Genomic DNA, 72,089 nt, shown 5'->3' with positions numbered 1-72,089 from the left:
TGTGCAGTAATTGGAGTGGAAATAGTAATTTTCACCCCTCCGCTATGCAACACTTTCCCTACTGTTGCACTCACTGGAGTGGGAATAGTAATTTTTACCCCACCGCTATCAAACACTTTCCCTAGTGTTGTAGTAATTGGGATGGGAATAGTAATTTCTTCCCCTCCACTATCCAACACTTTCCTTACTGTTGCACTAACTGGAGTGGGAATAATAATTTTTACCCCTCCGCTATCCAACATTTTCTCTACTGTTGCACTTATTAGAGTGGGAATAGTAACGTTTACTGATCCGCTATCCAACAATTTCCCTACTGTTGCATTCACCGGAATGGGAAAAGTAATTTTTCCCCTCCGCTATCCAACACTTTCCCTACTGTAGCACTCACTGGAGTGGGAATAGTAATTTTTGCCCCTACGCTATCCAACAATTTCCCTACTGTTGCACTCAATGGAGTGCAAAAGGTAAGTTTAAAAATTATTAAATATTTAAATTTGTTAATTTATAATGTAATGTTTTTTTAATTAGATTTTATGTTATTGGTGTATATATATATATATATATGACGTACCAGTTACCTCCCAAAAGAAGAACTCAGAGGCCAGAGGGAGTTCAGGGTAAACAGCTCATTTATTTCTCAGGTTCCCAGTGGCGGCGTATGCATTTCGGCTTAAATAGCCTCCTCAGCGCCCAAACACCGTGACAAGTCCTCCCAAATGGCTCCTTCCTGCCAAAATACTTAGCAGCGTCTGAATCTCCTCCCCCTTATGTGGTCGACACACCCACTGCAGCTCGTGTATGTTGTAGAACCACAAGTCCCAGAATGCACAGTGGTGGGCAAATCGGGTGGGTGGCGTGGAGGAGTGAGTCTGACTGTAGGTTCGCGCTGGCAAGCAGGTAGGTGTGGAAGGCGCGCAGTCTTGGAACCGCTGAAAATTCACGGCCGTTACCCTTGGTCCCTCATACCGCTACAGCCAGAGGTAACACACTAACGGTCCGCTGGGCAGGGGCAGTCAATGCGGACTGGGATCCCAATTAGGTGAATACCTATGACTCCCCAATGGTGCTGTGTGTCTTCCGGCGGTCACTGGAGCTCTCGATCCCTCGACGACCTTAAAGCTGCAAGCAGCGCGATGTCCAACTTTGCTCCAGGACTACTTTGAGTAGCAGGGCCATCTGTTCTGCGTCGTTGGCTGGCGCAGTATCCATGACGTACCAGTTACCTCCCAAAAGAAGAACTCAGAGGCCAGAGGGAGTTCAGGGTAAACAGCTCATTTATTTCTCAGGTTCCCAGTGGCGGCGTATGCATTTCGGCTTAAATAGCCTCCTCAGCGCCCAAACACCGTGACAAGTCCTCCCAAATGGCTCCTTCCTGCCAAAATACTTAGCAGCGTCTGAATCTCCTCCCCCTTATGTGGTCGACACACCCACTGCAGCTCGTGTATGTTGTAGAACCACAAGTCCCAGAATGCACAGTGGTGGGCAAAGCGGGTAGGTGGCGTGGAGGAGTGAGTCTGACTGTAGGTTCGCGCTGGCAAGCAGGTAGGTGTGGAAGGCGCGCAGTCTTGGAACCGCTGAAAATTCACGGCCGTTACCCTTGGTCCCTCATACCGCTATAGCCAGAGGTAACACACTAACTGTCCGCTGGGCAGGGGCAGTCAATGCGGACTGGGATCCCAATTAGGTGAATACCTATGACTCCCCAATGGTGCTGTGTGTCTTCCGGCGGTCACTGGAGCTCTCGATCCCTCGACGACCTTAAAGCTGCAAGCAGCGCGATGTCCAACTTTGCTCCAGGACTACTATGAGTAGCAGGGCCATCTGTTCTGCGTCGTTGGCTGGCGCAGTATCCATGACGTACCAGTTACCCCCCATGTGCACTCCCATCCCCCCAATACCCTGGGGGCCCACAACGGACCCCCGGAAGCAAAGTCTGCACGCCTTTCCAAAGGCTTGTTCTCGCTCCAATGCTAATATGGATGGCAGTGTCTAGCAGACACCACCACCGTATTAAACCCATTTCTGACCGGTCGACTTGTCGACCGGGCGGAAGAGTGGCGGACGGTCTTCCTGTCTGCCGTGGTACCCCCGCCATACCCCCGCCATACTAATATGGTGGGGGGAAATAGGAAGGATGTAGGGTGGATCGCCACCACCATGCGGGCGGTGGCAATCCACCCTACATCCTAATGGACCCCTTAAAAGTGTGTTGTGAATTGTGTGGTGTTATAGGGTAGGAAATAAAAAATATCAATTTTATGTAACAATTAATCTTTTGGATTATAAATAATTTCTATTAAATATAGTTATTTGGTTGTAAATTATTTTTTTAATTTTTATAAAACAATGTCTAGATAATTTTTAGATTTTTTTAACATAATAATATGTTTCTATCTTTTGTAATTTCTTTTATTTTTATATATTTTTTAAAGTTTTTAACATTTTTTGTATTGTAGTTGAGATTTTGCATGTTTTTTAATTTTGATTTGACTTCATTGGGAATATTAATTATTACCCCCTGCTAGCCACACTTTCCCTACTGTTGCACTCACTGGAGTGGGAATAGTAATGTTTTCCCCTCTGCTATCCAACACTTTCCCTACTGTTGCTCTCACTGGAGTAGGAATAGTAATTTTTACCTCTCCGCTATCCAACACTTTACCTACTATTGCACTCACTGAAGTGGGAATAGTCATTTTGATCTCTTCACTATCCAACACTTCCCCTACTGTTGCACTTACTGGAGTGGGAATAGTAATTTTCACCCCTCCGCTATCCAACACTTTCCCTACTGTGCAGTAATTGGAGTGGAAATAGTAATTGTCACCCCTCCGCTATGCAACACTTTCCCTACTGTTGCACTCACTGGAGTGGGAATAGTAATTTTTACCCCACCGCTATCAAACACTTTCCCTAGTGTTGTAGTAATTGGGATGGGAATAGTAATTTCTTCCCCTCCACTATCCAACACTTTCCCTACTGTTGCACTAACTGGAGTGGGAATAGTAATTTTTACCCCTCCGCTATCCAACATTTTCTCTACTGTTGCACTTATTAGAGTGGGAATAGTAACGTTTACTGATCCGCTATCCAACAATTTCCCTACTGTTGCATTCACCGGAATGGGAAAAGTAATTTTTCCCCTCCGCTATCCAACACTTTCCCTACTGTAGCACTCACTGGAGTGGGAATAGTAATTTTTGCCCCTACGCTATCCAACAATTTCCCTACTGTTGCACTCAATGGAGTGCAAAAGGTAAGTTTAAAAATTATTAAATATTTAAATTTGTTAATTTATAATGTAATGTTTTTTTAATTAGATTTTATGTTATTGGTGTATATATATATATATATATATATATATGACGTACCAGTTACCTCCCAAAAGAAGAACTCAGAGGCCAGAGGGAGTTCAGGGTAAACAGCTCATTTATTTCTCAGGTTCCCAGTGGCGGCGTATGCATTTTGGCTTAAATAGCCTCCTCAGCGCCCAAACACCGTGACAAGTCCTCCCAAATGGCTCCTTCCTGCCAAAATACTTAGCAGCGTCTGAATCTCCTCCCCCTTATGTGGTCGACACACCCACTGCAGCTCGTGTATGTTGTAGAACCACAAGTCCCAGAATGCACAGTGGTGGGCAAATCGGGTGGGTGGCGTGGAGGAGTGAGTCTGACTGTAGGTTCGCGCTGGCAAGCAGGTAGGTGTGGAAGGCGCGCAGTCTTGGAACCGCTGAACATTCACGGCCGTTACCCTTGGTCCCTCATACCGCTACAGCCAGAGGTAACACACTAACGGTCCGCTGGGCAGGGGCAGTCAATGCGGACTGGGATCCCAATTAGGTGAATACCTATGACTCCCCAATGGTGCTGTGTGTCTTCCGGCGGTCACTGGAGCTCTCGATCCCTCGACGACCTTAAAGCTGCAAGCAGCGCGATGTCCAACTTTGCTCCAGGACTACTTTGAGTAGCAGGGCCATCTGTTCTGCCTCGTTGGCTGGCGCAGTATCCATGACGTACCAGTTACCTCCCAAAAGAAGAACTCAGAGGCCAGAGGGAGTTCAGGGTAAACAGCTCATTTATTTCTCAGGTTCCCAGTGGCGGCGTATGCATTTCGGCTTAAATAGCCTCCTCAGCGCCCAAACACCATGACAAGTCCTCCCAAATGGCTCCTTCCTGCCAAAATGCTTAGCAGCGTCTGAATCTCCTCCCCCTTATGTGGTCGACACACCCACTGCAGCTCGTGTATGTTGTAGAACCACAAGTCCCAGAATGCACAGTGGTGGGCAAATCGGGTGGGTGGCGTGGAGGAGTGAGTCTGACTGTAGGTTCGCGCTGGCAAGCAGGTAGGTGTGGAAGGCGCGCAGTCTTGGAACCGCTGAAAATTCACGGCCGTTACCCTTGGTCCCTCATACCGCTACAGCCAGAGGTAACACACCAACGGTCCGCTGGGCAGGGGCAGTCAATGCGGACTGGGATCCAAATTAGGTGAATACCTATGACTCCCCAATGGTGCTGTGTGTCTTCCGGCGGTCACTGGAGCTCTCGATCCCTCGACGACCTTAAAGCTGCAAGCAGCGCGATGTCCAACTTTGTTCCAGGACTACTTTGAGTAGCAGGGCCATCTGTTCTGCGTCGTTGGCTGGCGCAGTATCCATGACGTACCAGTTACCTCCCAAAAGAAGAACTCAGAGGCCAGAGGGAGTTCAGGGTAAACAGCTCATTTATTTCTCAGGTTCCCAGTGGCGGCGTATGCATTTCGGCTTAAATAGCCTCCTCAGCGCCCAAACACCGTGACAAGTCCTCCCAAATGGCTCCTTCCTGCCAAAATACTTAGCAGCGTCTGAATCTCCTCCCCCTTATGTGGTCGACACACCCACTGCAGCTCGTGTATGTTGTAGAACCACAAGTCCCAGAATGCACAGTGGTGGGCAAATCGGGTAGGTGGCGTGGAGGAGTGAGTCTGACTGTAGGTTCGCGCTGGCAAGCAGGTAGGTGTGGAAGGCGCGCAGTCTTGGAAACCCTGAAAATTCGCGGCCGTTACCCTTGGTCCCTCATACCGCTACAGCCAGAGGTAACACACTAACGGTCCGCTGGGCAGGGGCAGTCAATGCGGACTGGGATCCCAATTAGGTGAATACCTATGACTCCCCAATGGTGCTGTGTGTCTTCCGGCGGTCACAGGAGCTCTCGATCCCTCGACGACCTTAAAGCTGCAAGCAGCGCGATGTCCAACTTTGCTCCAGGACTACTTTGAGTAGCATGGCCATCTGTTCTGCGTCGTTGGCTGGCGCAGTATCCATGACGTACCAGTTACCTCCCAAAAGAAGAACTCAGAGGCCAGAGGGAGTTCAGGGTAAACAGCTCATTTATTTCTCAGGTTCCCAGTGGCAGCGTATGCATTTCGGCTTAAATAGCCTCCTCAGCGCCCAAACACCGTTACAAGTCCTCCCAAATGGCTCCTTCCTGCCAAAATACTTAGCAGCGTCTGAATCTCCTCCCCCTTATGTGGTCGACACACCCACTGCAGCAGTGGTGGGCAAATCGGGTGGGTGGCGTGGAGGAGTGAGTCTGACTGTAGGTTCGCGCTGGCAAGCAGGTAGGTGTGGAAGGCGCGCAGTCTTGGAACTGCTGAAAATTCACGGCCGTTACCCTTGGTCCCTCATACCGCTACAGCCAGAGGTAACACACTAACGGTCCGCTGGGCAGGGGCAGTCAATGCGGACTGGGATCCCAATTAGGTGAATACCTATGACTCCCCAATGGTGCTGTGTGTCTTCCGGCGGTCACTGGAGCTCTCGATCCCTCGACGACCTTAAAGCTGCAAGCAGCGCGATGTCCAACTTTGCTCCAGGACTACTATGAGTAGCAGGGCCATCTGTTCTGCATCGTTGGCTGGCGCAGTATCCATGACGTACCAGTTACCCCCCATGTGCACTCCCACCCCCCCAATACCCTGGGGGCCCACAACGGACCCCCGGAAGCAAAGTCTGCATGCCTTTTCAAAGGCTTGTTCTCGCTCCAATGCTAATATGGATGGCAGTGTCTAGCAGACACCACCACCGTATTAAACCCATTTCTGACCGGTCGACTTGTCGACCGGGCGGAAGAGTGGCGGACGGTCTTCCTGTCTGCCGTGGTACCCCCGCCATACCCCCGCCATACTAATATGGTGGGGGGAAATAGGTGGCGGACGGGGAAGGATGTAGGGTGGATCGCCACCGCCATGCGGGCGGTGGCAATCCACCCTACATCCTAATGGACCCCTTAAAAGTGTGTTGTGAATTGTGTGGTGTTATAGGGTAGGAAATAAAAAATATCAATTTTATGTAACAATTAATCTTTTGGATTATAAATAATTTCTAATAAATATAGTTATTTGGTTGTAAATTATTTTTTTAATTTTTATAAAACAATGTCTAGATAATTTTTAGATTTTTTTAACATAATAATATGTTTCTATCTTTTGTAATTTCTTTTATTTTTATATATTTTTTAAAGTTTTTAACATTTTTTGTATTGTAGTTGAGATTTTGCATGTTTTTTAATTTTGATTTGACTTCATTGGGAATATTAATTATTACCCCCTGCTAGCCACACTTTCCCTACTGTTGCACTCACTGGAGTGGGAATAGTAATGTTTTCCCCTCTGCTATCCAACACTTTCCCTACTGTTGCTCTCACTGGAGTAGGAATAGTAATTTTTACCTCTCCGCTATCCAACACTTTACCTACTATTGCACTTACTGGAGTGGGAATAGTAATTTTCACCCCTCCGCTATCCAACACTTTCCCTACTGTGCAGTAATTGGAGTGGAAATAGTAATTGTCACCCCTCCGCTAAGCAACACTTTCCCTACTGTTGCACTCACTGGAGTGGGAATAGTAATTTTTACCCCACCGCTATCAAACACTTTCCCTAGTGTTGTAGTAATTGGGATGGGAATAGTAATTTCTTCCCCTCCACTATCCAACACTTTCCCTACTGTTGCACTAACTGGAGTGGGAATAGTAATTTTTACCCCTCCGCCGCTATCCAACATTTTCTCTACTGTTGCACTTATTAGAGTGGGAATAGTAACGTTTACTGATCCGCTATCCAACAATTTCCCTACTGTTGCATTCACCGGAATGGGAAAAGTAATTTTTCCCCTCCGCTATCCAACACTTTCCCTACTGTAGCACTCACTGGAGTGGGAATAGTAATTTTTGCCCCTACGCTATCCAACAATTTCCCTACTGTTGCACTCAATGGAGTGCAAAAGGTAAGTTTAAAAATTATTAAATATTTAAATTTGTTAATTTATAATGTAATGTTTTTTTAATGAGATTTTATGTTATTGGTGTATATATATATATATATATATATATATATATATATATATATATATATTCACTGAAAAAACCATAGGTTAGAGACCATATATAGTTAGCTGGACATTTTATTGACATAAAACCAATGAAATTCCATATATAGTTAGTTGCACTAACTATATATCGCGCACCCGCAATCCACTGCTGATGATGTCACATATTACATCATTCATGACATGGTCAGTGACATCACTGATGACATCACTGATGACATCTCAAATGACATCACTGATGACATCACTGATGACATCTCAAATGACATCACTGATGACATCATCTAGTGTCTGTGTGTTTTTGTAAAGTTTAAATATGTTTTACATATTGAAGAATGAGTGGATGTATGGAAGACTGAGTGTGTGTGTGGCTGGCTGGGAGGTGTGTGACTCTGTGCATATCAATGTGTACTTGTATCAGTGATTGTATAAGAGAGTAAGTATGTGTTAGTATATGTGTGAAAAAGTATGGTGTTCTGTGTTTAACTGTATAGATGAGGAAATCGAAGTGTGATTGATTCTTCACAGGACTGACTAGGTGTATGAGTGCATATGATAGTGTTGTAATAATGAGTGACTGTATGTATGAGTGATTGTATGGGTGAATGAGTGAATGTGTGTGTAGACGTAGGAATCAGTGAGTGCGTATGTAGTAACTGGTATTGGTGTGTCATGATGTCATCAGTGATGTCATTTGAGATGTCATCAGTGATGTCATTTGAGATGTCATCAGTGATGTCATCAGTGATGTCACTGAAGTATGGTGTTCTGTGTTTAACTGTATAGATGAGGAAATGGAAGTGTGATTGATTCTTTACAGGACTGACTAGGTGTGTGAGTAACTCCATGGATGAGTGGCAGTGTGTGAGTGTCTGCATAGGTGTATGAGTGCATATGATAGTGTTGTAATAATGAGTGACTGTATGTATGAGTGATTGTATGGGTGAATGAGTGAATGCGTGTGTAGACGTAGGAATTAGTGAGTGCGTATGTAGTAACTGGTATTGGTGTGTCATGATGTCATCAGTGATGTCATTTGAGATGTCATCAGTGATGTCATCAGTGATGTCATTTGAGATGTCATCAGTGATGTCATCAGTGATGTCACTGACCATGTCATGAATGATGTAATATGTGACATCATCAGCAGTGGATTGCGGGTGCGCGATATATAGTTAGTGCAACTAACTATATATGGAATTTCATTGGTTTTATGTCAATAAAATGTCCAGCTAACTATATATGGTCTCTAACCTATGGTTTTTTCAGTGAATTTTCAAGGTTTTGTAAATGCAAATTCCTAACTATATATGGTCTATAACCTATGGTTTTTTCAGTGAATTTCATTGGTTTTTTAAAAGCTAATATCTATAGCTGTAAAATATATTCTTTATTACGTGACGTATCACGTAGCCACGTGAGACGCCTCATGACGCGTCGCATAACCGTGACGTATCGGCTCTGCAGCGCAAACAAAACCCATAACATAAGCGTGCCGGAGCACGCTTACAGATATATATATATTTTTAACCTTAATTAGACAAAATCCACACGTGCACATATCTTGAGGCCTTGCAAAGGCACATCAAACAAACAGTCCCTACAATTTTGCCAAGTTTGCTGGAAATCTATTCCTTCATTTTTTTTTTACTGTTTCTCTTGGTTTTCCCCTTGTTACGCTTACCGGGACGCTACCCGGTACGCGAACCGGACGCTCCAAAAACACAAGATGGCGGACTCCCGTTACGCTGCCGGTTAGCTGCCCGGTTCACGTACCGGGAAGCGCCTCTACCGCGAAAAATTGCGGGGGACTTTAATATCCCCCTCATCAATCCTAGGGGGTCAGGAGGGGTTTACCTTGCCCCCTTTCCTTCATTTCCGCCTTCTTTTTTCACCACATCTTGTCTCTCGAACCTACCGAGAGACAAGATGGCGGCCGCTCCGGACTGTTTACAATGTTGACAGCTACGCTACCGGTTAGCTGCCCGGTTAGCTGCCCGGTGAGCTGCCCGGTTCGCGTACCGGGACGCGCCTCTACGGCGTAAAATCGCAAAAAAAATGTATTTTTTATTTTTTGCCCCGCGGGGCACTTTAATATCCCCCTCATCAATCCTAGGGGGTCAGGAGGGGTCTACCTTGCCCCCTTTCCTTCATTTCCCCCTTCGTTTTTCACCACATCTTGTCTCTCGATCCTACCGAGAGACAAGATGGCGGCCGCTCCGGACTGTTTAGAATGTTGACAGACACCGGAGAGCCAATCAGCTTCGCTTCGTGAAGTTCCGTTACGCGTCAGGTACGCGAACCGGGGCGCTAACCGGAGCGCTGTCACAGATATATATTTTTCTTTAAACGTTAATTTCTCAAAATCCACTGGAGCACATATATTGAGACATAGCAAAGGCACGTCGGGCAAACCATATCTACAATTTTGCCAAGTTTCATGTAAATCTATTTAGCCGTTCGAGCTAAAAGTGAGTCCAACCGCCCTAAGAAAAATGAATGGGAAAAACGTGTTTTGGGACCCCCCTTTTTTCTCGGCCCCCCCTTGACGAAACCCCCCCAAATTTTTAGGGGCTGCTCAGAAACAAAATGTGCCATTTTCCTGAAAATTTCAGCCAATTCCGTCCACAAACGCCAAAGTTATTAGACATAGAATTTTCAGAAATCCCATAGAGAAAAAATCCTAACTATATATACCCACTGGCTATCGCCAGTAGGTAATATACATATATAAACATATATAATCTGCATATCTATATAAATATAAATGCATGCATACATATACATATATGCATACATATGCATGTTATTTACATGAAAGTTTTAAAAACACTAATAAAAGCAAAGCTAAAAAGCCACCTCATTACAAACAGAATGGCTTTAACTTAAACGAGGGCGAGATCTATTGCATTTTCAATGCTTGTTTACTTTGGTTCTATCAAGAAGGCATTCAGATGTGTCACATATTTGCCATAAATTCTGAATGTTAGCACTCTAGTTGCTCATTAGATCACTGTAGTAAAGCTGGTGCTCACCAGGGAAGTCTGCTGCTAATCATGGTTTGCAGCCATTTTCCCGCATTTTTTATCCCGCAGACTTTCAGTCCACATACCATTATCCCGCAAGGTCATTGACCTCGCATACCATTATCCCGCATTTTTTCAAAACGCATGTGCATTTATCGCGCATGCCTTTACAAAGAATTACGTTTTAAAGGCATGTATGGTAAATGCATTTGCGTTGTGAAAACCACGATGACGAGAGAGGTAAGTGGGTTTGTGTTAATTTTTTCGTGGGTTAGTGATTGTGTAGTGTAGTGTTGTGTAGTGTAGTGTTGTGTTAGTGTAGTGTCGAGTTGTTGTGGTTGTTTAGTGTAGGGTCATGCTGGGGGTAGTGTTTTAGGGTTTAGGGTTGTGTTGTAGTGTTTGCGTAGTGTAGGGTCATGCTGGGGCTAGTGTTTTAGGGTTTAGGGTAGTGTTGTAGTGTTTGCGTAGTGTAGGGTCATGCTGGGGGTAGTGTTTTAGGGTGTAGGGTAGTGTTGTAGTGTTTGCGTAGTGTAGGGTCATGCTGGGGGTAGTGTTTTAGGGTTTTGGGTAGTGTTGTAGTGTTTGCGTAGTGTAGGGTCATGCTGGGGGTAGTGTTTTAGGGTTTAGGGTAGTGTTGTAGTGTTTGCGTAGTGTAGGGTCATGCTGGGGGGTAGTGTTTTAGGGTTTAGGGTAGTGTTGTAGTGTTTGCGTAGTGTAGGGTCATGCTGGGTGTAGTGTTTTAGGGTTTAGGGTAGTGTTGTAGTGTTTGCGTAGTGTAGGGTCATGCTGGGGGTAGTGTTTTAGGGTTTAGGGTAGTGTTGTAGTGTTTGCGTAGTGTAGGGTCATGCTGGGGTGTAGTGTTTTAGGGTTTAGGGTAGTGTTGTAGTGTTTGCGTAGTGTAGGGTCATGCTGGGGGTAGTGTTTTAGGGTTTAGGGTAGTGTTGTAGTGTTTGCGTAGTGTAGGGTCATGCTGGGGGTAGTGTTTTAGGGTTTAGGGTAGTGTTGTAGTGTTTGCGTAGTGTAGGGTCATGCTGGGGGTTGTGTTTTAGGGTTTAGGGTAGTGTTGTAGTGTTTGCGTAGTGTAGGGTCATGCTGGGGGTAGTGTTTTAGGGTTTAGGGTAGTGTTGTAGTGTTTGCGTAGTGTAGGGTCATGCTGGGGGTAGTGTTTTAGGGTTTAGGGTAGTGTTGTAGTGTTTGCGTAGTGTAGGGTCATGCTGGGGTGTAGTGTTTTAGGGTTTTGGGTAGTGTTGTAGTGTTTGCGTAGTGTAGGGTCATGCTGGGGGTAGTGTTTTAGGGTTTAGGGTAGTGTTGTAGTGTTTGCGTAGTGTAGGGTCATGCTGGGGGTAGTGTTTTAGGGTTTAGGGTAGTGTTGTAGTGTTTGCGTAGTGTAGGGTCATGCTGGGGGTAGTGTTTTAGGGTTTAGGGTAGTGTTGTAGTGTTTGCGTAGTGTAGGGTCATGCTGGGGTGTAGTGTTTTAGGGTTTTGGGTAGTGTTGTAGTGTTTGCGTAGTGTAGGGTCATGCTGGGGGTAGTGTTTTAGGGTTTAGGGTAGTGTTGTAATGTTTGCGTAGTGTAGGGTCATGCTGGGGGTAGTGTTTTAGGGTTTAGGGTAGTGTTGTAGTGTTTGCGTAGTGTAGGGTCATGCTGGGGTGTAGTGTTTTAGGGTTTTGGGTAGTGTTGTAGTGTTTGTGTAGTGTAGGGTCATGCTGGGGGTAGTGTTTTAGGGTTTAGGGTAGTGTTGTAGTGTTTGTGTAGTGTAGGGTCATGCTGGGGGTAGTGTTTTAGGGTTTAGGGTAGTGTTGTAGTGTTTGCGTAGTGTAGGGTCATGCTGGGGTGTAGTGTTTTAGGGTTTTGCGTAGTGTTGTAGTGTTTGCGTAGTGTAGGGTCATGCTGGGGGTAGTGTTTTAGGGTTTAGGGTAGTGTTGTAGTGTTTGCGTAGTGTAGGGTCATGCTGGGGTGTAGTGTTTTAGGGTTTAGGGTTGTGTTGTAGTGTTTGTGTAGTGTAGGGTCATGCTGGGGGTAGTGTTTTAGGGTTTAGGGTAGTGTTGTAGTGTTTGTGTAGGGTAGGGCCATGCTGGGGGTAGTGTTTTAGGGTTTAGGGTTGTGTTGTAGTGTTTGTGTAGTGTAGGGTCATGCTGGGGGTAGTGTTTTAGGGGTTAGGGTAGTGTTGTAGTGTTTGCGTAGTGTAGGGTCATGCTGGGGGTAGTGTTTTAGGGTTTTGGGTAGTGTTGTAGTGTTTGCGTAGTGTAGGGTCATGCTGGGGGTAGTGTTTTAGGGTTTAGGGTAGTGTTGTACTGTTTGTGTAGTGTAGGGTCATGCTGGGGGTAGTGTTTTAGGGTTTAGGGTAGTTTAGCTGTTTAGTGTATGCTAAAGGCATGTTCGTTCTAAAAGTTTTCGTTATTTTAATTTGCGGCCTAATAGTACATGCAGGATTTTTTTTGCGGACTGATGGTATGCGGGATTTCGTCATATATTCGCTAATCATACTTTCTATGGCAAAATGAACCCCCTCATTTAGTTCCTTTTTAAATTAAATGTTTTAAGAGTTACCACTTTATTCCAATCAAGATGGCTTCAGGTGTGCCATACCTTTGTAATAAGTAGGACTGTTAGCACTCTAGTTGTTCTTTAGAACACTCTGGGACATTCTGTCATTGGGCTATAGTTGGGCTACATCTGGCTGATATTTGGGCTACATTTGTTTTTTTTGTCTCTGGTGGCCATCTTTGGGCTACATTGGGCTACATTGGGCTACATTTGGGCTCCAACATATATATAGCCCAATGTAGCCCAATATATATTTTTCAAAGTTAACTTTCGTAAAAACCACTGGAGCCTATATCTTGAGACATAGCAAAGGCACATCGGGCTACCAGTCCCTACAATTTTGCCAAGTTTGGTGTAAATCCATTCAGCCGTTCGGGCTAAAAGTGAGGCCAACCGCCCTATGGAAAATTGCATGGGAAAAACACGTTTTGGGACCCCCCTTTTTTCTCGGCCCCCCCTTGACGAAACCCCACCAAATTTTCAGGGGCTGCTCAGAAACAAAATGTTCCATTTTCCTGACCATTTCAGCCAATTCTGTCATCAAACGCCAAAGTTATTCGACAGAGAATTTTCAAAAATCCCATAGGAAAAAAATCCTAACTATATATACCTACTGGCTATCGCCAGTAGGTAATATATATATATTTACACACACATATATATATACATTTGTAATTTTTTATATATTTATAACATTTTAAAATAAGTTAAAATGGCTAGTTTATTCATTGTTTTAAAGTAAAAATACATTTGATTTCATATTACATATTTTATATGACATTTTATACATATATGTTTGTATTTTTAAAATTACATTTATTTATTATATTTGTTAAAATGTATATTACATCTAAATATTTTTTTAAGTTAATTTTAATACATAATTTATTTAACATTCATTTTTATATCTAAAAACCAAAATTTTGTACAGCAATCATTTTTACATCAATATTCTTTTTTCAACATTTTCGTACTTTACATTATTAAGATAGGATGTTAACATTTTTTAAATCGATATTTATGTGTTGATATTTCTGTATGGGGATATTTTGGTAATCAATATTATGTCAGTCAGTCAGTCAGTCAAAATACTTTATTGCGATAACTTAATATCATATAAAGACAATGGCACCATACAAAAGTTATAAAATACATTTGATAAATACCCACGTTAAAAATAGGTTAAAATACCGTTCATAATTTCTAAGAATCACATAATCAATGTTAAAAATACAAACATTAATATATAATAATACAAAACAATTCCACGACAATGTTTACCATGATTTCAGTTACTAGTATGGTCAAAAGGTACAGTTTTTACTCAGTTCATTTCATTTTTGGGGAGTTATCATTCACGTTCCTGTTCCAAATCCTAATAGCACTCACTAGAAAACTAGCTACATAAAACATGGTCCTAGGAGTCTGCAATAACTGTAAATACAGGAGGGCAGGTTTGGCTTGTATAAAACCAGCCTCCTTTAAAATAGGTACAAGAAACTTTCCCCTCACATCTGTATAATGACCACAGAACATCACAAAATGCATTGTGTTTTGTTCGGAAAACATGTCACAGGAGCATGGCAATGCTTTTTCTGGAGTGCTCCATGCAGGGAAAAAACCAAAATTAAAATGTATCAAATTGAAACGAAATCGGGTTAAAAGAAACCTGTGGTAAGGGTGATTCACAGTATTTAGATAAGTTTCTGGGCCACCATATGAAGACAGAATTAGGCTAGCCCTCACAGTGGGTTTTTTCAATTCCTTTTCTTCTCTTTCCAAGCTTAACATTTCTCGCATTGAACCCTTAATTAGTGCAATGTCTTTAGATGTTATCATCTCTGGCGCTGAATATAGCTCAGGTCTCCCCACTTTAGTAAGGCTGTCCTTGATGTATCTCAACCATTGTATATTGTTTACTTTGTCCAAACGTAAACAATCTTTCATTACAGTATGATTCAGGGGTATTTCTTTATTTAGCCATATCCTCATCCACGCTACTAAAGGTGATGTTTTTATCAAGTCTGTGATATAGCCCTCCCCAAGTTCCGCATGTACTATATAAGATGGAGTAGATTGTGGGACGCCAAGGACACCTCTTAAAAATTTATTTTCTTCATCTGAAGGGAGTCCGAGCACCTATATCCCCAGATTGAGCTGCCATAGGATGCGACTGAGATACATTTAGCCCTATAAATTTTCATCAGAGCTACAATTGGCCTGGCGCCCAACTTCTTCGAAAAACCATGAAGGGCCGACGATGTTCTTGCCAAATATATTACTCTATTCTTTAGCTGAGGTCCCCAGTTACCCCGTTTATCAAAAGTGATCCCTAAGTAGGGGAAGGTAGCTACTTGACTAAGCTTCTCTTGTCCACAGGAGAAAGTTTTAGAACATTTTTTCCTCGCGGCACTACCCATTAACATAATCTGGGACTTCTTGGCGTTTATTTTAAGGTCCAATGACCCCATGAAGTTCTCAAAAACGTCCAAGAGGCGTTGTAACCCCACCCCAGTGCGTGAGAGTAAGACCGCGTCATCCGCGTATAGGAGTACTGGTATACCCAGCTCCCCTACACGCGGGATCTCAAGAGTCGCCTCTCTCAATGCAGGTTTCAGGGCATTTATGTATATTGTAAACAGAAGGGGGGGGCAGGATACAACCTTGCCTGACCCCCCTTTCTGAGTTGAAGGGTTCCGTGCACCGCCCCGCAGAGGTGACTCTGACTGTGGCTTTAAGGCCAGAGTGCAAGTCCGCCAAGAGGTTAACCAATGTCCTATCCAGACCCATGTCTAACAGGATGGTCCATAGCTTTGATCTGTTTACCAGATCAAACGCTGACGAGAGATCCTTGAAACCTAGGTACATGGATCCCTCCCTTGCCTTAGTATATTTCTCCACTAACAGGTGCAGATTGAGGCATTGGTCTAACGTGCTTCTCTTAGGTCTGAACCCATATTGAACATTTGTTAAGACACCTCTATCATTTGCCCACTCATTTAATTTGGCTAAAATGACCCGTCCTAATATTTTGACTGAGGAGTCAATTAATGAGATGGGTCTATAGCAGGCGGGATCCTGCTTATTTCCCTTTTTAAACACAGGAATAATAATTGATGTTTTCCACGATTCCGGGATGTTTTCATGGCTTAGGGTGTTGAAAACCTTACAAAGCAACTTTGCCCAAAATTTGGGAGCGCATTTGAAAACATCGGCAGGGACCCCATCGGGTCCTGGCGCCTTGTTTTTTAGGGTCAGATCTATAGCTTTTTCCACCTCTGCTGGCTCAAAGGTCACTGACTGACACTCAGCAATATGGACAGCAAGTCCCCCATCAACTCCACCACTATGATGAGAGTAGATTTGACTGAAATGCTTTATCCAACCCTCATCTGGTATGTTAGTCTCAAGCGGGGAGTTCTCCTCGCCTGAGAATAAAGGCTGATTAACAATCTTCCAAAATTCCCCACTATTTTTTATGGTGACTGGATCAAGTAGCTGGGACCAGGCTTCCTCTCTCAATTCTTTTTTCCTGTCAACTATTGCTTTTTTATACTGGGCTCTAAGGCTCGTGATAAGTACAGGAACTTTTGGCGTTGCCTTCAAGGCGCTAAGTAGATCACCGTGTGCTTTAGAGCATCTTTTATTAAACGATCTTTTGATAGAGGAGGTCTTTGGCTTAATGCCGATGGTCAGCTTTAGGTCGATCTTACTACAGATGCTACCAAAGGCAAGTACTACTTCACTATTTTGGGCCCCGCTAGATAAACACGCGCCCACTTCATCCTCAGCTTCGGACAGTACCTCTCTTAGAAAGGTTTCGGGGACTACTCTGTCCCATTTCAACCTGCGCCCTTGGTCTTTAGCTCTGAGGTTTAACCTGCCCTTATGTGGGCAATTTCTGATAGAAAATAAATCAGTAATTGCTAGTTCCATGATTACCGGATTATGATCACTAAAAACAGATACCACAGTTTTGTACATTAAGACCTTACACAATAAGAATGAAGTTATAAAAATATAGTCAATAATGGTGCCGTTGTCTATTCCCTTAAAAGTGGGGACCCTTTCGCCGCCCACCCCACATCCTGACTCATATAAATTCCACCTAGCTAAGAAATTTTCTAAATACTCCCCCTGCTTGGAATGTTCAAGGTGGATGGGCGAGCAGTATGGTGGGCCTTCTTCTTCGTTACTAATACACAACATGTTGCAAGGGTGGATATTAAGGTCCCCCAGGAATATGATTTCAAAGGTATTTGAATTTTTACTGTAAACTGACAAGAAGGTTTCCAATATATCCAGAGATTGCAAAGTACAATCAGTTGCGTTGGAATTATAAAAGTTTATTAATAAAAACTTGGGATGTTCCGGGAGAGATAATTTAACAATAAGACAATTCTCAGATCCCGAATCACATTGCCTTAAAGATCCCTTTATGTCAACTTTAAAAAGACTTAACAGGCCACCCTTGGCTCTGCCTGCGACACTAGTTACTGCCGGGATACAAAAATGGCTATATCCATCCAAGGAAAAACTATCACATGGGTCCCAAGTCTCTTGGAATGCAATAATATCAAACATTCTTATCGTGTCAATCCATGCTTTATTTCCCAATTTTGCCTTAATTCCTGCTACGTTCCATGTGGCTATTCTAAGTGCAGGAACCAAAGATTCAACATTGGTACTATGTTTTGGTAAGAGTCAATCGTTTCCTCCATTGAGCGTAGGGGGGTGTATCGATTAGACAGTTGTAAGGGTTGCACAAAAGGGTTATACTGTCTATCCATACTTTGGCAGTATCGATCCTGCCTACTTGCACGTTGATGACTGCTTTCCATATAACAAGGACGACCACTCCCATAACAAAAAACAGGACTGTTAGACTGGGCCTGTTGGGGTGTCCTACTATTAGTGAGATGGTTATAGAAGAACCCAAGTGGCCGTGCACATACATTATTAACCCCTATTGGTAGAGAGGCTGCCCTTAAGAGGACTGTCGCCACGTGTTGTGGGTGCTTAAAGGTCACAATAATGCAGTCCCCGCTAGTGGTCTTCCTAGAATTTCCTACCCAACTAACTCGCTCTGTTGATATTATGTCGTTGGCAAAGGCATGTGGGTAACCACAGTTTTTTCCTAGCCACGCCATGGATTTGTTTTTTAATGCTTCATGAGTTTCTAGCCTAGAATCTGTAAGCTGTGAATCCACTTCCGGGACGTTGGTTAAGACTACTGTGTATGGAACACACTCAGGAGGTAAATTAGCTACAGCTCTTTTCTTTGGGGCGGTTCTTCCACCTCTATTCCCCCCCGTATTAATATTTTGATTATCAGAATTCGATGTTAAAGGCTGGTTCGCTAATACTAATGATTGGGGTGGGTGAGGTGGCGTTGGACTGGGACGCAGGTTTGTTTGGAGTATGGGTGCAGGTTTGATGGTTGATGTTACCTTACCTCCCTCTCTCCCCTTATTAGTGCTGCAGCCTTCAACTCTCAACAAATTGTTAGGTTCCTTTAGAGTCCTTTGTGTTTTGGTTTGTGTTATGTGAGAGTTTAAAATTTCTCCAAGTCTTGTAACCTCCAACATGACCTCATCTAGTTTTGCTGCCAAAGGTTTAATTATGAGCTCCAATTTGGCCTCAATGATACCTGCCAGCAGCTCTGTATAGGCAGGGGGCATAGGTGTAACATCATTACTAACAATGTTTATACTTTCTGGCAGGCCCCCTGAGGTTGTCGGTATGCTCCTTACAGACTTTGCTATTCTGCCCCCTCCCCTTTTTGCCTGTGTCTTTCTGCAAGCCCTCACCGGCCTCGCAATCCTACATGCTGGTGACTGCTCCGTGGATGAGGTATCTGAAGTGGCTAGGGGCCTAGGCAAAATGATGGATGGCGGGCAAGATCTTATTTCTAATGAATCTTCCCCGTCTAACTCCCTTTCTGGTGGAGGAACATCAATAAAGCTGCCACCAAGTGAGTCTGTATTGAGGCTAAGCCCCGACCCAGAAACAGCTACAGGGGATTTAGGGCTTGTTGGTAGAGCCTGCGGGCTTAGCCAGTTTAAAGACAATCGCCTTTCTGTATTAATTTTGGTGACTACCTTAACTAGGTAGTTATCCATTGTCCTGGTCTCTGGGGGAATTTTTACAGCCCTTGATTTAGACATTGCCCCTAGTTATAATGACCTACTTTAAAATGCTCACAGATTTAACCGAAAGAGCTTAGGTACAGTCACTAGAGTTTACAAGGAAGGGAGCTCACAGTTTTTATCGTCCAGCGAGGATGATCCAAGGTCCGTGGCCCGTCCCGGCCTCCTCCGGCCCCGGGCTCCTCCCGGCGCCGTCCGCGATGCGGAGCGAGCCTCCTCCTTTTACAGCGCCTCCGGGCGCGTGGTGACGGGAAGCGGCTGGGCTGGGCGTCGGCTCGCTATGCCTGTGTAGAGCTGCAGTTCCACCCCACAGCAGCCGTGCAGGTGATGAGCACCGGCGGCGGGAGGAGCTGTCAGCGTCAGGGACTCAGCGGCACCAGTGGCGGCAGCAACGGTGACCCTCCGGCGTCAAGGTAGGTATGCCAAAAATGTCCCCCGCTCTCCAGTGAGAGCCTCCTCCTTTTACAGCCCCTCCGGGCGCGTGGTGACGGGAAGCGGCTGGGCTGGGCGTCGGCTCGCTATGCCTGCTGGGAGCTGCAGTTCCACCCCACAGCAGCCGTGCAGGTTGTTGTAAATAAAACAACGGTATTATTAAGCATTAGCTGAAGCCATAATGCATCAGTCCAAATATCTAGTATAGGGATTCCATTTTGTATTTCGAGTCCGCCATTTTCATGCCCTACATTGCCATGTGCTCAATGTTCTGATTGTCCTACCTCTCTGCCAGTTACACTGTGGATTCTACCTAGCAACAGTTATTATTAGTCCTTCTTGAGAGTGTTGCGCATGCTCAGCAGAAGTAACAGTTGTTCCTTAATTAGCATAGCCCTCCCATGTTCTAGAAATACTGTTAGCTCCACCCACTGATATATTTGGAAATGTCCTTACGTGGTTGTAACCTCTGTCTAAGCTGTAAACTGAACCCCTTCCACTGTGTATAAAAGGGGCCATGTGCTTGTATTCAGTGTGCTACTCTGTACAATGCTGTAGAAGTGTTGTGGAGGTTGTATCACCACCTTTAAAGGTTTATTAAACTATGTTTTTGTTTTTCCAGTTTCCTTGCCAACTTCATTTGAAAGTCTAAGGACTTTGTACACAGAAGGGCGGACCCTTTCGGTACCTTTGGGCCTTGCTGAGGCCTGAACTCATCAATTGGCGCCCGTCACGTGGGGCTCATCGGCGACTCGGAGGCTCGAAGGACTGGTCGTGACGAAGGAATGGAACTCTGCCGGGGAAGTGATCACTGCCAGCGGCTTCTTTAGTCCTGGCATCCTGAGGTATTTCTTCCTTCCTTCCGATCTGACCATCTGGGTGGCGCCGGTCCTCGACTGAGACCTCTTCTGTCGGTTTGCCGTGGATAAGCTGTTTGAGCAAATTGTGGAACTTGGCAAGTGGAATCTGGTCGCTCGTGCTTGGTAAGGACCATTGTATGGTAATTACTGTGAGTGTTTATGGTAGCCAGTGATTAGCAAGGCAGTTTTAGGATACGCTTGCTGTGGCTTATGGATATGGATATGGATATGTTTGGATGATCGATCATATTATGATTATGAATATGGGTATATATGCGTTGCAACACATATAGGCAGGCAATGTGGAGATTTTTCTCCAACATATGGTTGTGAGCGGCGCAACGATTAAGTGCCATTTTTCTGTATAAATATTGCGTATTTCGTACTATTTCTAGCATGCCTGTTTTTAGCGCACTACGTAAGTGGTGCTGCTGTGGAAACCGGTTAAGTCTTGAAGAATCGCAGCCGGCTCCCCCAGAAGGGACGCCGAATAGGGACATGTATATTAAGTTTGGTCTTTCCCCTATAATGTACAGCACATTGTGGAGGAAGTATACCAAGAAGGATCCTGAGTTGAGATGGCCTTTGTATGGTTCGTTTGATGTGCGCAAAATTGAGTATGTGGAACAGTGCCTGTGTAAGCGCCGAGCGAGACAAGACATGTTTAAGAGTGTGCGAATGTGGGTGAAAGAAGTACGTGAGCGTGAGAAACGTGAACATGCGCTGATTGAGAAAGAGCAGAGGAAGAATGTGCGTGAGAAGGCGCAAGAAATGAGACAACGTGAACAAAAAGAAGCGGAAGAAAAACGGGAAAAGGAACGTAGATTGCAGATATCTGGCCAATATCCTATTAGACGGCCTCTTTATCCTGTCCTTAATAATTCTGATGATGATTTTTCATTACTAGATCGTTCTCCGCCTCCGTATGCTGGCCCGTCTGCTCCGAAAGAGGAAGATGAGGATTCTGGATCATTTAAAGATAGGGTAGACACGCGGTCTAAGTTAACATCTGATCGTATGGCGGAGCTCCGACAAATTTCTTATCGTATTCTTAAGGGTACAATTCCTCTTGCTGAAATATTGTTGTCTCTTGACAAATGGCCGGACAGGGAAAAAATGTATTTTCTTGAAACCTTTTCTGATGAAGTAGTCGGGGCTTTTCGAAAATATTCTCCTGTTCTTGAACCTGATGACATAATACAAGATAAGAAAGAATTGCGTAAAGGTCTCTTTTCTCCTTCCCAGGGAGCTGATGCAGTTCGACGGTTGTTCGTATTGCGGGATGAGGCGTCTCGGTTACGAGAAGAAAAACGACAAAAGACGGCGGACGACAAAGAGACAGGTTTGAGTGGCGACGGGAAACAATCACCTATCTTTTCTTCAGATAAGGTTGATATTGTGCATGTTAAACCTATGCGAGAGGCAGCGCCTTTGTATGTTCCTCCTAAAGGAGCGGGTACTAGTTCAGATAAAGATTCAGCTGATGCCCGAGGGTATTTTATCTATAATTGGGTATATACTCCTTTGAATAGAGCGGATGTTATGGCCTTAAAGAAAGCGTTACCTGACCCACGGAAAAATCCTGCTGCCTTTTATGAAGAAGTTGAGGGGGCTTTGAATTCTTGTACTATGACATTAGCTGACATTGATTTATTCTTTGGTCTTATATTACCCCCTGACATGTGGAGATCAGTACGGAAAATTGATGATTTAGTGGCGTTTAAAGCTAAATGGGAAGACATTGAGGAGGAGGACAGAGCTAGGAAACCTGCGCAGAAACCACCCCAGCTCATTCTAGACCTCCCTGCTGCCATTTTGATTAAATTGAAGACGATTATCCCCCCTAAAAAGATTGACTGGACTATGTTAGCATCTTGCAAGTAAAAGACAGATGAATCAGTTTCTGACTTTTTTACGCGATTTGAAGAAACTTTTCACGATTTCAGTGGTCAGTCTCTGACGGATGACACGGGTCGACATCTGTTTGTAGACAAATATGTTTCGAATTTATTACCGGGAGTAGCAGCTCGGTTGAAAGCGAGTGAAAGCTCCTGGACGACTTCGACTCCGGCATCCCTCCTGACAATGGCTCAGTATTACGAGCGTCAGGAATTAGAAGCAAAAAGTAATGAAGATAAGAAATCTAAGGATTTAAAAACAAAAGTTATGTTAGCACAAGTGTATGGACCACCCCAGAGAGGAAATAATAGAGGTGGTCGGGGTTTTTATGATTCTACATATAACCGCACAGACTTGGCTAAAGATCAATGTGCATATTGTAAACAACGAGGCCACTGGGCCAATGAGTGTCCTTTAGCGCGAGAGCACAGGGCTATGGGACGGGGTAGAGATTTTGGGAGAAATCGTGGGGGTTTCTCTGGACCACGAGGTAACCTAAATGACAGGGCTAGATTCGAATCTAGGGAGCAACAAGAAGGAGGGTCTAATACCTTTGATAGACGAAATCAGTATCAGATGTCTGACTATGTGCACCCCGAAAGTCATGATTCCCAATATGCATAGGATTGCGTAGGATGGGGGGAGGAATCAGTTGAAGTGCCAGTAGATCAGAGGGGTCCTTATGTTACAGCACATGTTTTGGGTTCTACTGATCAGTTTCTGGTTGATACAGGGGCTACTCGTAGCGCTTTGTCTAAACACTTGGTTCCGAGGGCTCCCCTGTCTGGCTTAACGATCACATCTATAGGGTTCGATGGAACACCTTCTCTTAGCCCATTATCCCAACCCCTTGCATTTCATGTCGACAAATTTACAGCACCATGTCCATTCTTGCTTTCCTCAAACACGCCTGACAACATTGTGGGTCTAGACATGCTGAAACATTTTAGAGCCACAATCCGCTGCTCCCCTGAAGGAGTACGCGTGATTTTAAATGACAATTACCCTGCAAAAGAGAGAGTGTGTATGGTCGCTGAAAGTGCTGCATTAGCCTCTTTACCTCACACGTTGTGGGCTACTTCAGACACTGATGTGGGACAGATAGTCATTCCTCCGGTTCGCATTAGTGTAAAGGAGGGAGCTGTGTTGCCACGCCTGCCTCAATATAGGATTTCACAGGAGGGTGAGGAGGCGCTCATACAGATTGTGCAGGATCTCATTCGAGTGGGGGTGGTGGAAGAAGTCCCATACAATGTTTGTAACAGTCCTATTTTACCAATCTTGAAGAAAGACACCGATACTAGGGTATATCGATTTATTATTGATTTGAGGGAGGTGAACAAGATAGTGGTGCCCCAATACCCTGTTGTTTCTGACATTACGACACTTCCTACCTTGGTCCCACCAACAGCGACAACGTTCTCGGTTGTCGACCTGAAGAATGCCTTCTTTTCGATCCCTATTCACCCTGATAGCCGTTACCTTTACTTTGAATAATCGATCGTATAGATTTTGTAGAATTCCACAGGGCTATACTGAGAGCCCTAGTATCTACAGTCAGGCATTGAAAAGACAGTTGGATTCCTTTGTCTTGCTTGAGGGGGTAGTGCTTATTCAATATGTCGACGATATTTTGTTGGCTGCTGACACCCCTGAGCAATGTGAGACGTGTACGTTGTCCTTGCTTTCCTTTTTGGCTTCTCACAATCATAAGGTATCTAAGAAGAAATTGCAATTCTGTAGACCTAAGGTGACCTACCTAGGCCACCTTTTGTCTAAGGAGGGGCGTGCACTTACATCAGATCGTATCCAAGCCATCCTGGACACACCAACACCTTCTACACAGAAAGATGTTCGAGCATTTTTGGGTCTTACGTCCTTTTGTAGGCAGTGGATACTGGGGTTTTCACATATAGTCAAACCACTGTTAGCGCTATTGACAAAAGACACTCCAATTCCCCTTCCTTGGACAGATGAATGTGAAAACGCTTTCCAACAGTTACGTCAGGCCCTTTGTTCAGCACCAGTGTTAGGCACTCCTGATTACACAAAACTTTTCACATTATATGTACACGAGAGAGATGGATGTGCGTCATCTGTGTTAGTACAGATGCACGGGGACAGGCAGCGTCCGTGTGCATACTTCTCAGCATTGCTCGATCCTGTTGCTCGGGCATTGCCGGGGTGTTTTCGTTCGGTCGCAGCGACAGCTGTGTCAATACGTCAGAGTGAGGGAATAGTGTTATCTCACAAGCTGTTAGTGTTGGTTCCCCATGCTGTTGACGCCCTTTTGAATCAAACAAAGACGCAGCATTTAACAAGTGCCCGTCTGACCGGATATGAACTAACGTTGCTGGCTCCCCATATCACATTGAGGGGATGTGCTACGTTAAATCCAGCAACATTGTTACCATTCCTGACGACTCAGCCTGAGGCACAAGAAGCACATGATTGTATTTTTGTGACTGAGGAACAGACAAAGGGTCGAATCGATCTCCAGGATACGCCTTTCTCAGATGTAGATGGAGAATTATGGGTGGATGGCTCCTGCCTGAAGCTACCGGATGGTACGACTTCGGCAGCATATGCCATCACTACTTTGTATACTATCGTGGAAACAGCACGCATACCACAGAAATCAGCCCAGGCAGCGGAGCTGATAGCATTGACACGAGCATGTGAGCTTAGTGCAGAGTTGTGTGTGAATATTTATACAGATAGCCGCTATGCTTTAGGAGTAGCGCACGATTTTGGCCTGCTCTGGAAGGAAAGAGGTTTTCTGACATCACATGGAACACAAATTATGTATGGAGAATTGGTGCACAATCTTTTGACTGCCCTGACATTTCCTAAAAAGATAGCTCCCGAACCGGCCTTACACCGTATGAAGTGGTGTTTGGTCGTCCCATGAATATTTGGGGAGTGCCCAAACCAAGTTCCGTATATGATGTACCTTGTGTATTGATGAATGACTATCTGGCACAATTAACTGATAACTTGGTTTCTATTCATCAACAGGTTCGAGAAGCACTCCCTGACCGGTCCACAGGTGAGGGTCATAGTCTCCAACCCGGTGACTTCGTCCTCATCAAGGCGTTTGAGAGGACGAGTGGCCTGGAGCCCCGATGGTTCGGTCCCGAGCAGGTTCTGCTCGCAACAAGAACGGCCGTCCGAGTGACCAACCGGAAGAACTGGATTCACTCCCTTCATTGTCGTAGAGTGCAACCCGGATTGGTGGAGCCTGCCGTGTTGACTGACCATCGAGAAATCCTGACTACAGAGAAAGGCCCTGCTGTGGTACCTGATGAGCAAGAGGAGTTCTTCCCGGACCCGACGACTTCTGGAGTAAGAAAATACAACCTTCGACCCAGGAAGAAGTTTGCTGCTGTTTAGACTGCTGTCAGAGCGGCCTCTCGGTTGGTGCAACGGAGAGCCGATGAGGCAAGGGGGGGGGGATCAGCCTTGCATTAGAGTAGTGACACCCGTCTTGGCCCGTTGGTGAAGAAAACAACAGCCGCCTTGGGGGAAGAGTTCTGACAGCCTTTTTTTAGTTTCAGGAAGATTTGCGAGACATTTGTTCAACATGGAGAGAAAGAAAGTGATCTGCGCCTTTGGATTTATTGCTAGTGTGGCAGTTGTTGCCATTATCACGTGGTTTGTTGAGGATGTAATTCCTGCCCGTGATCTATATGTGGTTTCTACACCGGTGCCAGAGGAGCATTTCTTTTATACGCTCCCCTATCAGGAATCAAAACACCGCTTGTCCTTTGTAAATAACACCTTCATTCAGATGCTACATCATACCCACACTGCTACAAATGAAACAAATTGCTGGATATGTGGTATGATGCCAGCGCACCAGAAGAAGGGGGGAACACCGTTTATACCTCTCCCTTTCTCTCATAATGGTTCTTGTCGTGCCTGGTATACTCTTCTATTTGCCACAAGAAAGCCTCCTGTTGGAAGATTACTTTTTAGACTAAACAAGGAATGTCACAAGAATAAAGAAGGCTATCCACAAGCCAATGGAACTATATGGGAGTGGGAAGAATATCGTCCAGACAATGAGTCTACTCCCTACATTTTTACGAACACTAGAGACACTGTCGAAAGTGAAAAATTTGTGATCTCAGTTGCACAAGCACAAGCGGACTTATGCGTACAAAGTGTTGGGTACATCCCTGTAGGTGTTAGTGATTGTATTAAAGTCTTAAAAATAGATGGTCTGAATAATAGCACATTTGTAGCATCCCATAATACATATTTTGTATGCGGTAATAGAGGATATTATCGATTACCAGCTGGCTGGTCAGGAGTATGCTATGTATCGTTTTTTTTACCACCAGTGTTTTTAGCACCTGCCACTTATCATAAAAACTTGAAATTGTTGAATAATGCCACTGTGAATAGATACAAACGTACTTTATCTATCGATGATGTGGACCAGACCGACACTAGTTTGCAGCAATATGTAGATTTTAACTTAGGTTTATTCTTCTTTGTTGGAGCTGCTCTAAACAGTAGAAAGATAAGAAGATTAACTAGAGTTGTAGAGGCAGTGACCAACCAAACTGCTGCAGCACTAGGAAACGTAACTGAAGAGTTGCAAATTACTAGAATTGTTGCCCTGCAAAACAGAATGGTGTTAGATGTCATATTAGCAGAAAAGGGAGGAGCTTGTAGACTTATTGGAAGTAGCTGTTGTGTCTTCATCCCAGACAACTCGCCTTCTGTTTATAATGCCATAAATAAACTGCATAAAATAGCTGCTGACATACATGTAGATAATGGTACATGGACCTTCTCTAGTTGGTTTTGGACCTTATTTACTACATGGGGTTGGAAGATCCTCACTGGTCTTTGTATAATAGTAGCAATTCTTTTCACTTGCTGTATGTGTATTCACTGTGGTCCTATGATATGTTCTCTTTGCATTACCTCTTGTATACCCAATAAGAAAGCTGTTTCCGAAGCTGCTTATCAAAAGAGTCTAACTAAAGAGCATTGACATTCAAGATGAGTATGATGACTACCCTATGAAATGGAATGGCTTCAGCTAACGCTGAAAAGGTCGTCTGTTGTAAATAAAACAACGGTATTATTAAGCATTAGCTGAAGCCATAATGCATCAGTCCAAATATCTAGTATAGGGATTCCATTTTGTATTTCGAGTCCGCCATTTTCATGCCCTACATTGCCATGTGCTCAATGTTCTGATTGTCCTACCTCTCTGCCAGTTACACTGTGGATTCTACCTAGCAACAGTTATTATTAGTCCTTCTTGAGAGTGTTGCGCATGCTCAGCAGTAGTAAGAGTTGTTCCTTATTAGCATAGCCCTCCAATGTTCTAGAAATACTGTTAGCTCCACCCACTGATATATTTGGAAATGTCCTTACGTGGTTGTAACCTCTGTCTAAGCTGTAAACTGAACCCCTTCCACTGTGTATAAAAGGGGCCATGTGCTTGTATTCAGTGTGCTACTCTGTACAATGCTGTAGAAGTGTTGTGGAGGTTGTATCACCACCTTTAAAGGTTTATTAAACTATGTTTTTGTTTTTCCAGTTTCCTTGCCAACTTCATTTGAAAGTCTAAGGACTTTGTACACAGAAGGGCGGACCCTTTCGGTACCTTTGGGCCTTGCTGAGGCCTGAACTCATCAAGGTGATGAGCACCGGCGGCGGGAGGAGCTGTCAGCGTCAGGGACCCAGCGGCACCAGTGGCGGCAACAACGGTGACCCTCCGGCGTCAAGGTAGGTATGCCAAAAATGTCCCCCACTCTCCAGTGAGAGCCTCCTCCTTTTACAGCGCCTCCGGGCGCGTGGTGACGGGAAGCGGCTGGGCTGGGCGTCGGCTCGCTATGCCTGCTGGGAGCTGCAGTTCCACCCCACAGCAGCCGTGCAGGTGATGAGCACCGGCGGCGGGAGGAGCTGTCAGCGTCAGGGACCCAGCGGCACCAGTGGTGGCAGCAACGGTGACCCTCCGGCGTCAAGGTAGGTATGCCAAAAATGTCCGTGATCCAATCTAATGCTGGTTTTCAAATGAGTTTCTCCTACTTCAGGCACAACATACTTTCCTGCAACGTTCAGAATTCCATGAGTTCTTTAACTTTGCGAGCAGCCCGAGAAAATGGTGGCAGCTTGTTTGCAAGGAAATAGGACTCGTATTTACAAGAGTTTTGTAAGTGACAATGCCTTTTATATATGCGTTTATTAGTAAAACAGATAAATAAAAGGCATTATCATTTACAATTCCAATGACTTAAACTCTCGCAAATGCGAGACCTATTGCATTGCAAATGCTTGTTCTTAACTAGTGTGGTATTCATTTGTAGTGTTTTCACGGTGTTACTGTGTGTTTTTGTACACATGCTTTACACATTGCCTCCGAGATCTGAGATAAGCCTGACTGCCCGTGCCAATCTACCAAGGGGGTGACCAGGGTTATTTTAGCTGTGTAATCTCCTTACCCTGAGTAGAAGTAAAGGTCCCTACTTGGACAGGGTGCAAGGGACTACCATCTAGATACCCCCATTTCTAACACTAGCTCAAACAGATACCAAGTTACTAAAAATGATGTGGTGACACGTGTTTCTGTGCAGCAGAAGACACTTCACAAAGCGCGCAGCGTTAACGCGCAGCAGTCGCACCCCTTGCGCGCCGAAGGTGCACCAAAGGTAAGCCCGTCTACGCCCGTCCGCGCCTGGACCGCGCCCAGCGCCATTCCCCCTAGCCCCCGCCGCTCCCAAACCTCTAGAATAGCTTATGATGCCGCTACTCTCCTCGTCCTCAACCCCGGACCCACACCACTTTGCTGCGAAGCTACTCCAGGACGCACTCACGGCCCTTTCGCCTGCCTCTCCTGCAAATTCAACTGCTTCAGAACCCTCACCAATCCCTCGTCCTCCAAACACAATTCCGACTCTAACTGCCTAAAATGCATCCTGCTCAACACCCACTCAGTCCACAGACACGCAACAGAACTCTGGGACCTATTGGACTCTGCGTCACCTGACATCGCCTTCCTTACAGAAACATGGATGAACACATCATCAGCTACCGACATCGCCACAGCCATACCGGACGCCTATAAGGTTATCCGCAAAGACCGCACCAATCAAACAGGAGGAGGCATCGCCATCGTCCACAGGAACACCATCAAAATCACAACCAGCTCCGACGACATTCTTGCGACCGCCGAACATCTCAACTTTCAGATCCACACCGACCCCAGAACCACACTTAGAGGCATCCTCATCTACAGGCCTCCAGGTACCCGCAGTCAATTCAGCAATGACATCACTGACTTCGTCAGCCCACATGCCCTCGCCTCCGAGAACTACATTCTTTTAGGAGACTTCAACTACCACCTTGAAAACAAACACGACAGCAACACCACCACCCTTCTGGACAACCTGGCCAACCTCGGACTCAAACAACTTGTTGACACCCCCACCCATGTAGCCGGACACACGCTCGACCCTATCTTCACCTCCTGTAAGCACATCTCCTTCGATCGCACCACAGCCCTCCACTGGACGGACCACAGCTGTGTTCACTTCACCTACAAAACCACCCTGACCCACAACCGCCCACAACCTATTCCTCGGAGAAACTGGAACAAAATCACCTCCGACCAACTCCTCACATCACTCAACCAAAACCCTCCAACCCTCTCATTGGACCCAAACCAAGCGGCCACTAATCTCAAGCAATGGATCACCCATAGTGCTGACGTATTAGCACCCCTGAAAAAACACCAGAGCAAATCAGCCAGCAAAAAGGCTCCCTGGTTCAATGATGACCTTAAAAAATCCAAGAAGCTATGCCGCACCCTGGAGAAAACATGGAGAAAAAACCCAACCATCGACAACATGTGCACCCTCAAGACAGCCACCCGTAAACACCACCAACTGATCCGATCCGCCAAGAAATCAGCACTCAAGGATCGTCTCGACAACAACACTCACAACAGCAAGGAACTTTTCAACATCGTCAAAGAATTCACCAACCCCACCGCAGCATCCAACGACATCACTCCCTCCCAAGACCTCTGCAATGCATTATCCTCCTTCTTCCACAACAAAATTGCCGACATCCACAATAGCTTCGATAATACTCCCAGCGTACAACCCTCCCCACCCCCCTCAGATCCTACTCCGCCAACTAACAACCTTACCGCCTGGAACCCAATCACCACTGAAGACACCATCCGCCTAATGAACTCCATCCACTCTGGCTCGCCAACTGACCCCTGCCCCCACCACATCTTCAACAAAGCGGACTCCATCATCGCACCCCATCTCCGTGATGTCATCAACTGCTCGTTCAACTCTGCCACCTTTCCAGAAAGCTGGAAACACGCCGAACTCAGCGACCTTCTGAAGAAACCCACAGCAGATCCCTCTGAACTTAAAAACTACAGACCTATATCCCTCCTCCCATTCCCGGCCAAAGTCATCGGGAAAGCCGTCAACAACCAGCTCGCCGCCTTCCTTGAATCCAACAACTCCCTCGATCCATCTCAATCCGGGTTTCGAGCCAAACACAGCACCGAAACCGCCCTCATTGCAGCGACTGACGACATCCGAACACTACTGGACAACGGTGAAACAGTGGCCCTCATTCTACTCGACCTCTCCGCCGCTTTCGACACAGTCTGCCACAGCACCCTTATACAACGCCTCAGCAACATCGGAATACAAGGAAAAGCCTTGGACTGGATCACCTCATTCCTCGCTGGTAGAACCCAGAGAGTCCGCCTTCCCCCCTTCAAATCAGAAGCCACTGAAGTCATCTGCGGAGTACCACAAGGATCTTCACTCAGTCCCACCCTCTTCAACGTTTACATGAGTCCTCTCGCCTCCATCGCACGTCAACACAACCTCAACATTTTCTCTTACGCCGACGACACCCAACTAATCCTTTCCCTTACCAAAGACCCTAACTCCGCCAAAACCAACCTTCACGAAGGCATGAAAGAAGTAGCCGAATGGATGAAACATAGCCGCCTAAAACTCAACTCAGACAAAACGGAGGTGCTCATCCTAGGATCTTCCCCCTCCGCCTGGGACGACTCCTGGTGGCCTTCCGCTCTGGGCACAGCACCCACACCCACCGACCATGCTCGTAACCTTGGCTTCATCCTAGACTCCTCTCTTTCGATGTCCAGACAAGTCAACGCAGTCTCATCCTCCTGCTTCAACGTACTTCGCATTCTCAAAAAGATCTTCCATTGGATCCCCCTCGAGACAAGAAAGACTGTCACCCACACACTGGTCACGAGTCGACTGGATTATGGTAACACACTATACGCCGGAATCACAGCAACATTACAGAAAAAACTCCAACGCATCCAAAACGCATCAGCGAGACTAATATTAGACATCCCTCACCAAGATCACACCACCGGACACCTAAGAAACCTCCACTGGCTTCCCGTCAACAAAAGAATTACATTCCGCCTTCTCACCCACGCACACAAGGCCCTCTACAATCTAGGACCCCAATGCCTCAACACTCGACTGTCCTTCTACAAACCCACCCACCAACTAAGATCGTCCAATCAAGCCCTCGCCGCAGTCCCGCGCATCCGAAAATCCACCATGGGTGGCAGATCCTTCTACTTCCTTGCCGCCAAGACTTGGAACTCACTCCCCACTCACCTTCGCCTTACTCAAAACCACATCTTCTTCAGAAAAGAACTTAAAACCTGGCTATTCGACAAATAATGAACCCTTACCCAAGCGCCTTGAGACCCTCTGGGTGAGCAGTGTGCTATACAAATACTTGAACTTGAACTTGAACTTGATTGTTCACCCTTCAGTTGCATATTGCCATATTTGTCTGTTAAACAAGTACTAAAAAGGTGAAATCTTTGTCCAGACAGTGTTAAGCTGTATAGATATGCCAAAATAATGTTCTCGTCCTATCATAAAGTGTGCCACATTATGCTGAATAAGTTGCAATTTCTTGCCACTTAATTTAGTAAACACTACCACATAATTTAGTTGTTCATTGCTCCATGATTCCGGTGGCCCTGGTCTTATGTAACACATCCTTTACACTGATGTACACAGATATGATGTATTGTCAATCTATAATGTTTACATTTGATATAAAGCGCTGTGGAATCCTACATTGGGATGAGTAGTGCTATAAAAGAAATAAAACAAAATAGTGGTATTTAAATTGTCATTTGTGTAAATACTGGGCCAGACCAAAATATCTGACATTCTTATACTTTATGCATATCTCTTATATATTGGGAGTAAATACACCAAAAGTATGCCTTTCTTAAGTGCTTGTGAAGTGATAACAAGGTGCCTTTGTTTTCCCTGCATTGCATTTATTGCATTTGCATCTCTATGTGAGGCTCCAGATGCCTTCCAGCAAGGATACTGAAACAAATGATGCCAGATGACCCCTTAAATCCAGCCTATTTTTTGGGCCCAATTGGAATAATAAAAAAATAACAAAGCCCCCTTGCTGCCTGCATGTTGCTGCTTGGAACTCAGAGTTGCTGAATGTGTCCCGGTGTCTGAAAAATACAGTGGGACGAGTTCAGCGTATTTCAGTGGGGCCAATCTACTTGGCAGTGTGAACAGCATCCATCCAGGTATACCCCTGACTTGTACCCTGTTGCCAGTGTTCTGACCCTTAAAATGTGTATGTTTGATTGCCTCACTCACAACGGACATATGTTAATTTACTTATAAGTCTCTGGTATACGGTACCAGGGGTACCCAGGGCCTGTAAGTTAAAGTGTCCCACGTGGACTGCAACACATATTGTGCCTCTATGAGTGTGACAAAGCAAAGCAAATCATTTCTGGCTGGCATAGCAGGTTTAATCTAATAAATCAACTTTGCCATTTAAGCTGATGACAATGTCAAGACCTTAATGTTTAATATATATGTCACCCTAAGGTGGACCTATGGAGCCCTAAGGCAGGGTGCTGTATATTAAACAGTATGACATGTGTTTTAAAGAGCCCATAACAAATTGCCATTTTGCTGTAGAAAAGCTAGAAGTCCCATTGGCGAGTACAGGGTTACATGCTGAGAACTCAGCTGTGCCAACGTCTGAAGGGGACTACTAAGGTTGGTACTTCAAGGTGTCAAAAGAATCATTATATTAAACTTGACTTGATGCCAAAGTCAAATTTGTTGTAACTTTTAAGTAAATGGCCACTTCAGAAATTTGCAACTCTGTTGTCCAAGTTTTCCAGTGACCATTTACGGTTGTTAGCCATGAGACAGCCTTCTGCCCTCCTGGGGGGAAGTGTGAATGAGTCTTAGGAAGGATCACAAAGGGCCTACTGCTGGAAGAGGAGGCACCTCTCCCTGGCAGGAAGGTCAAACAGGGTTGGAGCCCAAAGGGAGAGCTTCAAACGTTAAGATGCCTTTGAAGGGCAAATGTTGGACATACACCATAGGGGCTGCTCTTTTGTTATAGTAGACAGGGTGGCACAAGGGACTGTGAGATGGGAACTGATGCCAAATAATTTTTTCTTTGGGCGAGAAGCCGTCATTCACAGACCACACTCTTATAGTGGGCTACCAAGCTCCACACTGATAGAGGGTTCTGCCATCTTGGACGTGTGTAGAAAATTGCACTTTGGGATAGCTAGATGTCATACTATGCAGGAAGTTACCAGTGGGAAGGGGGCCTGGAATCTCATTAGCTAATAGTCAATGCATCCTCTGAAGGCAAGTCCTAAGCATCAAAATGGCACCACTGGCATGCAAGCCTGAGATCACGTCTGCACAATAGAGAGGCCCGAAGAAGGACTGCCTTGCTGTTCCCACGACCTGGCAAAGAAAGGCTGCACCAAAGACTGAACTACACCTGCTAATCCCTGGGCTAGTAAAGAGAGCACTGTGCCTGTGCTGCTCAAGGAAAAGTCACCCTGAGCCGCATACAGAAGTGACTGAAAGAGTCAGGTGGCTAACTACCTCTTACAGCTCCAAAGTCACCAAATCTAAAAACGTTTGCCTTGGCTAGTTGGTTGCCACAATCAATTGATCAACACTGACTCTTGAAGCGCAGCCTAGGAAACCAAGTTTCGACATTCAGTAGTTTCACCCAAGTCTACTGGATCAAGGAGAGTTATCAGGGTGCAGTTTGGTCACTAAATACGGACACTATCCTCAGTTAAAGGGAACCACTGGCTTCGCTGTAACTGGAGACCAGTAGACGAGTGGCAACAGACTTTTGGCTGGACTTCAACCAGACTTTGAGGGTAAAGTCGTCCCATTGTGTTCTGTGACTGAGGGGTGGCCTCAGGAAGACCTCTGTACCCGATCAGCATCCACAGCATCTTTCAGCATCCTGTATCCCATTCATCAGGACCACTCCTTTGATGTCTATGGCAGTTCGCCCATAGAGCCGAGAATTGGACTGGAGACTGCTTTGACCGCAAGATACCTGTCCTGCCAAACCTCATCGACTCCTGTAATGGCTCTCTGTCAGAATTGTTAACCCAAAGCAGGCCAGAGTAATGGAACACAACTTTATAAAAGTTTCAAAAGTTTTCAAAGTAACAGCTAATCGGAATCACTGACAAAATATTGAATACAAAAATATCAAGGTACAAAAATATTGTGACAAAAATATCGAAGTCAAGAATATCAACATCCTATCTACATCATGGTAAGTACAAAAATGTTGAGAGAAAAAATATCGATGTAAAAAATATCGTAAAAATATTGTTTTTTTCAATGTTCAAAATAATGTAAAATAAAGCAAATAAAACATATAATTACAAGAAACATAGTTAAAATTATTAAAAAATGTTTTAAAATAATAAAAAATACATATAGGGCCAGATGTATCAAAGGGTTTTGCCCATTCTGTGTCTATGGGGAAATGTGTTGATACATATGGCCCATAATGTTAAAATAAATTAAACATGTACATATAAAACATAATATATCTCCGTTGGATGTTCTTTCTCCTGGACACCCGTTCCTTCGGTGGCACACGACAAACAATCACCATTTGGAATTCCAACTTCCAGGTCAGTTTTGCAAAAATTATATATTCATTTAAGGCTTGAACATTTAGGCAATAAAATGGTCCTTTGCTATTCAAATCCGGGCCAACGCGTTTCGGTGTGTTGCCTTCTATTGGGTCACTCTGGGTTTGACATTACGCACATTATGCATGTCCTTCTTCCATGTCCTTAACCCCTCATTGCAACTAGAGCAACACTTTCCTTAGCTTTCCTATGGTTAAAGGTCCCCGCCATTGGTGATTTACTTCATCACATTCTAAAAGGAAATCTTGCAACATTTATATTATCACCTAAAAAAAAAAATCCATCCTTTTTTTGTGTGTTCTTCCTTATTCCCCTTTATGTGATGTATTCTTATGTTTTACCAATGACACACATGTATTTTTTAAACCTAAATTCTGTCACCAAACAAGGGCTAAAATAAATAAATAACATTACATAACGAATCAATTATTGCACAGGTAACCCATATTTCTCCCAAATGCACTTCCCATTAATTAAAATGTAACGCCTTAGGGGCCGATTCCGATGTCGGACGGACCTGAGTCCGTCCGACATCGGTCAGGAGCCATAACCGACCTACCTGCTGTCGTCAGTTGCGGCCCAGCTACTACAATGCGACCGAATCGTATACTTCATAATGCTAGCATGCATTCCAAGCAGAAAGCATGCTTGCAATGTGAAAAGCAGGGGTGCAGTTCATCCTTGCACTCTTTGGCCAGCACCCCAAGGTGCCCGCCACCGGGTGCAGGGATCCACAGAGGGGCACCATAGGTGCCTCCAAGCCACCATTCGGCAGCCTCGCACCCATGGGGGCCCTGCTGGGGGCCCCCAAAGACAGTTTCCGACTGCCTTTTCGAGCCGGAAAAACCGTCACGAAAGCCGGTGAAAAACTGCCATCGTACTCCCTCATTCGCAAAGAGGCGGCCGGGAGAGTACTGAGGGATTTCTGGACGGCAGACAGGCTCTCCGAGCCTGTCGTCCGCAATCCGGAAATCCGAGTCTGATTTTTTTCTGACCGAGCCCATCAGAATGGCTCGGTCGAAAGGAATCCGTGTGACACGTTCCGTCTCGGTCGGAAGGGCTCCGACCATCGTTCGGATCCCTTCCGACCGATATCGGAATCGGCCCCTTAGTCTGATCATGCACAAAATTTAATCTGAGTATAAATATATGAATAAATAATTCCTAAAGCACAAATTCCTAAAAAGAGCACAAAAAGGCACGAAAGAATGTATATTTTAAAGTGTCAGATGTTTCTCAATGATAATCCCCTACTACCAGGGGTTCTCAGAAAAAGTGTCACGTGCAATTAATTGGCTCCCCTCCGGGATTCCCTTAAAGTGACATGTGCTCAATTGAGTGCTCAGTCATGAGTGCAAAAAATGCTGTTCTTTAACCCCTCTTTATTGAAGGTTATAGTGCTTCTATCTTCTAGGGTATGATGTTCCCATATGGTATATGTAAACTCAGCCTCTCTTTAAGTTGTATTTGAGAGTCCCATCTCATTTGGTTATCTTAAAGTGCAAAGTGTTTGAATAAAGTGCTAGTGCAATATTCCCTTTAACAAGAGAATATTATTCCCGCAGAGAATATTATCTATAATGTAAAAAAGTCACCCTTGTTACATTTTCTCTATTTCAGTTAAAAACGCAGGTATCAAAAATATGTGTGGGTCTTCATTATTTCCCACTCCTTAATATTTAAAACAGCTCAATATCTCAATAACTGTATACATAGTGAGGAAGGATACTGCATATTAGAAATCTCGCAGTCTAATGTCACTCCATCATAACATAGTTCATATGTCCATAGTTCTTTATAAGTGCACAAATAGTTCTGCATTCTTGTTGTCGCCCCAAGGTACCTCGGTACCCATCAACAATATCAATCGGGATTCCTGTTTCCGTAGCTCACTTTCATGATTTCCCCCTCTCGGATGGGCTTTGATGTGCTTGATACCCCAATAAGAGAAAGTAGATAGAGATCAATTGTGCATCTGATTGAAGTGGTAGGCTACTGGGTACATCTTGTCCCCATTTTGAATCGCTCTCAAATGCTGCAAAATTCTTCATTTCAGCTTATTCTTTGTACTGCCTACATATAGTTTGTTACAGCCACATTTTAATACATAAATCACAAAATCCGTATTACAGGTTATTCTTTCTCCTATTGCTATAGTGCGACCATCCATTGTGCAGTAGTGTTTACTATTGGTTCCATACTCACGAGCCTTACAAGAGGTGCACTTCACAAAGCCTTCCTGATTCTTTGACAACCATGTACCCATTTCTTGCTAGCTCTTTCTGGGAATGAAGTGACTCAAGGTTAGGTTATCACCCAGGGACCGTACCTTCTATGATGTTCTATGTGGACCATGTTTAAAGATTTTTGTTAAATGTTCATCATTTCTCAACAGACACCAGTGTTTTTTGAGGATTTACGCAACAGTAGAATGCGCCAGATTATATTCAAGAAAGATCCTTTTAGTGTCACTACTCTCTTCTTCCTGGGATTTCTTAGGATAAAGGGACTCCTTTCTTGACTTTTCCTGAGATCTACGTCTTGCATTTTCAAGAACATTTCTTGTATATCCCCTATGTCTAAACATTTCAGGCAGCCTAGCCACCTCTCCATTGTATAGTGCTTCAGTGGAGCAGATTCTTTCTTTCTCTCAACATCTGACTGTACGGAATGCTCCATTTCAATGTACCAGGGTGGCCACTATTAGCGTGCAAAATTGAGTTAGTTGCAGTTGGTTTTCTATGGAGCCTGGTGGTTAAGATTTTCTCTTTGACCTCCAATTGTATATCCAGGAAGGTACAGTGCTGTTGGCACCAAGTGCAGGTGAACAGTAGGTTGCACTGATTGATATTCAATTTGTTAATAAAGAGCTCCAGATCCTTCTTGCTGCCCTTCCAAAGAATGAACAGCTCATCGATAAACCTGTTACATATACCCACCTGTTTTAGAAACATGTTATTCTCTGTGGGACAGGCAACCTCCTTCTCCCACAACCCCTTAAAGAGATTTGCATAGGTGGGGGCGAAGATGGTGCCCATCGCAGTTCCTTGTTCTTGCAGGTAGAATTTTCCATCAAATGTGAATACATTGTGTGTCCGTCAGTATTCCAACTTATTCAATAGCATCTGTTTGTGTTCTAACCACTCTACTGGCCAATCTTTCATAAAGCTTGTGCAGGCCTGTATTCCCATTTCTTGCCTGATTGAAGTATACAAAGAAACAACATCCATTGGTATCATGATATACTCCTTTTTCCAAGGGATGTCGTCTAGTTTTTTCAAAAATCATTGCTGTACTTTATATAAGAGGGGAGCTTGATTACATATTACTATAGGAATAGGTCAGGAAATCTGGAGCTGTTCTCTAATGAGGATCCAATGGAACTTACTATTGGCCGTCTGCATGGATTTACTGTATTTTTATGAATTTTGGGCAATTGATAGAACGTTGCCATTTTTGCATTCTCTATGTGAAGATATTTGAATTCCTCCCAGTCCAGTAAGTTTCCCTCAAACCAATCCTTCAATTTCTGATGGTATTCTACTTCCAATTTAGTTGTAGGATTAGTTTTTAAACAGGTGTAGTGCTGTAGATTGTTCAATTGTCTTTGTGCTTCCTTTACATATGTGATTTGGTCCATAAGGACGATGTTTCCTCCTTTATCACAGGGCTTGATAATGAGTGCAGGATTGTTTTTTAACTCATTGATGTCTTTCCAATCTCTTGGCGAAAAATTGCCCTTTGTGTGGTCCATCTTCCAATCTTTTTGAATATTATTCAAATCGTCGACCACCAGTTCGCGAAAGAGATCCAAGCAGTTCCCTGGTGGAAAAATATAATATATAAACGTACTTAATAATATTCATAAATAATTATTTTAATAACTTATAAATTGATACTTTTTAAATACATTATAAATACATATATACACATACAAAATAATATAAATAAAAAATATATAACAAATTAAAAAACATTTTTTTAATGTTTTTAAAATAAATTAAACATAACATTAACTAACATAATACAAAAAATATTGGATAGCGAAGAGAGAAATAACTATTCCCACTCCAAAAAGTGTAACAGTAGGGAAAGTGTTGGAAAGCGTAGGGGTAAAAATTACTATTCCAACTCTAGAGAGTGCAACAGTAGGGAAAGTGTTGGATAACGTAGAGATAAAAATTGCTATTCCCTCTCAACTGAGTGCAACAGTAGGGAAAGTGTTGGATAGCGTAGGGGTAAAAATGACTATTCCCACTCCAGAGAGTGCAACAATAGGGAACGTGTTGGATAGCGAGGGGTAAAAATGACTATTCCCACTCCAGTGAGTGCAACAGTAGGGAACGTTTTGGCTAGCGTAGGGGTAAAAATTACTATTCCCACCACAGAGAGTGCAACAGTAGGGAAAGTGTTGGATAGAGTTGGGGTTAAAATTACTGTTACAACTCCAGAGAGTGCAACAGTAGGGAAAGTGTTGGATAGCGTAGGAGTAAAAATTACTATTCCTACTCCAGAGAGTGCAACAGTAGGGAAAGTGTTGGATTGCATAGGGAATTACTATTCCCACTCCAGAGAGCGCAACAGTAGGGAAAGTGTTGGATAGCGTATGGGTAAAAACTACTATCCCAACTACAGAGAGTGCAACAGTGGGGAAAGTGTTGGATAGCGAAAGGGTTAACATTACTATTCCGACTCCAGTGAGTGACATTGTCGGGAAAGTGTTAGATACAATAGGGGTTCAAATTACTATTCCAACTCCAGAGAGTGCAACAGTATGGAAAGTGGTGGATAGCGTAGGGGTAAAAATGACTATTCCCACTCCAGAGAGTGTAATAGTATGGAAAGTGTTGGATAGCGTAGGGGTAAAAAATAACATACTTATCAATTAAATATTTTTTAATTAAATAATGATTTATTAATAAATTAACAATAAATTAATTATGAATACCAATAAATGAAAATTACTAATTACTTTAATAACATTAAATTACTTCCCACCCTATTCACCAATAAACACACAACCACTCTGCATAAAATTTAACAAAATTATTACAATTATCAATTAATTAATTAATAAAAATGAATTAACACATTAATTAATTAACAATAAATTAATTATCAATACCAATACATATGAATAAATAATTACTTAATTATAATAAATTACTTCCAGCCCTATTCCCCTGTAAACACACAACCCACTCCTAAACTAAATGAACACAATTAATATACTTATCAATTCATTAATTAATAAACATTAATTATCAATTAATAATTAATAAACAAAAAACTAATTATCAATACCAAAAAATAAAAAATATGAAATATTTTATTATATTTCGTTTACTTCCCACCCTATTCCCCTATAAACCCACATCATGCTCCAATAAAAAAATACAATTAATATAATTATCAATTAATCAATTAATACAAATTAATTACCAATTCATAATTAATTAAAAATCAATTAATTATCAATACCAATAAATAAATATGAATAATTACTTAATTACAATTAAATTACTTCACACCCTATTCCCCATAAACCCACAACCCGCTCCAATAAAAAAGTTAATACAATTAATATAATCATCAATTAATCAATTAATAAAAATTATTTACCAATTAATAATTAATTAAAAATAAATTAATTATCAATACCAATAAATAGAAATTAATAATTACTTAATTACAATTAAATTACTTCCCACCCTATTCCCCAATAAACCCTCAACCCGCTACAGAACTAAAATGCAAAAGTTAATTAAAAATAATTATAATTTCTAAAAATTATGAATTAATTTACTATAATTAAATTAATTCCCACCCATTCCCCTATAAACCCACAACCCGCTACGGCACTAAAATGCAAAATTTACTTTAAAAAAATGACTAACTTCTAAACAATTAATACATATATTCGATTAAAAAAATTCAAAACACAACAAAAAATGTGGAACACATACATATAAATTACATACTAAAATACATAACATTAACATAAATAATCGATATTATTAACATAGATATTTTTGCTATCGATATTACTAACTTCAATATGAAAAAAAATGATATTTCTTACCTTCAGGTCGATATCCTGGTCACCGATATTCTTGATGTGAATATTTTGTCCCTACGACATTTAAAACTCAATATTAATGTAGGTCGAAATAAAAACTCAATATTTTGTCAGTGTACCAGCTAATCGTGGTAGTTACCAATGCTTGTTTGCTATATGAATAAAAGAGCAGGTAGTTAATATTTGCTTAATAACATATATCTATTGAACCCTCCAGTGGATTTTGCTCAGTTTTGTGTCTAAAAACTCATAAAAATAAGACCTATTCAATTATAAATTGGTGTCGGATTCCCTTTGTGTCGTGTTTCTTTCTTATTCAACTGGTTTGGCACGGCACTTCTAAATGCTTTGCACTTGCTCCTCTGTCAAAGCCTGACTGCTTAGATCCACAGCTACTCAGGGTTGAGCGAAGGTCTTTAAAATTAACTTGACTGGACCCAAGATGAGTCTGTGAGTTTATTACACTGTGAGGTTGCACAACCACACTATATAATTAACCACTTTCTTCATATTAGTGCCTAGTGGTGAGATCCAGAACTTGTGTTGTGCAGTGCTATATGGTTAATAAGTCTGAAACCACTAAAAATACATAAAGTCCATGCCTCGAGGAAATGTATTGTAATTTCAAGCCAAGTTTTGGTACTATTTCTGAAAGTTTGCAAACGTTTAAAAAGTTCAAACTAATTTATAAAGAGTTTGTGTAAAGTTTGCTAAAGGTTTTGCTAAGTCCTAAGAGCCACAAAAAGGGATAGGTGACATGGAGGTTGACCTGGCCACCCTGATGACCCTGTCCACCCTCAGGAAAAACAACTTGAGAGTAATGCACAAGGTTAGGAATATCAGCTTGAGTGCTTCAGCAAAGAACGAGGACCTTGAGCGAGCCCTCAGGGCCTGGGAAGCTGTCCACAGAGCCCAAGCAATTTTGCAAAATGGGATCACCCAAGACATTGGACATGTAATGATAAGGGGATGTCATCAGAGATGGAGATAAGAGGGGTGACGACACCTTGACTCCCAGCATCTGCCAGAGACTCCCCTCAATATTGGGCAGTGAGAGTAGTACAACATCATAGGGAGCCAAGAAACCTCTAGAACCAAGTAAACCTTCCAGAGCTAGAGGAAAGGGGCCTGGCCTTGGTGGAAAGGAGACTGGACTTTGAAGAAAGAAGGATCAAGCTGGGCCTTAAGTCTAAAGAGAATGGTGGCAGCAACAAAGACAAAGAGGTAACTGCAGCGGATGTCTATGATTCTAGATCGCCAAAATGAATTGTGCCTAAAATGGCAAGGGGCTGATATATATTAGTGGCTTGCATCCTTTGACAAAGATCTAAGGAGGAAAGGGGTGGGTGCCCAGCACTGGGGGTCCTTACTGTGGAAACTGGGTCCAGTGGGGGTGGAGATAGGCTCCTGACACTCGATGATGCAATAGCAGAGTCTTACTCTCACATGAAGGCACCACTGGTAAAGCTAATTGATCTGACCCCCCAAATAGTATCAAAGAAAATGTTTAGAAATACACATGGTGGGAGAAACGCAGACATGGGTGGACTTTGCAGCTGCTTCAATAAGGTCACTAGATGGCTGGAGTATGGGTAACAAAGTGGATATCTATTTGATGGTAAAGGAGCATATCCTTCCTCAGAGAAGTTACACCAATATCTGGCAGATTCTAAGCTCTCTAGCCAAGAGAGCGGGGCAAGATGTCTGATGAATGATAATTTACTGGGGTGCCCAGAAAGTCCAATGTAGGTGATCCTAATGCTCTTTAGGCGGAAAAATCCACATGGCACCGTCCAAAGGTTGGTGAACAGAGTTCTTTCAGGTTTAGAAAGTTTCAGGTCAGCATATCTAGATATTGCTGTATTTAGTTCTACCTGGAGGAGCACCTAGTCCATCTGAAGGAAGTGCTTCAGGCTGTACAGCAGGTAGGCCAAAGCTATCAAGGCAAGTACGTGCCAGATAGGAGAAGGCTCAGTTGTGCATTTGGGCCACCATGTGGGCGGAGGCCATGTTCATCCTCTCCTGCCCAAGATCCAGACAATTCTGGCCTGGCAAGCTCCTAAGACACAGACCCGAATCAGGGCTTTTCTGGTCCTGGCTGTGTTCTACAAAAGGTTTGTGAAGAGGTATGGTACCACCGTGGTACCAATGACAGAGCTCACTTCAAAGAAACATTCCAGAAAAGTTATCTGGACTTAGCAGTGTCAAAGGCCTTTGACATCCTTAAGTAATATTTGTGCGCAGCACCTGTCCTAAAGGCACCTGCATTCAGTAAAGAGTTTATTGTTCAGACAGATGCTTCTGAACATAGGATAGGGGCATTGTTGGCACAGATAAATGTTGAGGGCCAGTATGTACCAGTTGCTTTTATTAGTAGGTGACTCCTCACTAGTGAACAGTGTTGGAGTGCCATTAAGAGGGAAGCCTTGGCTGTGTTGTGGTCACTGAAGAAGCTGAGACCTTACTTGTTTGGGGCTCACTTCAGATTTCAGACTTACCACAGACCTTAGGTGGCTGATGCAGATGAGAAGGGAACACCTCAGAATTTTGTGGTGGTCCATTTTCCTACTGGATATGGACCTCACAGTGGAACTCAGACCTGAGACTGACCTTGCCAATGCAGATGGCCTTTCCAGTTTCTTCCCCTTAGATGATAAAAACCTCCAGGGTGTAGGTTAGCTTCTCATCACCTATAGTCTGGAATGGGGCTATGAAAGGAAATGCCTCTATGTGTATGTTCATTCACGGAGGTTTGGACTGATGCTGCTGCTTTTCAACTCTGAGAGTGCACTGAGGCCTGCTGACCATTCCTAACTGGTAGTGCCCTGACCTTTAAAACACGTTTGTCTGATTAAGTCACCCATAAATAACATAGCTTAACTTACATATAAGCCCCTGGTATACTGTGCCAAGGGTACCCAGGCCTGTAAATTAAAGTGTCCCTCATGGTCAGCAGCACATTTTGTGCCAACGCAAGTGTGACAAAGCAAAACAAGACTCTCAGCCTACCATTTTTGGTTTGAACCTGATATTTATATATATATATATATATATATGAGATCACAAAGTTTGCCCTAAAGCTTGGGAGGTCACGCGGCTTGGAATTTACCATCCGGCATACTCGTCATTCTCCCCGCATGGTGCCTCAATTTAGTGTTCTTGCCTGACGCGTTTCGATGCTTTTGCATCTCATCAGAGGCAGCTTCAATTCACAGTTGAGATCGGCCCTCTTTTATTTTCATTTTTGCATGCATGTGTTTTCTATTTACCCAGAGTGGGTTTTGCCGTTCGAGCACATATTCTAATGCATGCTGGGAACTTGAGTCACTTCGTTTCATGCTTAAGTTCTAAGAGAGCTTTCATCGTTATCCCTAAGTGGGTTCCCACTGTGAAGTCATTAAAGCTCTGTATTGTTCTTTGTAGAATTCAGCACGATGTGGAGAGTTTCATTCAGACGAACCCCAAACGCTGTTCGGCCATAGAAAAGTTCGTTGGCCCAGCCTCTCTTTTTCTCGGTTGAGAGATGGTGCTCCTCCAGCGACGGGGGCCGCCGCTTAACATGAGATCACAAAGTTTGCCCTAAAGCTTGGGAGGTCACGCGGCTTGGAATTTACCATCCGGCATACTCGTCATTCTCCCCGCATGGTGCCTCAATTTAGTGTTCTTGCCTGACGCGTTTCGATGCTTTTGCATCTCATCAGAGGCAGCTTCAATTCACAGTTGAGATCGGCCCTCTTTTATTTCCATTTTTGCATGCATGTGTTTTCTATTTACCCAGAGTGAGTTTTGCCGTTCGAGAACATATTCTAATGCATGCTGGGAACTTGAGTCACTTCGTTTCATGCTTAAGTTCTAAGAGAGCTTTCATCGTTATCCCTAAGTGGGTTCCCACTGTGAAGTCATTAAAGCTCTGTATTGTTCTTTGTAGAATTCAGCACGATGTGGAGAGTTTCATTCAGACGAACCCCAAACGCTGTTCGGCCATAGAAAAGTTCGTTGGCCCAGCCTCTCTTTTTCTCGGTTGAGAGATGGTGCTCCTCCCGCGACGGGGGCCGCCGCTTAAAATGAGATCACAAAGTTTGCCCTAAAGCTTGGGAGGTCACGCGGCTTGGAATTTACCATCCGGCATACTCGTCATTCTCCCCGCATGGTGCCTCAATTTAGTGTTCTTGCCTGACGCGTTTCGATGCTTTTGCATCTCATCAGAGGCAGCTTCAATTCACAGTTGAGATCGGCCCTCTTTTATTTCCATTTTTGCATGCATGTGTTTTCTATTTACCCAGAGTGGGTTTTGCCGTTCGAGCACATATTCTAATGCATGCTGGGAACTTGAGTCACTTCGTTTCATGCTTAAGTTCTAAGAGAGCTTTCATCGTTATCCCTAAGTGGGTTCCCACTGTGAAGTCATTAAAGCTCTGTATTGTTCTTTGTAGAATTCAGCACGATGTGGAGAGTTTCATTCAGACCAACCCCAAACGCTGTTCGGCCATAGAAAAGTTCGTTGGCCCAGCCTCTCTTTTTCTCGGTTGAGAGATGGTGCTCCTTCCGCGACGGGGGCCGCCGCTTAACATGAGATCACAAAGTTTGCCCTAAAGCTTGGGAGGTCACGCGGCTTGGAATTTACCATCCGGCATACTCGTCATTCTCCCCGCATGGTGCCTCAATTTAGTGTTCTTGCCTGACGCGTTTCGATGCCTTTGCATCTCATCCGAGGCAGCTTCAATTCACAGTTGAGATCGGCCCTCTTTTCTTTCCATTTTTGCATGCATGTGTTTTCTATTTACCCAGAGTGGGTTTTGCCGTTCGAGCACATATTCTAATGCATGCTGGGAACTTGAGTCACTTCGTTTCATGCTTAAGTTCTAAGAGAGCTTTCATCGTTATCCTTAAGTGGGAGCACCTGCTGAGGTCTTTTTGGGAATACCAGATCTTCAGGGCGCACGCCTTGGTAACCGCTAAATGGTGGCAGGCAAGAGTAAAAAATGGTGTAGGCAATAGGGCGAGTGGTAATACCTCACAACCACTCAGAAAGACCAGAAAACTGGTCTACAATGAATATGAACAACTGTGCCCATGCACTAACACAAATGCGTACAATTTCAAAATTTGTATACGATTGTTTACATACAATAGTGACATATAGCACATCAATCTAAACAGTTGGTGGAGATACGTAATTCAAAGAAAGTTCATCTATTGAGACGGGTAAGTCAATCAATAGTCTGTATTCGGAGTGTCCATTTTCTGTTTATTGTTCCGTTTCAAAAAAGCCAACACGTGTTTCATCGCAAGGAACAAATGCGAATCTTCAGGGCTGGAGAATGGCTTACTGGACAGGATTTGCTGATCCGGAGTGGACACAAGAAAGGGCGCGAAGGGACCGGTCAGGGCGTGGACAGGCTAACCAAAAATTGTGTTTGTTTGGCTTCTATGACCTAGGGATGTCTGCCTCGGTAGCGGCAGAAAACCAAGTCTTGCGTTATTTTGACAACAGTAACTGATGTGTGGATAAACACATCTTAGTATTAGGCAGGTTGAGTAGAAACCGGGAGGAGAGAGGTCCTTGTGGTTTCAGGGCGGGTGCGCTCGTGAACCACAAAGTGCCTTGTCCTGGCGGACGAAATTCCCCCTCTTAGAGTTTCCCGGCGCCGTGTTTCATGCATGCAAAAATGGCAATAAAAGAGGGCCGATCTCAACTGTGAATTGAAGCTGCCTCTGATGAGATGCAAAAGCATCGAAACGCGTCAGGCAAGAACACTAAATTGAGGCACCATGCGGGGAGAATGACGAGTATGCCGGATGGTAAATTCCAAGCCGCGTGACCTCCCAAGCTTTAGGGCAAACTTTGTGATCTCATGTTAAGCGGTGGCCCCCGTCGCGGGAGGAGCACCATCTCTCAACCGAGAAAAAGAGAGGCTGGGCCAACAAACTTTTCTATGGCCGAACAGCGTTTGGGGTTCGTCTGAATGAAACTCTCCACATCGTGCTGAATTCTACAAAGAACAATACAGAGCTTTAATGACTTCACAGTGGGAACCCACTTAGGGATAACGATGAAATCTCTCTTAGAACTTAAGCATGAAACGAAGTGACTCAAGTTCCCAGCATGCATTAGAATATGTGCTCGAACGGCAAAACCCACTCTGGGTAAATAGAAAACACATGCATGCAAAAATGGAAATAAAAGAGGGCCGATCTCAACTGTGAATTGAAGCTGCCTCTGATGAGATGCAAAAGCATCGAAACGCGTCAGGCAAGAACACTAAATTGAGGCACCATGCGGGGAGAATGACGAGTATGCCGGATGGTAAATTCCAAGCCGCGTGACCTCCCAAGCTTTAGGGCAAACTTTGTGATCTCATGTTAAGCGGCGGCCCCCGTCGCGGGAGGAGCACCATCTCTCAACCGAGAAAAAGAGAGGCTGGGCCAACAAACTTTTCTATGGCCGAACAGCGTTTGGGGTTCGTCTGAATGAAACTCTCCACATCGTGCTGAATTCTACAAAGAACAATACAGAGCTTTAATGACTTCACGGTGGGAACCCACTTAGGGATAACGATGAAATCTCTCTTAGAACTTAAGCATGAAACGAAGTGACTCAAGTTCCCAGCATGCATTAGAATATGTGCTCGAACGGCAAAACCCACTCTGGGTAAATAGAAAACACATGCATGCAAAAATGGAAATAAAAGAGGGCCGATCTCAACTGTGAATTGAAGCTGCCTCTGATGAGATGCAAAAGCATCGAAACGCGTCAGGCAAGAACACTAAATTGAGGCACCATGCGGGGAGAATGACGAGTATGCCGGATGGTAAATTCCAAGCCGCGTGACCTCCCAAGCTTTAGGGCAAACTTTGTGATCTCATGTTAAGCGGCGGCCCCCGTCGCGGGAGGAGCACCATCTCTCAACCGAGAAAAAGAGAGGCTGGGCCAACGAACTTTTCTATGGCCGAACAGCGTTTGGGGTTGGTCTGAATGAAACTCTCCACATCGTGCTGAATTCTACAAAGAACAATACAGAGCTTTAATGACTTCACAGTGGGAACCCACTTAGGGATAACGATGAAAGCTCTCTTAGAACTTAAGCATGAAACGAAGTGACTCAAGTTCCCAGCATGCATTAGAATATGTGCTCGAACGGCAAAACCCACTCTGGGTAAATAGAAAACACATGCATGCAAAAATGGAAATAAAAGAGGGCCGATCTCAACTGTGAATTGAAGCTGCCTCTGATGAGATGCAAAAGCATCGAAACGCGTCAGGCAAGAACACTAAATTGAGGCACCATGCGGGGAGAATGACGAGTATGCCGGATGGTAAATTCTAAGCCGCGTGACCTCCCAAGCTTTAGGGCAAACTTTGTGATCTCATGTTAAGCGGTGGCCCCCGTCGCGGGAGGAGCACCATCTCTCAACCGAGAAAAAGAGAGGCTGGGCCAACGAACTTTTCTATGGCCGAACAGCGTTTGGGGTTCATCTGAATGAAACTCTCCACATCGTGCTGAATTCTACAAAGAACAATACAGAGCTTTAATGACTTCACAGTGGGAACCCACTTAGGGATAACGATGAAATCTCTCTTAGAACTTAAGCATGAAACGAAGTGACTCAAGTTCCCAGCATGCATTCGAATATGTGCTCGAATGGCAAAACCCACTCTGGGTAAATAGAAAACACATGCATGCAAAAATGGAAATAAAAGAGGGCCGATCTCAACTGTGAATTGAAGCTGCCTCTGATGAGATGCAAAAGCATCGAAACGCGTCAGGCAAGAACACTAAATTGAGGCACCATGCGGGGAGAATGACGAGTATGCCGGATGGTAAATTCCAAGCCGCGTGACCTCCCAAGCTTTAGGGCAAACTTTGTGATCTCATGTTAAGCGGCGGCCCCCGTCGCGGGAGGAGCACCATCTCTCAACCGAGAAAAAGAGAGGCTGGGCCAACAAACTTTTCTATGGCCGAACAGCGTTTGGGGTTCGTCTGAATGAAACTCTCCACATCGTGCTGAATTCTACAAAGAACAATACAGAGCTTTAATGACTTCACAGTGGGAACCCACTTAGGGATAACGATGAAATCTCTCTTAGAACTTAAGCATGAAACGAAGTGACTCAAGTTCCCAGCATGCATTAGAATATGTGCTCGAACGGCAAAACCCACTCTGGGTAAATAGAAAACACATGCATGCAAAAATGGAAATAAAAGAGGGCCGATCTCAACTGTGAATTGAAGCTGCCTCTGATGAGATGCAAAAGCATCGAAACGCGTCAGGCAAGAACACTAAATTGAGGCACCATGCGGGGAGAATGACGAGTATGCCGGATGGTAAATTCCAAGCCGCGTGACCTCCCAAGCTTTAGGGCAAACTTTGTGATCTCATGTTAAGCGGCGGCCCCCGTCGCGGGAGGAGCACGATCTCTCAACCGAGAAAAAGAGAGGCTGGGCCAACGAACTTTTCTATGGCCGAACAGCGTTTGGGGTTGGTCTGAATGAAACTCTCCACATCGTGCTGAATTCTACAAAGAACAATACAGAGCTTTAATGACTTCACAGTGGGAACCCACTTAGGGATAACGATGAAAGCTCTCTTAGAACTTAAGCATGAAACGAAGTGACTCAAGTTCCCAGCATGCATTAGAATATGAGCTCGAACGGCAAAACCCACTCTGGGTAAATAGAAAACACATGCATGCAAAAATGGAAATAAAAGAGGGCCGATCTCAACTGTGAATTGAAGCTGCCTCTGATGAGATGCAAAAGCATCGAAACGCGTCAGGCAAGAACACTAAATTGAGGCACCATGCGGGGAGAATAACGAGTATGCCGGATGGTAAATTCCAAGCCGCGTGACCTCCCAAGCTTTAGGGCAAACTTTGTGATCTCATGTTAAGCGGCGGCCCCCGTCAAGGGAGGAGCACCATCTCTCAACCGAGAAAAAGAGAGGCTGGGCCAACAAACTTTTCTATGGCCGAACAGCGTTTGGGGTTGGTCTGAATGAAACTCTCCACATCGTGCTGAATTCTACAAAGAACAATACAGAGCTTTAATGACTTCACAGTGGGAACCCACTTAGGGATAACGATGAAAGCTCTCTTAGAACTTAAGCATGAAACGAAGTGACTCAAGTTCCCAGCATGCATTAGAATATGTGCTCGAACGGCAAAACCCACTCTGGGTAAATAGAAAACACATGCATGCAAAAATGGAAATAAAAGAGGGCCGATCTCAACTGTGAATTGAAGCTGCCTCTGATGAGATGCAAAAGCATCGAAACGCGTCAGGCAAGAACACTAAATTGAGGCACCATGCGGGGAGAATGACGAGTATGCCGGATGGTAAATTCTAAGCCGCGTGACCTCCCAAGCTTTAGGGCAAACTTTGTGATCTCATGTTAAGCGGTGGCCCCCGTCGCGGGAGGAGCACCATCTCTCAACCGAGAAAAAGAGAGGCTGGGCCAACGAACTTTTCTATGGCCGAACAGCGTTTGGGGTTCGTCTGAATGAAACTCTCCACATCGTGCTGAATTCTACAAAGAACAATACAGAGCTTTAATGACTTCACAGTGGGAACCCACTTAGGGATAACGATGAAATCTCTCTTAGAACTTAAGCATGAAACGAAGTGACTCAAGTTCCCAGCATGCATTCGAATATGTGCTCGAACGGCAAAACCCACTCTGGGTAAATAGAAAACACATGCATGCAAAAATGGAAATAAAAGAGGGCCGATCTCAACTGTGAATTGAAGCTGCCTCTGATGAGATGCAAAAGCATCGAAACGCGTCAGGCAAGAACACTAAATTGAGGCACCATGCGGGGAGAATGACGAGTATGCCGGATGGTAAATTCCAAGCCGCGTGACCTCCCAAGCTTTAGGGCAAACTTTGTGATCTCATGTTAAGCGGCGGCCCCCGTCGCGGGAGGAGCACCATCTCTCAACCGAGAAAAAGAGAGGCTGGGCCAACAAACTTTTCTATGGCCGAACAGCGTTTGGGGTTCGTCTGAATGAAACTCTCCACATCGTGCTGAATTCTACAAAGAACAATACAGAGCTTTAATGACTTCACAGTGGGAACCCACTTAGGGATAACGATGAAATCTCTCTTAGAACTTAAGCATGAAACGAAGTGACTCAAGTTCCCAGCATGCATTAGAATATGTGCTCGAACGGCAAAACCCACTCTGGGTAAATAGAAAACACATGCATGCAAAAATGGAAATAAAAGAGGGCCGATCTCAACTGTGAATTGAAGCTGCCTCTGATGAGATGCAAAAGCATCGAAACGCGTCAGGCAAGAACACTAAATTGAGGCACCATGCGGGGAGAATGACGAGTATGCCGGATGGTAAATTCCAAGCCGCGTGACCTCCCAAGCTTTAGGGCAAACTTTGTGATCTCATGTTAAGCGGCGGCCCCCGTCGCGGGAGGAGCACGATCTCTCAACCGAGAAAAAGAGAGGCTGGGCCAACGAACTTTTCTATGGCCGAACAGCGTTTGGGGTTGGTCTGAATGAAACTCTCCACATCGTGCTGAATTCTACAAAGAACAATACAGAGCTTTAATGACTTCACAGTGGGAACCCACTTAGGGATAACGATGAAAGCTCTCTTAGAACTTAAGCATGAAACGAAGTGACTCAAGTTCCCAGCATGCATTAGAATATGAGCTCGAACGGCAAAACCCACTCTGGGTAAATAGAAAACACATGCATGCAAAAATGGAAATAAAAGAGGGCCGATCTCAACTGTGAATTGAAGCTGCATCTGATGAGATGCAAAAGCATCGAAACGCGTCAGGCAAGAACACTAAATTGAGGCACCATGCGGGGAGAATAACGAGTATGCCGGATGGTAAATTCCAAGCCGCGTGACCTCCCAAGCTTTAGGGCAAACTTTGTGATCTCATGTTAAGCGGCGGCCCCCGTCAAGGGAGGAGCACCATCTCTCAACCGAGAAAAAGAGAGGCTGGGCCAACAAACTTTTCTATGGCCGAACAGCGTTTGGGGTTGGTCTGAATGAAACTCTCCACATCGTGCTGAATTCTACAAAGAACAATACAGAGCTTTAATGACTTCACAGTGGGAACCCACTTAGGGATAACGATGAAAGCTCTCTTAGAACTTAAGCATGAAACGAAGTGACTCAAGTTCCCAGCATGCATTAGAATATGTGCTCGAACGGCAAAACCCACTCTGGGTAAATAGAAAACACATGCATGCAAAAATGGAAATAAAAGAGGGCCGATCTCAACTGTGAATTGAAGCTGCCTCTGATGAGATGCAAAAGCATCGAAACGCGTCAGGCAAGAACACTAAATTGAGGCATCATGCGGGGAGAATGACGAGTATGCCGGATGGTAAATTCCAAGCCGCGTGACCTCCCAAGCTTTAGGGCAAACTTTGTGATATCATGTTAAGCGGCGGCCCCCGTCGCGGGAGGAGCACCATCTCTCAACCGAGAAAAAGAGAGGCTGGGCCAACGAACTTTTCTATGGCCGAACAGCGTTTGGGGTTGGTCTGAATGAAACTCTCCACATCGTGCTGAATTCTACAAAGAACAATACAGAGCTTTAATGACTTCACAGTGGGAACCCACTTAGAGATAACGATGAAAGCTCTCTTAGAACTTAAGCATGAAACGAAGTGACTCAAGTTCCCAGCATGCATTAGAATATGTGCTCGAACGGCAAAACCCACTCTGGGTAAATAGAAAACACATGCATGCAAAAATGGAAATAAAAGAGGGCCGATCTCAACTGTGAATTGAAGCTGCCTCTGATGAGATGCAAAAGCATCGAAACGCGTCAGGCAAGAACACTAAATTGAGGCACCATGCGGGGAGAATGACGAGTATGCCGGATGGTAAATTCCAAGCCGCGTGACCTCCCAAGCTTTAGGGCAAACTTTGTGATCTCATGTTAAGCGGTGGCCCCCGTCGCGGGAGGAGCACCATCTCTCAACCGAGAAAAAGAGAGGCTGGGCCAACAAACTTTTCTATGGCCGAAAATGGAAATAAATAATGCCGGAAACATCACGATCTTTTGATGTGTTTGTGAATGCAGCCCTGAGGAAAAGGAGTGATCCTTGAAACGCGTCGGCACTTGAAAAATTGAAACAGAGCATTAACACAAGCCGCAATTCAATGTCTAATGGCCAGAGCGATGTCGTGTGCCTGCTCAAAGCTTTCGGGCAATTTGTTTTTATATATATAAATATATATATATATATATATTCACTGAAAAAACCATAGGTTTCACACACGTTATAGTTAGGAATTAGCATTTAAAAAACCTTAGAAATTCACTGAAAAAAACCATAGGTTTCACCCATGTTATAGTTAGCTGGACATTTCTCCCATATAAAACCATGGAAATTCCCCCGTTATAGTTAGTCCAGCTAACTATACCTCGCGCGCCCGCAATGCACTGCTGATGAAGTCACATATTACATCACTCATGACATGGTCAGTGACATCACTCATGACATCACTGATGACATCCCTGATGATATCACTGATGACATCATCCAGTGTTTGTGTGTCTTTCGGAAAAATACATATTTTTTATATATGTATATCTAAAGGTCGATGGAAGAATAAATGGGTAAATAAGTGTCTAAATGGATGCTTTTTTTGTAAAATTAATTGGTTAACTGACTAATTAAGTGTATCTTAGTGAATACATATATGAGCGAGTAATGTTTAAATATTTAAATATATGTATCAGTGTCTCACTTTGTGTATAAGTGACTGCATGCTTTGGTGAGTAGCTACATGAGTGTGTATATGGGTTATTAGTTGTTTTTTTGAGTATCAGTATGAGTGTCTGTATGGTTTGGTGGGGGTATTACTTAGTGCATAAATGCATGAATGTCTGACTCACTGTTTGTATGTGTTTTGAAGACAGCATGTGTGCAGGACTGTATGGGTGGATGAATGTGTATATGGGTGTGTTAGTGAGTGAATGATTGTCTTAATAGTATCTTTATGAGTAACTACATATAGTTTAATCTAGTATATGTGAGTATTGATGTATATAAGTGAGTATATGTGAGAGTGAGAGATTGGAAGAGTTCCTGTTTAAATAAGTATGTGTTTGTATAAGTGATTGTTTAAGAGAGTAAATATGTGTAAGTTTCTGTAGAAGTAAGTGTGGTAGTGTGTGTATAGCTGTATATGCAAATAAATGGATGTTTGATAGTTTTTTTGCATGTGTGAGTATGTGTGTGAGTAACTCTATGGATGACTGTCGGTATGTAACAGGATGTATAGGTGTATCAGTACATATGATAAGTGAGTACATGTATGAGTGACTATATAGAACTGTTAGTGAATGAGTGGATGTGTATATAGGTGGTCGAATCACTGAATAGGTTGTTGTAACTGGTATTGCTATCTCCATTTTTTGGAAAATTGTAGTTTCTATTTTTTAATGTGTGTATCAAAGGTCATATTACGCTGAGAGGAGGTCTGCCACTCTTTCACAAGGATGATGTCATCAGGGATGTCATTTGAGATGTCATCAGTGATGTCATGAGTGATGTCATTGACCATGTCATGAGTGATGTAATATGTGACGTCATCAGCAGTGCAATGCGGGCGCGCAAGTTATAGTTAGCTGAACTAACTATAACGGGGGAATTTCTATGGTATTGTATGAGAGAAATGTCCAGCTAACTATAACATGGGTGAAAACTATGGTTTTTTCAGTGAATTTCTAAGGTTTTTTAAATGCTAATTCCTAACTATAACGTGTGTGAAACCTATGGTTTTTTCAGTGAATTTCCTTAAGTGGGAGCACCTGCTGAGGTCTTTTTGGGAATACCAGATCTTCAGGGCGCACGCCTTGGTAACCGCTAAATGGTGGCAGGCAAGAGTAAAAAATGGTGTAGGCAATAGGGCGAGTGGTAATACCTCACAACCACTCAGAAAGACCAGAAAACTGGTCTACAATGAATATGAACAACTGTGCCCATGCACTAACACAAATGCGTACAATTTCAAAATTTGTATACGATTGTTTACATACAATAGTGACATATAGCACATCAATCTAAACAGTTGGTGGAGATACGTAATTCAAAGAAAGTTCATCTATTGAGACGGGTAAGTCAATCAATAGTCTGTATTCGGAGTGTCCATTTTCTGTTTATTGTTCCGTTTCAAAAAAGCCAACACGTGTTTCATCTCAAGGAACAAATGCGAATCTTCAGGGCTGGAGAATGGCTTACTGGACAGGATTTGCTGATCCGGAGTGGACACAAGAAAGGGCGCGAAGGGACCGGTCAGGGCGTGGACAGGCTAACCAAAAATTGTGTTTGTTTGGCTTCTATGACCTAGGGATGTCTGCCTCGGTAGCGGCAGAAAACCAAGTCTTGCGTTATTTTGACAACAGTAACTGATGTGTGGATAAACACATCTTAGTATTAGGCAGGTTGAGTAGAAACCGGGAGGAGAGAGGTCCTTGTGGTTTCAGGGCGGGTGCGCTCGTGAACCACAAAGTGCCTTGTCCTGGCGGACGAAATTCCCCCTCTTAGAGTTTCCCGGCGCCGTGTTTCATGCATGCAAAAATGGCAATAAAAGAGGGCCGATCTCAACTGTGAATTGAAGCTGCCTCTGATGAGATGCAAAAGCATCGAAACGCGTCAGGCAAGAACACTAAATTGAGGCACCATGCGGGGAGAATGACGAGTATGCCGGATGGTAAATTCCAAGCCGCGTGACCTCCCAAGCTTTAGGGCAAACTTTGTGATCTCATGTTAAGCGGTGGCCCCCGTCGCGGGAGGAGCACCATCTCTCAACCGAGAAAAAGAGAGGCTGGGCCAACAAACTTTTCTATGGCCGAACAGCGTTTGGGGTTCGTCTGAATGAAACTCTCCACATCGTGCTGAATTCTACAAAGAACAATACAGAGCTTTAATGACTTCACAGTGGGAACCCACTTAGGGATAACGATGAAATCTCTCTTAGAACTTAAGCATGAAACGAAGTGACTCAAGTTCCCAGCATGCATTAGAATATGTGCTCGAACGGCAAAACCCACTCTGGGTAAATAGAAAACACATGCATGCAAAAATGGAAATAAAAGAGGGCCGATCTCAACTGTGAATTGAAGCTGCCTCTGATGAGATGCAAAAGCATCGAAACGCGTCAGGCAAGAACACTAAATTGAGGCACCATGCGGGGAGAATGACGAGTATGCCGGATGGTAAATTCCAAGCCGCGTGACCTCCCAAGCTTTAGGGCAAACTTTGTGATCTCATGTTAAGCGGCGGCCCCCGTCGCGGGAGGAGCACCATCTCTCAACCGAGAAAAAGAGAGGCTGGGCCAACAAACTTTTCTATGGCCGAACAGCGTTTGGGGTTCGTCTGAATGAAACTCTCCACATCGTGCTGAATTCTACAAAGAACAATACAGAGCTTTAATGACTTCACGGTGGGAACCCACTTAGGGATAACGATGAAATCTCTCTTAGAACTTAAGCATGAAACGAAGTGACTCAAGTTCCCAGCATGCATTAGAATATGTGCTCGAACGGCAAAACCCACTCTGGGTAAATAGAAAACACATGCATGCAAAAATGGAAATAAAAGAGGGCCGATCTCAACTGTGAATTGAAGCTGCCTCTGATGAGATGCAAAAGCATCGAAACGCGTCAGGCAAGAACACTAAATTGAGGCACCATGCGGGGAGAATGACGAGTATGCCGGATGGTAAATTCCAAGCCGCGTGACCTCCCAAGCTTTAGGGCAAACTTTGTGATCTCATGTTAAGCGGCGGCCCCCGTCGCGGGAGGAGCACCATCTCTCAACCGAGAAAAAGAGAGGCTGGGCCAACGAACTTTTCTATGGCCGAACAGCGTTTGGGGTTGGTCTGAATGAAACTCTCCACATCGTGCTGAATTCTACAAAGAACAATACAGAGCTTTAATGACTTCACAGTGGGAACCCACTTAGGGATAACGATGAAAGCTCTCTTAGAACTTAAGCATGAAACGAAGTGACTCAAGTTCCCAGCATGCATTAGAATATGTGCTCGAACGGCAAAACCCACTCTGGGTAAATAGAAAACACATGCATGCAAAAATGGAAATAAAAGAGGGCCGATCTCAACTGTGAATTGAAGCTGCCTCTGATGAGATGCAAAAGCATCGAAACGCGTCAGGCAAGAACACTAAATTGAGGCACCATGCGGGGAGAATGACGAGTATGCCGGATGGTAAATTCTAAGCCGCGTGACCTCCCAAGCTTTAGGGCAAACTTTGTGATCTCATGTTAAGCGGTGGCCCCCGTCGCGGGAGGAGCACCATCTCTCAACCGAGAAAAAGAGAGGCTGGGCCAACGAACTTTTCTATGGCCGAACAGCGTTTGGGGTTCGTCTGAATGAAACTCTCCACATCGTGCTGAATTCTACAAAGAACAATACAGAGCTTTAATGACTTCACAGTGGGAACCCACTTAGGGATAACGATGAAATCTCTCTTAGAACTTAAGCATGAAACGAAGTGACTCAAGTTCCCAGCATGCATTCGAATATGTGCTCGAACGGCAAAACCCACTCTGGGTAAATAGAAAACACATGCATGCAAAAATGGAAATAAAAGAGGGCCGATCTCAACTGTGAATTGAAGCTGCCTCTGATGAGATGCAAAAGCATCGAAACGCGTCAGGCAAGAACACTAAATTGAGGCACCATGCGGGGAGAATGACGAGTATGCCGGATGGTAAATTCCAAGCCGCGTGACCTCCCAAGCTTTAGGGCAAACTTTGTGATCTCATGTTAAGCGGCGGCCCCCGTCGCGGGAGGAGCACCATCTCTCAACCGAGAAAAAGAGAGGCTGGGCCAACAAACTTTTCTATGGCCGAACAGCGTTTGGGGTTCGTCTGAATGAAACTCTCCACATCGTGCTGAATTCTACAAAGAACAATACAGAGCTTTAATGACTTCACAGTGGGAACCCACTTAGGGATAACGATGAAATCTCTCTTAGAACTTAAGCATGAAACGAAGTGACTCAAGTTCCCAGCATGCATTAGAATATGTGCTCGAACGGCAAAACCCACTCTGGGTAAATAGAAAACACATGCATGCAAAAATGGAAATAAAAGAGGGCCGATCTCAACTGTGAATTGAAGCTGCCTCTGATGAGATGCAAAAGCATCGAAACGCGTCAGGCAAGAACACTAAATTGAGGCTCCATGCGGGGAGAATGACGAGTATGCCGGATGGTAAATTCCAAGCCGCGTGACCTCCCAAGCTTTAGGGCAAACTTTGTGATCTCATGTTAAGCGGCGGCCCCCGTCGCGGGAGGAGCACGATCTCTCAACCGAGAAAAAGAGAGGCTGGGCCAACGAACTTTTCTATGGCCGAACAGCGTTTGGGGTTGGTCTGAATGAAACTCTCCACATCGTGCTGAATTCTACAAAGAACAATACAGAGCTTTAATGACTTCACAGTGGGAACCCACTTAGGGATAACGATGAAAGCTCTCTTAGAACTTAAGCATGAAACGAAGTGACTCAAGTTCCCAGCATGCATTAGAATATGAGCTCGAACGGCAAAACCCACTCTGGGTAAATAGAAAACACATGCATGCAAAAATGGAAATAAAAGAGGGCCGATCTCAACTGTGAATTGAAGCTGCCTCTGATGAGATGCAAAAGCATCGAAACGCGTCAGGCAAGAACACTAAATTGAGGCACCATGCGGGGAGAATAACGAGTATGCCGGATGGTAAATTCCAAGCCGCGTGACCTCCCAAGCTTTAGGGCAAACTTTGTGATCTCATGTTAAGCGGCGGCCCCCGTCAAGGGAGGAGCACCATCTCTCAACCGAGAAAAAGAGAGGCTGGGCCAACAAACTTTTCTATGGCCGAACAGCGTTTGGGGTTCGTCTGAATGAAACTCTCCACATCGTGCTGAATTCTACAAAGAACAATACAGAGCTTTAATGACTTCACAGTGGGAACCCACTTAGGGATAACGATGAAATCTCTCTTAGAACTTAAGCATGAAACGAAGTGACTCAAGTTCCCAGCATGCATTAGAATATGTGCTCGAACGGCAAAACCCACTCTGGGTAAATAGAAAACACATGCATGCAAAAATGGAAATAAAAGAGGGCCGATCTCAACTGTGAATTGAAGCTGCCTCTGATGAGATGCAAAAGCATCGAAACGCGTCAGGCAAGAACACTAAATTGAGGCACCATGCGGGGAGAATGACGAGTATGCCGGATGGTAAATTCCAAGCCGCGTGACCTCCCAAGCTTTAGGGCAAACTTTGTGATCTCATGTTAAGCGGCAGCCCCCGTCGCGGGAGGAGCACCATCTCTCAACCGAGAAAAAGAGAGGCTGGGCCAACAAACTTTTCTATGGCCGAACAGCGTTTGGGGTTCGTCTGAATGAAACTCTCCACATCGTGCTGAATTCTACAAAGAACAATACAGAGCTTTAATGACTTCACGGTGGGAACCCACTTAGGGATAACGATGAAATCTCTCTTAGAACTTAAGCATGAAACGAAGTGACTCAAGTTCCCAGCATGCATTAGAATATGTGCTCGAACGGCAAAACCCACTCTGGGTAAATAGAAAACACATGCATGCAAAAATGGAAATAAAAGAGGGCCGATCTCAACTGTGAATTGAAGCTGCCTCTGATGAGATGCAAAAGCATCGAAACGCGTCAGGCAAGAACACTAAATTGAGGCACCATGCGGGGAGAATGACGAGTATGCCGGATGGTAAATTCCAAGCCGGGTGACCTCCCAAGCTTTAGGGCAAACTTTGTGATCTCATGTTAAGCGGCGGCCCCCGTCGCGGGAGGAGCACCATCTCTCAACCGAGAAAAAGAGAGGCTGGGCCAACGAACTTTTCTATGGCCGAACAGCGTTTGGGGTTGGTCTGAATGAAACTCTCCACATCGTGCTGAATTCTACAAAGAACAATACAGAGCTTTAATGACTTCACAGTGGGAACCCACTTAGGGATAACGATGAAAGCTCTCTTAGAACTTAAGCATGAAACGAAGTGACTCAAGTTCCCAGCATGCATTAGAATATGTGCTCGAACGGCAAAACCCACTCTGGGTAAATAGAAAACACATGCATGCAAAAATGGAAATAAAAGAGGGCCGATCTCAACTGTGAATTGAAGCTGCCTCTGATGAGATGCAAAAGCATCGAAACGCGTCAGGCAAGAACACTAAATTGAGGCACCATGCGGGGAGAATGACGAGTATGCCGGATGGTAAATTCTAAGCCGCGTGACCTCCCAAGCTTTAGGGCAAACTTTGTGATCTCATGTTAAGCGGTGGCCCCCGTCGCGGGAGGAGCACCATCTCTCAACCGAGAAAAAGAGAGGCTGGGCCAACGAACTTTTCTATGGCCGAACAGCGTTTGGGGTTCGTCTGAATGAAACTCTCCACATCGTGCTGAATTCTACAAAGAACAATACAGAGCTTTAATGACTTCACAGTGGGAACCCACTTAGGGATAACGATGAAATCTCTCTTAGAACTTAAGCATGAAACGAAGTGACTCAAGTTCCCAGCATGCATTCGAATATGTGCTCGAACGGCAAAACCCACTCTGGGTAAATAGAAAACACATGCATACAAAAATGGAAATAAAAGAGGGCCGATCTCAACTGTGAATTGAAGCTGCCTCTGATGAGATGCAAAAGCATCGAAACGCGTCAGGCAAGAACACTAAATTGAGGCACCATGCGGGGAGAATGACGAGTATGCCGGATGGTAAATTCCAAGCCGCGTGACCTCCCAAGCTTTAGGGCAAACTTTGTGATCTCATGTTAAGCGGCGGCCCCCGTCGCGGGAGGAGCACCATCTCTCAACCGAGAAAAAGAGAGGCTGGGCCAACAAACTTTTCTATGGCCGAACAGCGTTTGGGGTTCGTCTGAATGAAACTCTCCACATCGTGCTGAATTCTACAAAGAACAATACAGAGCTTTAATGACTTCACAGTGGGAACCCACTTAGGGATAACGATGAAATCTCTCTTAGAACTTAAGCATGAAACGAAGTGACTCAAGTTCCCAGCATGCATTAGAATATGTGCTCGAACGGCAAAACCCACTCTGGGTAAATAGAAAACACATGCATGCAAAAATGGAAATAAAAGAGGGCCGATCTCAACTGTGAATTGAAGCTGCCTCTGATGAGATGCAAAAGCATCGAAACGCGTCAGGCAAGAACACTAAATTGAGGCACCATGCGGGGAGAATGACGAGTATGCCGGATGGTAAATTCCAAGCCGCGTGACCTCCCAAGCTTTAGGGCAAACTTTGTGATCTCATGTTAAGCGGCGGCCCCCGTCGCGGGAGGAGCACGATCTCTCAACCGAGAAAAAGAGAGGCTGGGCCAACGAACTTTTCTATGGCCGAACAGCGTTTGGGGTTGGTCTGAATGAAACTCTCCACATCGTGCTGAATTCTACAAAGAACAATACAGAGCTTTAATGACTTCACAGTGGGAACCCACTTAGGGATAACGATGAAAGCTCTCTTAGAACTTAAGCATGAAACGAAGTGACTCAAGTTCCCAGCATGCATTAGAATATGAGCTCAAACGGCAAAACCCACTCTGGGTAAATAGAAAACACATGCATGCAAAAATGGAAATAAAAGAGGGCCGATCTCAACTGTGAATTGAAGCTGCCTCTGATGAGATGCAAAAGCATCGAAACGCGTCAGGCAAGAACACTAAATTGAGGCACCATGCGGGGAGAATAACGAGTATGCCGGATGGTTAATTCCAAGCCGCGTGACCTCCCAAGCTTTAGGGCAAACTTTGTGATCTCATGTTAAGCGGCGGCCCCCGTCAAGGGAGGAGCACCATCTCTCAACCGAGAAAAAGAGAGGCTGGGCCAACAAACTTTTCTATGGCCGAACAGCGTTTGGGGTTCGTCTGAATGAAACTCTCCACATCGTGCTGAATTCTACAAAGAACAATACAGAGCTTTAATGACTTCACAGTGGGAACCCACTTAGGGATAACGATGAAAGCTCTCTTAGAACTTAAGCATGAAACGAAGTGACTCAAGTTCCCAGCATGCATTAGAATATGTGCTCGAACAGCAAAACCCACTCTGGGTAAATAGAAAACACATGCATGCAAAAATGGAAATAAAAGAGGGCCGATCTCAACTGTGAATTGAAGCTGCCTCTGATGAGATGCAAAAGCATCGAAACGCGTCAGGCAAGAACACTAAATTGAGGCATCATGCGGGGAGAATGACGAGTATGCCGGATGGTAAATTCCAAGCCGCGTGACCTCCCAAGCTTTAGGGCAAACTTTGTGATATCATGTTAAGCGGCGGCCCCCGTCGCGGGAGGAGCACCATCTCTCAACCGAGAAAAAGAGAGGCTGGGCCAACGAACTTTTCTATGGCCGAACAGCGTTTGGGGTTGGTCTGAATGAAACTCTCCACATCGTGCTGAATTCTACAAAGAACAATACAGAGCTTTAATGACTTCACAGTGGGAACCCACTTAGAGATAACGATGAAAGCTCTCTTAGAACTTAAGCATGAAACGAAGTGACTCAAGTTCCCAGCATGCATTAGAATATGTGCTCGAACGGCAAAACCCACTCTGGGTAAATAGAAAACACATGCATGCAAAAATGGAAATAAAAGAGGGCCGATCTCAACTGTGAATTGAAGCTGCCTCTGATGAGATGCAAAAGCATCGAAACGCGTCAGGCAAGAACACTAAATTGAGGCACCATGCGGGGAGAATGACGAGTATGCCGGATTGTAAATTCCAAGCCGCGTGACCTCCCAAGCTTTAGGGCAAACTTTGTGATCTCATATATATATATATATATATATATATATATTAAAACAAATTGCCCGAAAGCTTTGAGCAGGCACACGACATCGCTCTGGCCATTAGACATTGAATTGCGGCTTGTGTTAATGCTCTGTTTCAATTTTTCAAGTGACGACGCGTTTCAAGGATCACTCTTTTTCCTCAGGGCTGCATTCACGAACACATCAAAAGATCGTGATGTTTCCGGCATTATTTATTTCCATTTTCCCGTAGTGGGCGTTTGTTTAGTACAATGTTTTCAGGATGCCTGATGGGACATTGAGTCCATGATAAGAACGTAAGTCTTTCCTTTAGTAAGGTCGATGTCTGTGAAATAATAAAAGCATTGTCAATACCTTGGTAGGTTGCAGACTTTTTTGCACAAGCCATTTTTTGCATAGAACGATGTGCCGGTCTGGCGTTGATTCGTGCATGTGTTTGTGAATGCAGCCCTGAGGAAAAGGAGTGATCCTTGAAACGCGTCGGCACTTGAAAAATTGAAACAGAGCATTAACACAAGCCGCAATTCAATGTCTAATGGCCAGAGCGATGTCGTGTGCCTGCTCAAAGCTTTCGGGCAATTTGTTTTAATAAATACTTTCACGGCTGTCCTGCCGTGGAGCGGAGCTCCATCTTGAAGCGAAGAGGCTGAGGTGTTGCACGAATCAACGCCAGACCGGCACATCGTTCTATGCAAAAAATGGCTTGTGCAAAAAACTCTGCAACCTACCAAGGTATTGACAATGCTTTTATTATTTCACAGACATCGACCTTACTAAAGGAAAGACTTACGTTCTTATCATGGACTCAATGTCCCATCAGGCATCCTGAAAACATTGTACTAAACAAACGCCCACTACGGGAAAATGGAAATAAATAATGCCGGAAACATCACGATCTTTTGATGTGTTTGTGAATGCAGCCCTGAGGAAAAGGAGTGATCCTTGAAACGCGTCGGCACTTGAAAAATTGAAACAGAGCATTAACACAAGCCGCAATTCAATGTCTAATGGCCAGAGCGATGTCGTGTGCCTGCTCAAAGCTTTCGGGCAATTTGTTTTAATAAATACTTTCACGGCTGTCCTGCCGTGGAGCGGAGCTCCATCTTGAAGCGAAGAGGCTGAGGTGTTGCATGAATCAACGCCAGACCGGCACATCGTTCTATTCAAAAAATGGCTTGTGCAAAAAACTCTGCAACCTACCAAGGTATTGTCAATGCTTTTATTATTTCACAGACATCGACCTTACTAAAGGAAAGACTTACGTTCTTATCATGGACTCAATGTCCCATCAGGCATCCTGAAAACATTGTACTAAACAAACGCCCACTACGGGAAAATGGAAATAAATAATGCCGGAAACATCACGATCTTTTGATGTGTTTGTGAATGCAGCCCTGAGGAAAAGGAGTGATCCTTGAAACGCGTCGGCACTTGAAAAATTGAAACAGAGCATTAACACAAGCCGCAATTCAATGTCTAATGGCCAGAGCGATGTCGTGTGCCTGCTCAAAGCTTTCGGGCAATTTGTTTTTATATATATAAATATATATATATATATATATTCACTGAAAAAACCATAGGTTTCACACACGTTATAGTTAGGATTAGCATTTAAAAAACCTTAGAAATTCACTGAAAAAAACCATAGGTTTCACCCATGTTATAGTTAGCTGGACATTTCTCCCATATAAAACCATGGAAATTCCCCCGTTATAGTTAGTCCAGCTAACTATACCTCGCGCGCCCGCAATGCACTGCTGATGAAGTCACATATTACATCACTCATGACATGATCAGTGACATCACTCATGACATCACTGATGACATCTCAAATGACATCCCTGATGATATCACTGATGACATCATCCAGTGTTTGTGTGTCTTTCGGAAAAATACATATTTTTTATATATGTATATCTAAAGGTCGATGGAAGAATAAATGGGTAAATAAGTGTCTAAATGGATGCTTTTTTTGTAAAATTAATTGGTTAACTGACTAATTAAGTGTATCTTAGTGAATACATATATGAGCGAGTAATGTTTAAATATTTAAATATATGTATCAGTGTCTCACTTTGTGTATAAGTGACTGCATGCTTTGGTGAGTAGCTACATGAGTGTGTATATGGGTTATTAGTTGTTTTTTTGAGTATCAGTATGAGTGTCTGTATGGTTTGGTGGGGGTATTACTTAGTGCATAGATGCATGAATGTCTGACTCACTGTTTGTATGTGTTTTGAAGACAGCATGTGTGCAGGACTGTATGGGTGGATGAATGTGTATATGGGTGTGTTAGTGAGTGAATGATTGTCTTAATAGTATCTTTATGAGTAACTACATATAGTTTAATCTAGTATATGTGAGTATTGATGTATATAAGTGAGTATATGTGAGAGTGAGAGATTGGAAGAGTTCCTGTTTAAATAAGTATGTGTTTGTATAAGTGATTGTTTAAGAGAGTAAATATGTGTAAGTTTCTGTAGAAGTAAGTGTGGTAGTGTGTGTATAGCTGTATATGCAAATAAATGGATGTTTGATAGTTTTTTTGCATGTGTGAGTATGTGTGTGAGTAACTCTATGGATGACTGTCGGTATGTAACAGGATGTATAGGTGTATCAGTACATATGATAAGTGAGTACATGTATGAGTGACTATATAGAACTGTTAGTGAATGAGTGGATGTGTATATAGGTGGTCGAATCACTGAATAGGTTGTTGTAACTGGTATTGCTATCTCCATTTTTTGGAAAATTGTAGTTTCTATTTTTTAATGTGTGTATCAAAGGTCATATTACGCTGAGAGGAGGTCTGCCACTCTTTCACAAGGATGATGTCATCAGGGATGTCATTTGAGATGTCATCAGTGATGTCATGAGTGATGTCATTGACCATGTCATGAGTGATGTAATATGTGACGTCATCAGCAGTGCAATGCGGGCGCGCAAGTTATAGTTAGCTGAACTAACTATAACGGGGGAATTTCTATGGTATTGTATGAGAGAAATGTCCAGCTAACTATAACATGGGTGAAAACTATGGTTTTTTCAGTGAATTTCTAAGGTTTTTTAAATGCTAATTCCTAACTATAACGTGTGTGAAACCTATGGTTTTTTCAGTGAATTTCCTTAAGTGGGAGCACCTGCTGAGGTCTTTTTGGGAATACCAGATCTTCAGGGCGCACGCCTTGGTAACCGCTAAATGGTGGCAGGCAAGAGTAAAAAATGGTGTAGGCAATAGGGCGAGTGGTAATACCTCACAACCACTCAGAAAGACCAGAAAACTGGTCTACAATGAATATGAACAACTGTGCCCATGCACTAACACAAATGCGTACAATTTCAAAATTTGTATACGATTGTTTACATACAATAGTGACATATAGCACATCAATCTAAACAGTTGGTGGAGATACGTAATTCAAAGAAAGTTCATCTATTGAGACGGGTAAGTCAATCAATAGTCTGTATTCGGAGTGTCCATTTTCTGTTTATTGTTCCGTTTCAAAAAAGCCAACACGTGTTTCATCTCAAGGAACAAATGCGAATCTTCAGGGCTGGAGAATGGCTTACTGGACAGGATTTGCTGATCCGGAGTGGACACAAGAAAGGGCGCGAAGGGACCGGTCAGGGCGTGGACAGGCTAACCAAAAATTGTGTTTGTTTGGCTTCTATGACCTAGGGATGTCTGCCTCGGTAGCGGCAGAAAACCAAGTCTTGCGTTATTTTGACAACAGTAACTGATGTGTGGATAAACACATCTTAGTATTAGGCAGGTTGAGTAGAAACCGGGAGGAGAGAGGTCCTTGTGGTTTCAGGGCGGGTGCGCTCGTGAACCACAAAGTGCCTTGTCCTGGCGGACGAAATTCCCCCTCTTAGAGTTTCCCGGCGCCGTGTTTCATGCATGCAAAAATGGCAATAAAAGAGGGCCGATCTCAACTGTGAATTGAAGCTGCCTCTGATGAGATGCAAAAGCATCGAAACGCGTCAGGCAAGAACACTAAATTGAGGCACCATGCGGGGAGAATGACGAGTATGCCGGATGGTAAATTCCAAGCCGCGTGACCTCCCAAGCTTTAGGGCAAACTTTGTGATCTCATGTTAAGCGGTGGCCCCCGTCGCGGGAGGAGCACCATCTCTCAACCGAGAAAAAGAGAGGCTGGGCCAACAAACTTTTCTATGGCCGAACAGCGTTTGGGGTTCGTCTGAATGAAACTCTCCACATCGTGCTGAATTCTACAAAGAACAATACAGAGCTTTAATGACTTCACAGTGGGAACCCACTTAGGGATAACGATGAAATCTCTCTTAGAACTTAAGCATGAAACGAAGTGACTCAAGTTCCCAGCATGCATTAGAATATGTGCTCGAACGGCAAAACCCACTCTGGGTAAATAGAAAACACATGCATGCAAAAATGGAAATAAAAGAGGGCCGATCTCAACTGTGAATTGAAGCTGCCTCTGATGAGATGCAAAAGCATCGAAACGCGTCAGGCAAGAACACTAAATTGAGGCACCATGCGGGGAGAATGACGAGTATGCCGGATGGTAAATTCCAAGCCGCGTGACCTCCCAAGCTTTAGGGCAAACTTTGTGATCTCATGTTAAGCGGCGGCCCCCGTCGCGGGAGGAGCACCATCTCTCAACCGAGAAAAAGAGAGGCTGGGCCAACAAACTTTTCTATGGCCGAACAGCGTTTGGGGTTCGTCTGAATGAAACTCTCCACATCGTGCTGAATTCTACAAAGAACAATACAGAGCTTTAATGACTTCACGGTGGGAACCCACTTAGGGATAACGATGAAATCTCTCTTAGAACTTAAGCATGAAACGAAGTGACTCAAGTTCCCAGCATGCATTAGAATATGTGCTCGAACGGCAAAACCCACTCTGGGTAAATAGAAAACACATGCATGCAAAAATGGAAATAAAAGAGGGCCGATCTCAACTGTGAATTGAAGCTGCCTCTGATGAGATGCAAAAGCATCGAAACGCGTCAGGCAAGAACACTAAATTGAGGCACCATGCGGGGAGAATGACGAGTATGCCGGATGGTAAATTCCAAGCCGCGTGACCTCCCAAGCTTTAGGGCAAACTTTGTGATCTCATGTTAAGCGGCGGCCCCCGTCGCGGGAGGAGCACCATCTCTCAACCGAGAAAAAGAGAGGCTGGGCCAACAAACTTTTCTATGGCCGAACAGCGTTTGGGGTTCGTCTGAATGAAACTCTCCACATCGTGCTGAATTCTACAAAGAACAATACAGAGCTTTAATGACTTCACAGTGGGATCCCACTTAGGGATAACGATGAAATCTCTCTTAGAACTTAAGCATGAAACGAAGTGACTCAAGTTCCCAGCATGCATTAGAATATGTGCTCGAACGGCAAAACCCACTCTGGGTAAATAGAAAACACATGCATGCAAAAATGGAAATAAAAGAGGGCCGATCTCAACTGTGAATTGAAGCTGCCTCTGATGAGATGCAAAAGCATCGAAACGCGTCAGGCAAGAACACTAAATTGAGGCACCATGCGGGGAGAATGACGAGTATGCCGGATGGTAAATTCCAAGCCGCGTGACCTCCCAAGCTTTAGGGCAAACTTTGTGATCTCATGTTAAGCGGCGGCCCCCGTCGCGGGAGGAGCACGATCTCTCAACCGAGAAAAAGAGAGGCTGGGCCAACGAACTTTTCTATGGCCGAACAGCGTTTGGGGTTGGTCTGAATGAAACTCTCCACATCGTGCTGAATTCTACAAAGAACAATACAGAGCTTTAATGACTTCACAGTGGGAACCCACTTAGGGATAACGATGAAAGCTCTCTTAGAACTTAAGCATGAAACGAAGTGACTCAAGTTCCCAGCATGCATTAGAATATGAGCTCGAACGGCAAAACCCACTCTGGGTAAATAGAAAACACATGCATGCAAAAATGGAAATAAAAGAGGGCCGATCTCAACTGTGAATTGAAGCTGCCTCTGATGAGATGCAAAAGCATCGAAACGCGTCAGGCAAGAACACTAAATTGAGGCACCATGCGGGGAGAATAACGAGTATGCCGGATGGTAAATTCCAAGCCGCGTGACCTCCCAAGCTTTAGGGCAAACTTTGTGATCTCATGTTAAGCGGCGGCCCCCGTCAAGGGAGGAGCACCATCTCTCAACCGAGAAAAAGAGAGGCTGGGCCAACAAACTTTTCTATGGCCGAACAGCGTTTGGGGTTCGTCTGAATGAAACTCTCCACATCGTGCTGAATTCTACAAAGAACAATACAGAGCTTTAATGACTTCACAGTGGGAACCCACTTAGGGATAACGATGAAATCTCTCTTAGAACTTAAGCATGAAACGAAGTGACTCAAGTTCCCAGCATGCATTAGAATATGTGCTCGAACGGCAAAACCCACTCTGGGTAAATAGAAAACACATGCATGCAAAAATGGAAATAAAAGAGGGCCGATCTCAACTGTGAATTGAAGCTGCCTCTGATGAGATGCAAAAGCATCGAAACGCGTCAGGCAAGAACACTAAATTGAGGCACCATGCGGGGAGAATGACGAGTATGCCGGATGGTAAATTCCAAGCCGCGTGACCTCCCAAGCTTTAGGGCAAACTTTGTGATCTCATGTTAAGCGGCGGCCCCCGTCGCGGGAGGAGCACCATCTCTCAACCGAGAAAAAGAGAGGCTGGGCCAACAAACTTTTCTATGGCCGAACAGCGTTTGGGGTTCGTCTGAATGAAACTCTCCACATCGTGCTGAATTCTACAAAGAACAATACAGAGCTTTAATGACTTCACGGTGGGAACCCACTTAGGGATAACGATGAAATCTCTCTTAGAACTTAAGCATGAAACGAAGTGACTCAAGTTCCCAGCATGCATTAGAATATGTGCTCGAACGGCAAAACCCACTCTGGGTAAATAGAAAACACATGCATGCAAAAATGGAAATAAAAGAGGGCCGATCTCAACTGTGAATTGAAGCTGCCTCTGATGAGATGCAAAAGCATCGAAACGCGTCAGGCAAGAACACTAAATTGAGGCACCATGCGGGGAGAATGACGAGTATGCCGGATGGTAAATTCCAAGCCGCGTGACCTCCCAAGCTTTAGGGCAAACTTTGTGATCTCATGTTAAGCGGCGGCCCCCGTCGCGGGAGGAGCACCATCTCTCAACCGAGAAAAAGAGAGGCTGGGCCAACGAACTTTTCTATGGCCGAACAGCGTTTGGGGTTGGTCTGAATGAAACTCTCCACATCGTGCTGAATTCTACAAAGAACAATACAGAGCTTTAATGACTTCACAGTGGGAACCCACTTAGGGATAACGATGAAAGCTCTCTTAGAACTTAAGCATGAAACGAAGTGACTCAAGTTCCCAGCATGCATTAGAATATGTGCTCGAACGGCAAAACCCACTCTGGGTAAATAGAAAACACATGCATGCAAAAATGGAAATAAAAGAGGGCCGATCTCAACTGTGAATTGAAGCTGCCTCTGATGAGATGCAAAAGCATCGAAACGCGTCAGGCAAGAACACTAAATTGAGGCACCATGCGGGGAGAATGACGAGTATGCCGGATGGTAAATTCTAAGCCGCGTGACCTCCCAAGCTTTAGGGCAAACTTTGTGATCTCATGTTAAGCGGTGGCCCCCGTCGCGGGAGGAGCACCATCTCTCAACCGAGAAAAAGAGAGGCTGGGCCAACGAACTTTTCTATGGCCGAACAGCGTTTGGGGTTCGTCTGAATGAAACTCTCCACATCGTGCTGAATTCTACAAAGAACAATACAGAGCTTTAATGACTTCACAGTGGGAACCCACTTAGGGATAACGATGAAATCTCTCTTAGAACTTAAGCATGAAACGAAGTGACTCAAGTTCCCAGCATGCATTCGAATATGTGCTCGAACGGCAAAACCCACTCTGGGTAAATAGAAAACACATGCATACAAAAATGGAAATAAAAGAGGGCCGATCTCAACTGTGAATTGAAGCTGCCTCTGATGAGATGCAAAAGCATCGAAACGCGTCAGGCAAGAACACTAAATTGAGGCACCATGCGGGGAGAATGACGAGTATGCCGGATGGTAAATTCCAAGCCGCGTGACCTCCCAAGCTTTAGGGCAAACTTTGTGATCTCATGTTAAGCGGCGGCCCCCGTCGCGGGAGGAGCACCATCTCTCAACCGAGAAAAAGAGAGGCTGGGCCAACAAACTTTTCTATGGCCGAACAGCGTTTGGGGTTCGTCTGAATGAAACTCTCCACATCGTGCTGAATTCTACAAAGAACAATACAGAGCTTTAATGACTTCACAGTGGGAACCCACTTAGGGATAACGATGAAATCTCTCTTAGAACTTAAGCATGAAACGAAGTGACTCAAGTTCCCAGCATGCATTAGAATATGTGCTCGAACGGCAAAACCCACTCTGGGTAAATAGAAAACACATGCATGCAAAAATGGAAATAAAAGAGGGCCGATCTCAACTGTGAATTGAAGCTGCCTCTGATGAGATGCAAAAGCATCGAAACGCGTCAGGCAAGAACACTAAGTTGAGGCACCATGCGGGGAGAATGACGAGTATGCCGGATGGTAAATTCCAAGCCGCGTGACCTCCCAAGCTTTAGGGCAAACTTTGTGATCTCATGTTAAGCGGCGGCCCCCGTCGCGGGAGGAGCACGATCTCTCAACCGAGAAAAAGAGAGGCTGGGCCAACGAACTTTTCTATGGCCGAACAGCGTTTGGGGTTGGTCTGAATGAAACTCTCCACATCGTGCTGAATTCTACAAAGAACAATACAGAGCTTTAATGACTTCACAGTGGGAACCCACTTAGGGATAACGATGAAAGCTCTCTTAGAACTTAAGCATGAA

This window comes from Lissotriton helveticus, chromosome 6 (assembly GCF_964261635.1).
Source record: "Lissotriton helveticus chromosome 6, aLisHel1.1, whole genome shotgun sequence".
NCBI classification, from domain to species: Eukaryota; Metazoa; Chordata; class Amphibia; order Caudata; family Salamandridae; genus Lissotriton; species Lissotriton helveticus.
This window is presented reverse-complemented; position numbering follows the sequence as displayed.